The sequence below is a fragment of the Homalodisca vitripennis genome, chromosome 8, assembly GCF_021130785.1.
Source record: "Homalodisca vitripennis isolate AUS2020 chromosome 8, UT_GWSS_2.1, whole genome shotgun sequence".
Lineage (NCBI taxonomy): Eukaryota > Metazoa > Arthropoda > Insecta > Hemiptera > Cicadellidae > Homalodisca > Homalodisca vitripennis.
The window spans coordinates 85683787-85755875 of NC_060214.1; positions in this window are offsets into that span (position 1 = coordinate 85683787).

Consider the following 72089-nt stretch of genomic DNA (forward strand, 5'->3'; position numbering starts at 1 on the left):
TAGATAATATCTTAATATGCTACATGTTCAAATATCTTCTGACTGAGTAAAATGTATTTATTCTGTGACTTTCTCGTTTCCCTCGTGGTTACCCACAGTAGCAATGTAACATTTTTTCACTGACGCTCAGTCAAATCCCACTCAATGACATGCATCATTAATTAACTCCGTTTATTAATGAGTTACGATAGGATATTGTAGTATCCTGTGCTGTGATGTATAATAATAGGATATTTTAGTTAAATTTCACTCTTTTTCAAAACTTATATTATAGATTTCGTCGCTTTTAACATATCTCAGCCCGTGGCCACATTTTTTTCATATCTGGTTAAATAGGCCAAACCGTTAAAAATAACAGATATCTGTTTACAACCTGGCACTTTTTAGGTTTTCCCGACTATAACAGTTTCATACGGCAGTTATTAGAGTAAAAAGCTGTGCACTTAACATACTGCGTATCTTAATGCGCATATACATCGTAAATATAAATACAATTTCCATTCTTCCTTATCGCTCGAAAAAGTTAATTTAATCTATTTCAATAATTTACACGGTAGCTAATAGAAAAATTTATGAATACATCGGTTATTCACACGTTCTGTAAAAAAGCTGAAAGAGCGATATACCATAAAAGAGAAACTGAATATACAACCTAATACGTAGAAAGAAACAAGGGTACGCCAGACCCCGTGTGACGTGACAAGGTTTGATGAGATCTTACTCAAAATATTAACTTTATTGCTTACTTTATTTATGAGATTTCCAGTGAACAGAAAGGGAATCATGTTTAAATAAATATTTTGAAGTCACTACTTATTTAGGTGGGTATTGATAAATGTGCGGAAAAATTTCGTTGCACGTCACGCATCACGCATGTTCCATCTATAGGAACATTCCCGCTAGGGGCGGTACTATCGCAGCCATTTTCATGTTAGTGAGTTTCACCGTTCCTTTCAGTGGCTATCCTGCCGTGCTTGTAAAAGGTTATTTTCGCTTATTGTTGAAGTGACAACTTCTTTTTGTGGACTATCGATGCATGTTTAAAGTATAAAAAATAAATCAATGACATCTTTTCTTGCTAACACAGCCGTAGTGTAATTTAATTATGGAAGAAAATTAGTCTTTCCTGTGATTTTTTTTATAAATTTACTCAATTAAATTGGGCCTGCCTTAGGTTCACTTAAAAAATAACGTAAAAACAGATTTTATACGATTTCTATTGAAGAATCGTCAGAATCATTAATTGAATCTTTAAAAGATAAATTTAGTTTAGCTATACCAAACAATAAAAATACAAAAAGAACAATATATGGAACAACAATAGGTGCTGTGTTTATGATATTTTTCAATTATGTTTATTAGTGTATATAACTCTATACTTCTGTTGCTAGGATATAATTACAATGAAAATGAAGTTATTATTTCGGGAATACAAGATTGTAATGAAAGCGATACTGACCAAATTAATGAGTCTAATATAAAAAATAGTAAAAGATTATTCTCTGGTAGACATAAGATCAATGGAAAAAGCTTACATAGTAATATTGACTGCTGCTCACCACTATCCCGTGGATGGAAATGAACTATCATAAAACTATTTTATAATTAGCAGTAACGTTTCAAATAATATTTAAAATCTACAAATTAAATATTTTACAACACATCTTTTTGGTAGACTAAATATATTACAATGTAACATTTTAAACATCATTTGATTGTTCTACGAATTTCTCTTTGCCATTGAAGTTAGCTGTTAGACTAATTTTTAAAATATAGCTAACGCTCAAGAAATTCTTGGGAGTGACTTAAGTCAAAAGGTGTCTGTCTATACATAAAAATGGAGCTTCGTGTTAAATTTTAGAATTATCTGTTAGTTACTTCTTGAAATACTGGGCGGGTGACGTACACACTGGTATGAAATATTGTTTCAGTCAGTCCCTAAAGAGTTCCAGTATATCAAAGTGAAAGTTCATAACAATGCAAATTCATACCAAACTTTTTGCCAGTTTTATATATATATATATATATATATATATAATTGACAAAAACTTGCATAGGTTACTTATATATAATTCATAATTAGTTTTTACATAACTAGCGACAGTGTAATGAAAAAAGTTTTTTGTGTACTTTTTTGGTGCAAACATTAACAAGATTTCATAGTAGTTTAAACAACAAACGGTAGAATGAATTAACATTGAGGTCAAACTGAACAATGTAGTTGGGAGTACAGTTAAGGTGTGACGTCAGCTTTGGTTTCTGACTTCACCACTGCTTGGTCTGTAGTAATTGCTTCATCTTGTAGATTAATTAGTCAAGAGATATTGCTGTCCCTTCAGCTATGCAAAGCTGTTCTTAATTTTAATGCAGTTATTGGTTATCTAGGCTACAATGTTATGTATGCGCTGAAATAAAGTGATAAAGTGAAATGATATTTTTATGTTAAATGTCAATTTGATAACTAAACGATATTATACAAAAATTATATATTAAAATTTTATAAGAATATACTTATTTAATAATAAGTTCTAATATGCAATAAACCAGTGTAATTTACATAAATATAACTTGTCACATTTGTATTTTTTGTGTAAAAAATAATGTTCAATACTAAAAGATAATTTAAATAATATTATTAGCCCAGCTTATATTACTGAGTAACATTATTTGGTTATAAGAATATTTGGTTACAAGTATTAATAATAAACAATTATATATATATATATATATATATATATATATATATATATATATATATATATATATATATATATTTTATTTATTTAACTTTTTCCCTTTTTTTCTTGAAAAAAATATTTTAGAAGGGTGAAATGTTTCCTCCACTTTGAAATTTTAAAGCATGAATTTTTCCTTAGCGCTCAAAGAACGTCATAAGTCGGATTGCGTAATAAGTATTTTGCTTTCTTAAGGACATAACACACACCGGTCAGCCGAATCCACAAATTCACAGTATATTTGTTTTGAGTAATAAAACTCTATATGAATAACCTTAAACCCTTCTCTCGCTTTGCAGATGCCAGCGAGAAAGTGCAACTAAAATCAAAGAGAAAGGGTTCTTAAATTACTTGTGAATCATACAAATTACATTTGTTTTATATTTATTTATTTGAAATTAAGAAAACTTTTAGTTTCTAAATAAGTGCATTCTCCTTAAGGAGACAGAACATGAAATTGTTTTATAATTAAAAAATAATTTCTCATTCAAAACACTCGTATTTTAACCGGTAAAAATTACAATCAAGGAAATAAATAATAACAGAAACCACTAAATATTGGAAAAGATACGCACCCTTATCAGAGAGTTAACCGCCTGTGTAGGCAATCGTGTCGTTAATCAGTTGGTAGTTTGTGTCTAATCACTGGTTGCAGCATCAATGCAACATAATTCACTTGTTACCCGTGTACACAGGGCCTAATCAATCCGGTATTAATCGGGTAGCCCTCTCTTTAGACTAAGTATTTGCTGCTAAATTTGCAACTAATTATATATAATCATCCATTTGGAACAGTTTAATTAGTGTCTCTGTTTTAAATTCAAAAGTTGTTTTATTATCATTAAAACTGTAGGTAATGGTTCGCAAAAAACGATTTAGGGCGAATTGTTTCGTCTAATTTTTGTTACTGGCCAATATTATAATACGATCCTAGTACAATCCTAAAAATACATTTAATTTTGATTAAAACCTGGTGATTTTTTTAAATACGCTAAATGTACGTAAATTGAACTAGATATTTCTATAAATAACATTAGAACGAATAACTTTTTTATTAATTTCTGTGTTTTTGTCTTCATAATGCGTGGATAACTGGTGCCTACTTTCTAACTAAAATATACCAGAAACAGTCACATATCTTAGTTCATCAAAACGGATTAGTAAGTGCACAGTAAACAGCTAAATTAAATTGAACTCATGATGATAACTGTGTAACGAAGGCTCTTCTGTATGTGTGTAAGAAATGGTGATTGTATTAAGTGCTTTATTTCAGAAGTAGATTTTATAAGTAACTGAAACGCAAGTTTTATTGTTGGTCTAGGCTGCGTGAATGAATGATGTATTGTTTTTTTCTCAAGTAGAGTCTTCTCTTTGTTAGCCGAATTGAAGGTGAGCTATTCTTCTCCCAAATACTATAATGAGGCGATGGATATATAAATGCGCACAAAAAAGTCGTGAGCTTGACTGCAAGACAAAATCTTTAAAGTATCATCTGAGGAAAAAGAATTGCTGTTGAATAATTCCTAGAAATTTAATTATAATTAAGTACGGTTAATTACATCATTAAACATGGATTGAGTTGAAGAGTCCTACGATCCGATTCCTGGACTCTGGCTTTCCTCTAATAATCTATCTAATCTTCCCGTACTTGAACATCTTTACTACTAACAACACACAATAACACGAGCGGTAAGAGACTTTTTCCCTATGTCGGATTGAATGTGACTAATCTTTGTTCCAAGTGATTCATAGAAAACAATAAATGGTTATGAAACAACTAGTATAAGACATTTATGATCATTACTAAATGTTTAAATAAATGATAGTTTCTTCTCTCAACTACTCTAAAACAATTTAATACTAAGGCAGAATGCAAATTTAATATTTAGCTCAAAATATAGTACTAGATATGATAATCTACTCTAGTTTCCGGTGGTAGAGTCAGCAGGCAGGTGAAATTTAGTTTGACTTACAAAAATATGAATATAGTGTTAAATAATAAATTATCAAATTTGTTTATCCTGAAAAATTATTTATTATTCAGTAGAAAAAATATACACATTTATACATTGTTACATATATGTGGTCTTAAATATAATCCTCTATATACAACTTAGCTTGTTTAGTTCACTGTTTTGGCTAGTCTAAGATGTAGCTATGATTAATATTTTCTACGTAATTGTTTTACATAATGTCATTTGTATAATACATATTAAATGTATTTATACTTAAACTTTAGAAATATTTCTTTACATGATTTTATAAAAAGATATGTGGTTCAGTAATGTATGAGAGATGAGTCCACGTAACAAATATTGTTGAGGTAGCAGTTAATATTTAAGAATATAGCTTATTTGATTCTTTATATAACCTGTTGAAACATAGAACACTTACAATCCTTTGATAGGCAAAAGAGTAACTGTATCACATACTGAGTGATAGACTTCAATAACATTCACTTAAATCCCACGAATGGACCAACACCATCGTTAACTCATTCTTACTTATTTAAAATGCATATTCATGCAGAATTCTAACTGTACAGTTGAAAGATTTCTTATGATATCTTGGGGGATATCTATGCTACATGTGTTACTGATGCCACATTTAAAAATGTCATGTAATTGTGCTTTATTTATTTACATATATATTTTCTTATATATTTACATATAGGATTTTTCGTTGCCATTATTATTATCAACAGGACCAATGCAAAGACGTTGCTACTGCTCAGCCAAACACTATTCTGTTATGAAACATGATGTGGCCTACACAGAAAATAAGCTTAATGTCTATATGTCAAGCCCTTACATTCACAGATATATCTTATGCTTAGCTCATATTGTCATAATCGCAAGATCTTTTAGTATCCACAAAATGTGTAGCGTTGCGCTGATGAAATGCATTCTAATTACTATAAAATAGACTTTAATTGTAATAGCGGATTACCAAACTTTTATAATTTTAAAGGCACATAAAGAAGTTTAGTTATCAAAAAGCGAAATTATGAATCTGCTTTTAATAACTTGCAATCAATTTACAGACTCAAGCAGAAACTGTAACTATGTTTTTCATAACTCATTCCAGATTAATTTTACACAAAATATCCATTGTGTGTGATGTGACACAATAAATATAATGACATAAAATGTACCTTCTTTTCCATTACCATTGTCAGTTAATAACAAGCGTTCAATGAAGAACATATTAAGGACAGGTTCAGATTACGTTGCGCCACAATTTACCTTTTGCTACTGGCAATGCTAACGTAGATTTTCGCTTGTGAGTGTGGGACTTGTTACTCGAGCTCTTGACTTTTGAACATAGAAAATGCATTTGACTAAACAGACTAAGTGCATTCGCAACATTCTGAACTTCAAGCTGTTTGTTTAATAGTAAAGTATGTTTAAATTGTTTTAGAACATTTAGTTTACAACAAGTTTTAATTTTAATAGTATGTTTATGAATTAAAATGTCTTATACCTGAGATATAGGGTATATATGAAACTTCGAAATTTTTTTTACATTTTGTAAAATATAAAAATGTCAATAATCATAAATCCTATTATCCTCTTAAAACTTACACTGTCAGTAACAAATCGTAGACAAAAAGACTTAAAATATTATAGCATTAAAGATATTAAATATGATTTTATGTTCACGTAACTGAAGAAAACTTTTACAAAACAGTCTAGATGGATTCGACTTTGGAAAAGAACATTGATTTGAAATCTATGTTGCCGAAAGGCAAAAATAAAAATAACATTATTTTAATAAATATGTTCATTAGCTATGAATTTTTGAGTTCGAATCATCGAGTGGAATATCAATAAATGGCATTATAATTTAAGAATTTACAGACAATTGGATAATAAATTATTTAACTAAAGGTGTTGTAGAGGAAAACTATGCATTTTAATGGTTTATTGAGGAAACAATTGTTTTAGACTTACCTTTTTAGATAATTTACTTATTTAAATACACAGCTGATTTCAACACCGTATGCATTAAGTTCTCAGTCGAGTTTACCAGTTATCCGAATAGAAAAATTAAAAGTCCCTTTACACAACTATACAAAAACTGGGTTTCGTAAATAGTTTCCCACGAGGAAAGTATAACATATATAGTATTTTTTTAGTCATTAAACAATCTAATTTCTCATAAGTTAATAAAATCGATTTGTTGCATGTATAGAAATGAACCGTATGCTTGATTTTGCTTGTCTTGAAAATTCTTTATTGGAATATTAAAGAACTAAAAGAAATTTTACGTTAATTTTATGTAAAAAAGTTATATATAGCTAATAATAAGAGAGCTGTGACAGTTTGAACACTTTGATTAAAAACAGTTTTTTAAGCGCAGCGAATAAACGACGGACCAAAAAATTTACTTACCCACATTAATTTGTTGGTCTTCGTATTAGTAAAGTCACGATTATTGGAGAAGTGTTAGCAAACCAATACGATACAGTCTCAAAATATTTACTCTAATGCTTAAAACAATATTAATAAAAGAATAATGAAATTATATTGGTTTTCATATTAAGGTACTGAATAATGATTACACAATAATGTAAAATATAACAAAAATACTAAAATAAATACAGTTTTATCTCAATACACCGAATAAACTACTATGAAATGGATTACAATGACCAAATTTAAATATTTTTTGCCTTAATTCAAATTAAAAAAAACGTTTGAAGTTATCTAAATCTAATATTTCAATATTTATTTCTTGTATAGAATTTTTATTTGTTTGAAAACCGTACAAAATATTGTGAGTTAGGGATAAAAATTCTTTTGATGAGAAATTTACAGACATATATTTATTTTTGAGCTGTGAAGATAGTATGAATACAAAGCTGGTAATGTAATTGATATATTCAACTTATTTATATAATTTTTTCAATGAAACATCCAATTATAAAATATGTTTAATTCATTAATTTTGTACTTTACGATTATGATTTGATACTTATTTATTGGAGGACCTATGTATTTCATTATGTACAAAATCAAATAGACAATATTGCCTCAAGGTGATTTCTAGAATATCAGGTTAAACATGATTGTTTTAAGGGATGATTATAGAGTGATATCCTATCCATGTGAAGGCACGCTAGTTATAGCATGCCTTGTCTGTACTGCTTAGAGTAATAAACATTACACAATACTCTGGTATCTACTTTATTAGAAGTTAACACTTAGATGCAAAGTGCTCTCTCAGTTTCCACTTATTGAGAATAGTAGCGCTTGTTTCCTTATGAATACTTGGTGGTTGCATTAAGTATCTACTGCACGGGGAATTTTACTGACGCTTTATCTTGTTAGTAGTTTCAGTACAAAGGAGTCATCCCACATTGCTCTTAACCTTGATTTAAGGTATATTTAATTTTTTGTAAGGTTTAAATGGTTTTGGTAACATTGGATGATGACCTAGACGGAAATAAGATATACAATTTAAAACCCATAATGTTGTAATTTTTCTTATGCTTTTTTTGTTTTGAAGTTTTTACGAGTTTCAGTTATTTGGAGAATAAAAACTTTTGTTAACTTGCTATATAAACTTTACTGAGTGGTATAGAAAGATGAGTAGTTATAAGATGCATGAGTAGGTTATCTATACTTGGTTTTCATATTACGAAGTTTTAGAGTTAATAAAAGATTTTATGAATTTCCGGATCTTTTGCACTACACATTCATCTTTTTAAACTAACAGCTCTTACTTTTCCCGTTTTTTTCTATATTTGCTAAAATTTAAGATAAACCATCACATTCTTCTAACAAACTAACAGACTCAATGATTATATTAAGTATACTACCTGGCAGTTCGTTGAAACAATTAGTTTGGTTTGCTTCCATTGGTTCCTTTCCATCAGATTAGGAAATGCTATAATATTTTGAAATGAGGTATGTAATCTATTTTATAATTTTAATACGAAATATTTCAGACTCATAAGCATGAATTGAACTGAAAATGTTTTTAAAAAAATTGAGCATTAAAAAATTTTTAATTAGTATGCTACGTTTGGTTTTAAGACTCTTATTTCTTTTGTACTAAATACTATTAATTTTTTATTAGGAGTTGTACACCGATCTTAAGCTCTAAAACAAGGTACCCTAATCGTAACTTCATATTTGACAACGAAAGAGAATTTTAACGCTTTTTACTTTATTGTCACTTTAATAAAACCTATTAAAATTGTATTTTTACACTGCTAGTGACATGTTTATTTGTAGTGTCTCCCAAATTTAGTCGATATTGCATGGTTGTTAGTAAAGAATTTACATGTTGTATCTACATTGGCCTGGATGTTGAACGCTCTAATAAAACAAAGAAATATTATAGTATGTGAAAAGTTTAAACTAGTGTTATACATTTGGGAATATATGTTTTATTTTTGAAAATGATTGTGCCGCAATTTGATGTTTTGTCAGTTATAAACAATCTATCGAACCATGAATTGCATTCTCATAAATAGTGAATTAGATCCTTTGCATATATATCTCATCTTAGGTAATTCCAAAGTACATGCTTTTTAAATTTAATTGTTTTTAAATATATTCATGTTTGAAATATCAAAAAACAAAATTTTGCTAAATTAAGTAGAAAAATGATTCATTGAATTACATTGTCCCATTATACTGCATATAATACATTTATATTTAAAATTAAAAGCTTACCAACGTATGTTTTTAAACACTGTCAGCAACATGTTGATAATAAACGTATATAATTATATTAAGTATACCCATTAAATGTATTTAAAATATTTTCATGAATAGAATAAAATAGCTTATTATCATTTTCCACAAACAGAAATATACATATAATTCTGTAAGGTGAAATAAAAGTTCGATTATAAATTGTACTTTAATTTTACCTATAACAATATACATCAAGATCTATAGTTAAAAAACAAATATATTTTAATTTTATACATTGTATAAGTAATAATTTTACTGTATACCAGTAGCTTCTGAATTTCTGAATGACTTTTTAAACAAACAAAGCCTATAATGAAGTTTAAAATTGTGTTTTTCAACAGACCGCAATGCACTATAAATGCTAATGGTTCCTTGTGGTGGCAATTTATTTCATTTCAGATTTCAAGTTTTATATTGTTAGTCATATATTTAGTGTAAACTTATAGTTATCTAGTAACACTTAGTAGACGTTTTTCTCCTATAAACCACTCAGTTCCAAAATTTAGTTTATTTACTCTTACAATTGTATGTAACTGATAGCTTTTATACTAAGCGAAAACCAAATTAGAAAGATGAAATGTGTGTGCGGTTTTGTTGTTTAACCTTTATATTTATAAACAATTTTACATAAATAACATAATAAATCACCTGATAGCGATTTTCTGGGTCGCAATTTTTTATTTATGGTTATATTTACCTTGCAGAATAATTTCTTTAAACGTGAAAAATTCTAAAAGTATAATTTAATTTATTTAACTACTACTTACTGTTTCTATATGATAAAATTATAATAAAACTGCTCCTTAATTTACACCATGCATATAAGTTAGATGTAACAGGTTAAAAATTGAATCCAGGTTAGGATTGTATGGCAGACATATTTTGTGGAGCTTGTTGGTTATGATGACGTATGGAAATACGTTTGCTTACAAAATCATATATTTTGAGCTGAAAACCTTTTGCCCTTCTAGATTTTTTCTCTACTACTAATATACTGAATTGGTTTAGTTAACTCTGTTATTCAACTTTGTTCAAATCTAAGCCAAAAAACTATCTAATATTAGATATTTTTAAACCCCTTCAAAAAAGTTCTCTACGTTTAACCAATCCACATAAAAATATCAAAGTACCATTTTACAAAAAATATTTATAAATTTTTCCTCTACGGGAAACATACTGCAAGAATAAATATAGAAGCTTTAATAACAGAATAGTAAGTTAAAATTTACATTGAATTGAAGGTTGATATTAATATAAAAATATAACCCAGACCCATTACCATAGTATTTGATTCATTGGAAAATAGTAGCCGTTGAAATGATTATTTAGCATCAGGGATCAAATAGCTTTGCATCTCACTATAGAGATTAATGCTATATTACATTATTGCATATTAATTATTGTCCTTAAGAAGGTACAGGGTTCATGATAGTAAAATCAATTTATTTACAAAATAAAGAAAATAGGGCCTTTAATATTTAAGTTAGATACCAGATAAACAGAACTATATAATAACTAACACTTACCAACGGTTTCGAGTGAAACTTCCTTCTGAGTAAGATTAAAGTCGTAGGCATAACATTTGTAAGTTTAATAAATTACGCCCTAGAGATAAAATAATTTTCACCTCCTGAATCATTATTGCTAGATTTCTTGTTAGGACAAAATTTAAAATGTTCAATATGTAAAATATCTTTATCGTAAAAAAGTGATTAGATAAATTATGTAATATATTCTTCCTTACCTATTTTATAACTGAAAATAACGTTATTACTTTTTTGTGATGCAAAAACTGAATAAGTAAGTTAGCAGATAGTTAAATATTTACGTTTTACATCTTTATTGTAAAAAACGTTAACAATAGTCACAAATGCGTGACTAGGAGTGTAACAACCCTTTTTAAGAGTTACACATACGTCCACTTCAAAGTTTATTTACATAGAATGCTCTTTTTATCGTATTTACTAGAAACTTATGAAGTGAAACATACCAAAGTTATTATTTACTGTGAAATAATTTATTCATATTTATATAGTTTGCCTGAAAAATATATTGTAAGTAGAAAAATAAACAAATATTCTGAAATTAAATATATGTCAAATAGATTTATTTAAAAAATAGAACAAAGATATGACTGCATGATAGCTTAGTTTGCTGCATTGTAATATGCCTACTGAAATAAAGATTATATACAATTATTTGTCTTAACTAACCATTAATTTACATACATAAGTGTTTTCGTGTAAGTCACCTTCAAAACGTTAAGATACAAGTACTACCCAACTATATCTCAAGATTAGGAAAATTATATTACGTAATAATTGAAACATATACTCTACTTGATATCAAGTCTTCTTGTACATAAATATTTCCTCAAAGTTACAAAAACTCCACATATAGTTAATATTTGGTTCTTACACTTGCAGCTGTGTCGTCAGGTTTTCATGCGAGGGGAAATTTTTTTTTTATATATCTCACTGTAAAAATGTCATGAAAATCCAAATAACGCTACAAATGTTACAGAAACGCAAAAATGGAATAAAAAATAAAAATAAGAAAAAAATAATATAATAAAAATAATATAATAAAAGAAAAATAAGATGTGTTTTTTCTCATTTTAATCAATTATATGATAAAGTTTTATAAAAATTGTTTTTTTTTACTAAAAACACAAAGGCGTTAAGTAATAAAAAACAAAAACAGTAGTTTGACAAAATTACATACAAAACTTGTTTTGGTAAGTCAATATTGTATTGAAGAAAATGTATATATTTATGTTTAAACTTTGCTCACATTTGTGAGCCTAAATGTGATACAAATTAATAAACCTTCCCAAAAAAGTGAAAAGGGAACGGTTTAATATAATCCATCCGTAAAATGTCATCAGCCTTTAACCCTTTGAATGCCACAGCGTCGCTAATTTGGACATTTCGTATTTCGATATTATTTTATACAGTGCAAGGTTATTTTGGCCAAATAACCAGACAGCTGTAATTCAATAAGTTCCAAACTATCGATAAATTATGAGTTTTATGTTGTTTCTCTACCATTTTATCTGTGAAACTTATGTTGTTTGGGTACTTATAAAAAGGCCACTATTTTTAGACGAGTTTTCCTTATCTGGGGACAAAATAAACTACACTATTATAAAGGACATACTTTCTTTAACCTATTTTGGAATTTATAAGTTATTACGACAATCAACGAAAACAAAAACTAAAGCATAACGTTTTATTATTCGAAAATGTCGGGTCAATCGTATGTCTTTTTGGAGACGATTTTGTGGTAGGAAGTATGACTCATCGAGTGTTTTTTGCATTAATTATGGAAGAAGGAACGTATAATGACATTTATTTTGGTCCCTAATTAATAAAACTCGTCAGAAAATAGTGGGCTGCGATAATACCGAAATACCTATGCGATGATTTTGTCTTCCAGTCACGCGACGTAGTGGATGAGTACTGTGTTGTGTAACGGCCTTTCTTGTTGTATATGTGCCGATAACCAAGCATTTGAGTAAATAAAAACTATAATAGTAACTTATACAGTATTTTAAATTATTTATTTACAAAAGTAATGTAGTGACTTGAGTTGTGTCCAAACGAAAAACGTGAATTTTCAGTGTATATATATATTAGGGTTATTATTTAGTAAATGTAAAGTTTTATGTAAATATGTTAGCAAGTATTTGTATCTACATTTATTAATCATATTTATTTGTGTTATGTTGATGTTTTATTAGATTCTTTTGTGAAAATACACTATTACTATGTAATTTCTAAACTCTGACAAATGAAGTAAAATTTATAAAATTTCGGTACCGGGCAGCATTTTTTTAGTTCATATAATGCCATATTTTAAAATTTTAGATTAACATATTATAAATGGGTTTTATTTAGAATTATATGGCCTATATCATAATATAAAGAAAAAAATCTTGAAATACCGTGTACACTCGAATTAGGTCAAAGCTTAACTTTTTATAAAAAAATAAAAACTATTTTTATAAGTACTGAAACGTTTATACTTTTATAAATCAAATTTTTTTTTGTAACGATGTGTAACTATTGTGGATTTAATTTAGTTATTTTACAACAGCTTTTTTCTCAAAAGCTTACAAATATGCAAAAAACAGCCTGGCACCTTATGCATATGCCTTGGAAAAATACCTGTGGCACTCAAAATGTTAAATTTCACTCACGACAAAAGAGTGCAACATAGATCATAATTTTAACAAATACTCTAGTAATTTCACAAAACACTTTATATTGAAATTAAAATTGCTGTGTTTAAACCTGAGTTTATATTTTAAAATAAACCTACTCTACTCGTACAAGACGGGAAACGTACGTATTTTATGACATGTTATCAGCTACGAGCAAACTGAGAACGATACCCTTCCCGCTGTACGTGCCTGGAATTCTGTTCAGCTCAGAATCTGTAATAAAATAAATACCCCTAAGACTGTAAGAGGTACTTCATTTTATTTTCTAGACGTGGATTGAAATTAATAGTTTTCGAACTATCCAAATGCACAGACAGTTATTTATATAGAGAGTGCTGTAGTGGTATAGATTATTAGTAAAACATTAATTATCCAAAGGCATATTTTTGAAAAAATATTAGCCGTCATAGACCTAAAGACACTAACATAAACTATATAACCGATTATTTTAATTTGAATATACGTATTTAGAATCTGTATATTTTAGTATAGGATACATCATCCGCTGTGCCCTTAACCCTCTAATTTTATCTCAAGAAAAAAACTATTTGGTTGATCTTTTGAAAGATTGTTATTTCTATATGTCTGTCTTCTCTCATATATAATTTAAATATTATGAAAGAAGTTTCATTTTTATTTATGCAACAATAAGGTCGATGATGTTGCAAAACAGTCTATACTTTTTGGCTCAGCATTAGTGAAGATTTATGAGAAACCATAATGGTGAATTTGTTATTATTCACTTAGCAGCAGAATAATAACAAAAATTATATTTCAAGTTGTAAATGTAATTCTTACAATATTATTCTTAAGGTAAAAAGAAAAGATAATGCAAGTCACTTGTAAATGTAGGAGGTAAGTTCTAATTTTATCACACAATTGCGTTATATTCTCTTAATTGCTCGTTTAGACTTTTATTTTTTAAATTATATTTTATGAAACCTAACAGAATTATATAATTATGAATCAACCTTGTGGCAGTATTATATTATATACTCGTATATTTCATTGTTATATTTTAAAAATTACATGAATCTTCATCTCTACAGTGAAAAATATTAGCTCTTTGATGTTGCATGTCTAACAGTGGCTTTGCTGAGAGTCATTGCAAACTTCATTATCATTGAATAGACTGACACAATTAATCTTTTGACAGCCTGGGATTGTAAACATTTATTGTTAGTACCATTCTCTGTCTGTCTATCTCTCCGCAGAAAACCTCGAGAATGAATTGAGCTGTATAATTGAAACTTTTCATTTAACCTTTGCAAATTTTGGTACACGTAAAACACAGTATGGCGCAACTCTCACTTGATTATTATTATTTCTTGCTTTTGAAATAGTACGTGTATATTATAAATATTTTAAATAAAACGTATTGTGATTATAATATGTGTGAAATTACAAAACCAAACTCAAAAATCATAAGTCAAACCCTAAATAAAAAAAGAAAATATTGTATTAAAATTGGCATACCGCTCGAAATATAAGTGGGTATTCAAAAATTTAGTGATTTGGAAACGGAAGCTGTAGCGTTAACTCCCATTGGTTGTTGGACAAAACATGATTTGATCCAAATGTGGGTGTGGACAAAATACAGTTTGATTAAATTCATAATTTTCCTACTTAAATTACATGGGACGAAACTTTATTTGATGCCTTTTGCTATGAATAGGTGGATAGGATTCATTGAGAGGAAAAAAAAAACCACGTGGACAACTCATATCGAATTGTTGGTGACAACACGTTTTGATTTTTCACTCCTCATATACAGCTCAATAATTCTTAAGGTATTTTTAATCCTTTGAAAACGTATTTTTTTCGGTTTTTTTTTAATATAACCTTTTCTAACGATTAGTAAAAAAAGTAGTATAATTTAAAATCTACTCGTGTATGAATATTATACTTCTGTACGCCAGGCTACGAGTAACGTAACCGCCTTCGTTGATTTTTTAAAATGTTAAATCAATAGTCCAATTCATACTCGATATATAGGAAGTCAGCTAGGCACAATGAAGCTACCGAATTAAACATTTTTTCAGACCTCTGCTTGACATCAAATACTGCCCAATTTTATTCATATAAATCATTCTGTTTTTGATGTATCCTTTAGAAAGATAGACTTTGCTAAAGAACAGCTAAATTCCAGATGTAGAAAGTGGTCATAATGGAATTCCTCCTGTGAACGCAAAAAATAACAGACAGATACATCCGAGTGATAGGCTTTGCTTACACTCCTCCAAAATAAAGGAGAGATAAGATTATACTAAATGTAGGCTACCAAATACAAAAGATTTAAACTTTTCAGTAACAGTAAATGAGTGCAATCTCCCGATTTTGAGACCGGAATCTACTTGGATGATTCTCAGATAGGTTTTACGCTGAAAGACTGTGTATTAACATACACGTTCTATAAAGGTTAAAAATCATTGAATTATGTTTGAAATAAGATTAAAGAATCATTAAATTGGAAAGCCCAATTTCCGTTCCATTTAATTATTGATCCGTTAATACTGTAAGCTCAATGATACTTTATTACGTGTTGGGGAAAAACCAGGCATCAAGTCAGTTCAAGCCGAGAATCTACTGAAGATACGTAGATGACACCAAGTCGTCTTCCTTCATGAAGGCACGGACTTAACTTAAAGATTGTCCCATACAAACTCCCTATCTCCTTCCACTTATTTAACTATGAGGAAAAACTCCAAAATAAACTCCCTTTTCTGGATATGTGTTTAGTTAGTGATAGCCATATCTTTTGGACAATAGGTTATCGTAGGATAACACCAAATATCTAGTAATATAAGTTTTCAAGCGAACCATGAAATATTTGTTAAAGAAGGAGTTCCAAACTTTTTGTTTTATGCAAGGCTTTTTACGTAAAAATTATAAAAAAAAAATTTACAATGTTGAATTCAATTTTATTAATATGTTATCATCAGTCCTAAAAAAGTATGTGAATGAGAAACAATGGGAAACTATTAATAAAAAAGCGATAACAACAATTATGAACATTTGAATTTAATATGAGTTACAATAAATTGAGAAAATGGGAAGATTATGCATAAAATGTTATATTAGAATCACTTTTAATACGAACAATACTCATAGGACAAGTTTTTGTAACATCAAAAATTCTTATGCCTTTGTAATGTTTGTTCGGGTAATACATGAAAAGTCAAAAATACCAATAAATATTAAAACAAGAAACTGCCAAAGAAGCTACTCAAAAAGTTTAATATCTACCAGCACAGCTGGCTGATAATCGTTACATGAAAAGGGGTGAATCCAACATAATTCACTATGTTGAACGTAAAATATGACCGTATGATCCTATTTTCGCCTTAATAAAGAAGTGTTTCTTTTTCACAGCTAGTAGTTTTTTTTTTAATATTGCTTATCAGACTAGCAGACCTAATTCTGCCTCATATATCGGATGATATTAGGCCTACTTGGCTACCAATTGTGACAGGATATAAATAGGTAACCTAAAAATATTTTAACGCTCGTTCTTAGCTCTAAAACAAAATCAATACCACCATAACATTAAGGTGCAGCATCTAAACATAAGCCCGGAGGTAGCTTCCTTTACCCGCTCTTTCCGAAAATCGCCTTTCAGTCTCAATTCCTGTCTATTTGTCTTCTATTATACTTACTCTGGGGAAAACATACTTAATTTTAATTTATGAGTACGGTGCACCAAATTTTACTACAGTTTTTGTTGAGATTGTTTTATAATTTCAACTTTAATGCTAATGCTACATTGTTTGCAAAGTTGCATGTTAAATTGTCGTATAATTCTATTCAGTTTATATAAAAAACTTAGGTATTTGTTATGCAATTATTACGTTGAAATTATACTTTCCCATAGCATCAGCGTAAAAATGTCACTGACATTGAAATAAATGTCATAGAATAACGTGCAACCATTGGAATAGCTTCACTCTAAATTTAAATTAGACATGTCTCTTCGTTATCGAGATATATTATGAAGAATCAGTCTGAATACAATGAAACTGGGCGAGATTTAGGACATTCAGAAACTTTTAAAACTATCTGACGATCCAATATTTATTTGTAAATATTGCCGAACCCTCAATGATCCTTTGTCGTCTAGAGCAGAGCAAAATAAGTAGAACAGTAGAAGTAACAAAATTTTAGAAAGTTCATAAGTTAGAAAGTGTATTTTACAAAATGACGTATTTGATATGTATTGCAGGTTTTTGGCTATTTCAAGCAAAAATATTTCACTTTTTGTAAGGAAGAGTAATTCACAGTACATTCATACCTTCCTGTGACAATGTATATATAATATTCAGCTATTTACTGTAGCTTGGTACACAGTACAAAGGACGAAGCCATACTAATACATGAGTACTAAAAATTATTTTATTCATGAAAGGAACAAACTTAATTTTTTTATAAAACATTTTGAGTGTCAACATGTAGCATACCGCTCTATTTTGGTCAGTAAGTAAAAAAAGCTGTATAATAGAAAAAATATGCCATTTTATTTCCATGCTTATGAGATATTTTAAATTTTTAACTTAAATAAGTAAACCAGTAGAAAAAAGTTATCTTGATTAGAGATATAGATATAGGTTATAAATCCAAATATTTATCTTGGAAATTATATGTACAATCATTAAATTATGACCCCGTTAGGTTTCTCACTTTGCTGTCTGAAACTTCCAGTTCAAGGTTCACCTTCACTAATATCTGGGCAACCTTATGGATATCTAGGAGTTATAAATTACTAATAACAATTTGATATCCTGAGTTAATATGGTTTATCGATAGGTGTTCTCTACTACTAAGCACAAAGGTTAGATTAGGCGGAGCTCTCTTTTTAATTACGTATGTTCCTAGTATAAACGTGAGGGATTATTTTTATCCTACTTGTCTTGATTAAATGAGGATAAAATATAGATCGCTTTCCCTCCTTCAAAGGAGACCTGACTGAGATATAGAAGCTTCTATCCTTTCTTGTACAATATCGGCAGAAGGTGGTTACTATTACCAACATTACCCTTCAAGAAACTCCTGTCAACCCAAAAGTAAGTGCAAAGGTTCATTTATTTTTAAGTGCTATGAGGGGATAAATTTTAGACCTAGGAGAACAAAAGCAATTCCTCTCAGATTTAGATGGGTTTCTCTAACAGTTCGTAGGCTGGGGACGTTAATAAACCATTTTTTTCATAGAACGTTAATGAACATTTATATCAATTTAGGTTGATGTTCATCTAACTACTAACGTATACCGCCACTCGTAACGAAATTCTTATTCCCAGAGCTCAGTCACATTATTTTTATTAATAATAAAACGTTATCAAAGGTAAAATGTATCCTATACATTTTTCGTTATAATTTTGTATAAAATCTATCCTTCACAACTTATTTATACTATTTCTGTGTAAACTAATGACCCTGATGCTCAGAACCCTATAATGGATTGACTAAATAAAACAAACTTAACACTTAGCCTTTACTCGTAAGAGTAAATATTAGATACCAACTTTCGTTTACATGTAATTATATTTAAAATAAACTACTTGAAATAAATAAGTTATTGCAAAGTGGAATTGAACTATGCAATTAACGAGCTTGATACTTAATGACTAATTCGTGTAAATGAACGCATTTGATGGTTGTAAAAAGTATTCATTTAGTTTTTTTTATTGCGTTAGGTTTTTTAATTTTTAAAAATTTAAAGTATTTAACCAAGTTACTTAAGTTTTGATTCAAGTATTTGACATTATACTTGAATATACATCTCAATTATTGTTGTACTATAACATCTATTTCATACGTCATACGCTTTATAAATAAATAGTGGATAAATAAAACATCATCTGAAAAACACCCTCTTTGACTAATAAAACCCATATAGGAATACAGGTTGCAATATTGTTTACTTCCAACGGATCGACTACGCCGGATATTGGTTTCACATAAAACTCTTTTAGAGAAATATTTGCTTTACTACAGTGAATTCTCGTTTAAACAAACTTTCATCGTACTTCATCCGCCTGCTTTCAGTAAAATCTAAATATTATACTTAAATTATTATTTTCCAATACATTTATATGCACAGGTTAGTTGTAACATTTCACAATTATGAACTGTATTCTACTTATAGATAAATGGAATCTGTTTACACTTAGAAATTCGTAATGCAAAAAAAAACATATATTTATAATACATTACGTATTTCATAGTTTAAAAGTTATTTATATTAATCGGTGAATAAAAGCTAAAATGGTTATAAAATTATATTTCGAGGTAAAAAAATTGTAAATAAACAAAAATAGAGTTTTTTAAAATAAATCTTAAACATTTATTTACTTTAGTCACTATTTAATTACTGATGTACAGTGTAAACCAGCGTTCTAATCACTAATTGATCTCTAAGACCAAAAAGGTTTAAGATGCATAAGTTCTATAATATACTATGCATAAACAATTTAAGAACTTTTGTTGAAGTCATATAATAATTGCCCTCAATATGCAATGCTATGGTAAAACGATATAATACTCATGACACCATTTATGTAAGTAATCATATGATTGGATATATTAATCGAAAACGTCTCAAGACTTTACGGGATCTTAGAAAACGCTGAGTACATTGTCTTTATTATAATAATTAACCCTTCCACTCCAATACCTTTGGAATCGTGCCGATATAAAATAAGGAATGTTTTTCAATTTAAATAATTTATATCCAGTGTATACATAAGGGAGCTTTACAGTATTTGTGTGGTTATTTCATTAGTAACGCCAGCAAATTAATAGAATTAATGTTACTAGTTCCGCATACTTGTCACTGATGCTATGGATGTTTATGAGATGTTGTCCTGGATAATTAAATTGGATTAAAAGCCCTTTTAAAACAATAACTATAACAATTTATAATAATCTAGGACTGAACGCTGGAGAGCCATCGTGAATTCTTCAAATGATTTCTTTTTTAAAGATTGTAAAGCCTACAACCGTATTGCATCCATAAGCAGATTCAACATACAAGTTTGCTTCAATACTATAGACATCTGAATCTAGTTCACTACGAAAAACAGTGTTGAAAGTTGCATTTTTACTCTATGGTAAAAAAAATAATTAAATGTCAAAATAATTTTGACATTCTAGTTACGTTTGTTGTGGTGTGCTGATGAAATAAATACATTTTGGTTACTATTTCGTTTTGAGTGGTCTTCTGGTAAGTAAGATATAACTAAACACTCAACACATTGAAACATTTTTCTGTAAGTTAAAAACACGATGTATTTTTACTCGTTTATTTCAAAAACTAGAATACTACTACTAACTTGTTGTTCCTATAAGTATATTATGTCTTAGTTTTGCGTGTTATGGCGTTAAATTATTTTAATGGCATTAATGCAGTATTTAGGTTTTATAGTAGTATTAATTTATGAATACTCGGCGATATAAATTGGGCTTTTTCTGCATAGTGTATGTATTTTTCACCTTTATAAACGACGCGTATTACATAACTGTATGATAAATTTCATGTGGTTGTAAATGTAGTAAATATGTATTCAGTGATTTAATTATTTATAGAGGCCAACCAACTCAAAGTTTGCTGAATACGTAATTTAAGTATGTTCCCTGAATAACAAATAAACTGTTTGCACAAAAGATCCTCGATGGTTTAATAGCTTTTTCTATCTATTCACCAGAATACATTTCTGACCACAGGTGAAGTGATTGTATTGATCCCGTTGATTTGTAAATATTTATAACCCAGTAAGCTGACATTATTTTTATTCTTTACATGGAGATGTTAAAATTTTTTCGCATCCTTGCATGTTTTTTCAATAATGAGATAAGATATAACTTTTAACGTGTTACCCGCCAGGTGGTGCGTTGAACTTGTTTACCCAACAGTCTACTTTAATTAGTTACACGTCCAAAATGTTCAATAAATTATAGTTTAAATGAATAATATTAAAATTAGATAAGAAACCCATTTTTAAGTAATTAACAACTACAATTTTGTACCTGATAAGACAAAACGCAGGTTTTGTAGTTTTCTTCAGACAGATCCAGAATCCAGATTCCCGGAAAAAATCGGTACAGGTCTGTTCTTCAGTCGCTGCACTAGACGGAAGGCGAAATGAAGGTTGATTAATATACACATTTAATTAATACTCACCTTTTCAACCATAGATACGTTAAAAGTAAACTGATATACGTTGCAAAAAAGAAAATAAAAACAGTCTAAAGAATTTACGATAAAAACCAAACAATTATATAAAAATCGAGCAAATTCCTAGAAAATGAATTTATTGGCTTAGTTGTTGAATGAATATGCTTATAAAGAGCACATTAACGATAATAGAGCCTATGAACAGTAAAATGTCAAACACAGACCACGTCAGCATCACGTAACTCGATATAAACGGTCCCAGGCCGTCTTCACGTATCCTGCGCGTGTGTCTATTACTTCAGTGGGTTAAACAGTATATAGCTGTATATGTGCAATGTACGAGTATATGGCTCATATATTTCTATGAAATTTTCAATTTTATTTCCGAATGGTATTGCTCATGATTTTTTCGAAATACATGATCTTTCACATTTACCACCAAAATAGAAAAGACAAATTACTCGTATAATAGTTCATAATTTGTATAATGCGTTATTCACTTGAAATATTTCGTAAATTGAATTAGTAACATTATTTCTTATTATTTAAGAATATAAGTTTTTTTATTACAAACATATAACATTTACTTTTAGGGCTTTTATGCATTAAACACCTAGAAACCAAAACTGATAAAATAAATATTAAGAATTGGGTAATCCATGAGAAATGTACGTTAGTAACTGAAGCTGAATTATCTCTCATAATTAGTTTAAACTATTTTTAAGGAAAAATCAATAAGGAATATTAATTTGAAGTATAGTAGCATGGTACAATAAAACTATAATTTGATAATAATATAGTACATTATACTAACATACCTAGCACTATTTATACATTGTTAGAAAGATAATTACCTCATTCGATGTTTGTAATTAAAATAATATAATAATAAATACCAAAATTATGATATATTAGGGTTTAATATAGATAAGTATTTAAATTATATTATATAACAATTTTATGGTAAAATATTCCATTATATGATTTAGCTCTGTTAAGTTTAGTCGTTAGAATGTTTTTGTGTAGTAACTTGAGTAATTCTGTAAATTAGTAATGTACCTGAGAAAACGCTCCAATAAAAAGGCATTTTTATTTATTATTTATTTATTACACTTTATGACCAAGAAAGAACATAGAACATATAACACATACAAACATATAACAACAAACAACAAAGAACAAAGAACATATAAGTGTATTAATATTATTAGTCAGAGGAGCCATGCTAAATTACTATAGCCCCAAACATATAAGCATCTAAAATGTAACGGACAAAAATTATATTAATATGGTCAGATTTACATTTATTTTAACTAAAATTAGCTTTATATTAACGAGTACCTATATATTTTATATTATCGTGGAAACAATAACATCATAATGTCATTCACTAAGATTACTACGACGAACTCAATATTATCTTATTATCTCTCCTTTGGCCGCTCACACTCGTCATTACTTGATCTTTTTTATAATTGAAAAACCCAATAATTTGAATATTTATGTAAAATATAAAATATTTTAAATTAACGGCTTCCTCTACATGGTTTATAAAAATACTCCTGTACTCTGTGGGGCATTAAATATGCCAGAATGAAATGCTTACAATCCATTCTCTTATCCTACTATTGCGTAGTTTCGGATCTCCAGTAGCACCGCACTATAAAATTGTAGTTTAAAAATTTTAGACAAGTAGATGATATTGGTGAGTTATTCAATATTTACCTCCTTTGGAATTTTCTTTAAAAGAACTAAATTTCTCTTACTAGGCCTAAACATCATAAAATACGTAATTATAAGCTAATATGTAAGATAAAATATAACTTGCAAAATACTTTATTAAATGAAAAATCCATACAAAACGTGTAATTTTATAAAGATGTACTAAATCAAAATACAATGCTAATATATAATAATCATAATAGTTTTCACTTAAAGTTTTGCAGAAGCCTTACTTGGGTGATAAACCTGATAAAGCAGCCAATCTACCAAATGAGAGATACACTTGACGTTGCAAGAGGGAGGGTTTGTGCTGATACATCAAACTCCCTGCATTAGTAATCACCCGGGGTGTTGTGGTACATGCATGTGGTGCATTTCTGAGGAGAGCTTGTAAGATGGTGATATCTCCTATAATATAAGCACATTCGTCTGCCTTAACGTGAAGAACAAGTAGTGAGCTAAAGTAAAGTTTATAATTTTATTATGTATTAATTTGAGACAATTTTGAGTATTGTTACTCCAAATTAATATTTAAATGTCAAAGACCTTGCTCATCACCAACTCTGCAACTTGATAATTACCACAGCATTTAAAACTTAGCTTGATTATGCATCATTAACTAAAAAGAAAACGTAAAGCAATTCCATAAATACCAACAACCATAGGGACAGAAATTTTGCAGGCCTTAGAAGAACTAAATTCTGTAAAAAACTCCCCTATGTTCTAGACAAATGAAATTTTACACATATATGGCTTACGCTCTTAGAATAAAAATATAAGGAAGTTATACGTTTGTATACTCAGTTTTGATTAGCACAACAAACCAAACGTTTATTCCGTGTTGAAAATAATAATTTTCAGTAGAAGTAAATTATGATGAAGAAATGAGATGCTTTTGAACCGAAGAACACTTTTGAGGCAAAAAATAAGGCAGCGGAAGTAACTTAAACCAATAATAGATTAGGTTAATCGGACTTACTTTTCATTTAGTCTCAATTATATTTTCTGACCAAAATGTGAGTATGTATATTTTTCTTGATATTGGTGACAATGCAAACACCAATGCTTCAGTGGGAGAAGCATAAACTAGATTACTAGGGCAGAAATTAAAAAATCTGTACTAATCTATTTATCTCACAACAAATAAATAACTTCGGTGGAAATACTTTTACTAGGGCAATAATGCTAAATATGTCTCTGCATTCTGGCCCAAAACTATTCTGTGTTATTGAAACGGTTTGGAGCTAATGATCAACGAATACTATTATTTAATGGTGCAGAAAAAACCTGTTATTTAATATACAATCCATACGGAAGGCGTGGGTAGCTCCTAGTTAGTAAATTAAATAAATCATTCTACGTCATATTAAATTAATATAATTAATCATGATATAATAGATAATATAAGATACGTAACCAGGTTTATACATAGGACAAATTTAACATCAATTAATACAACTCGTTTGAGATTATAAATAATTGTAGGGATGATCTTGTACGCTATTACGCAATGATAATGTAAGTTATGAAGTATTAATACATTTTCCTCATTGCAGAATGATATATTAGTAAAAAAGACCTCGGTTTAACCTATAAATTAAATTTATTTAATAAAAATAATTTGTTTTTGTATTATATAAACAATTAATATATTTGAATGATTTGAAAGTCTATTTGAGCAATAGGAGAATAAACTAATGATATTTATGTAAATAAAAAAGTCTACTGGTTTTTAATTTAATTTATTTGAGAAACTGTTTCTAACAAGAAGAATACAAAGTACAAAATGCAATCTATGCTTGCTAGATGGAGCGTCTCCGAGATGAGTTTTTTCTAATTTTGTTTCAAGGATTTATTATTGTTATGTACAATTTGTTTGGAATAATTTAAATAGTCTGTAAAGTTAAAAGAATTAAATAGTGCCAATATAGTTTATAAAGTGAGCACAGTGTTCAATATTTATTACCAACTACTATTTAAACCGTGAGTTGTCCTTCTTCTGTCACCATAAGGAAATAATTCTACTCGTTATTTGTAATAATAAATCCAAGCTCATATTTCGTTTATATTTCAGTAAACTTCTAACTGTTCAGAGGAGTGTTAAATTCAATAAACGAAGATCTTGTTACAAAACGTTTCCCTATTGTTCACCGCAACCCACGTCAGTTACATTTAATTAACTTTGCAGCTTTCTTCTTACAGTTTCCTGTAACGTTGATTACTTCGATAACATCGGAGTTAGAGTGCTCCTCCACAAGAAGGTTTAATTCTCTCAGGGTTATTTTTTTTCAAGTTGAACATATACTGGGCATAGCTAATAACTCTCATGATCTAAACCATATTTTTGTTCAGGAGTGGAACATACATAACAGCCCTTTTAATGTTAAATGCGTTACTATCTTGGATATAAGAGGACTGCGATCCACTACTGCTGAGACTGATAGATATCCCCCTTCTTCCAAGGTACCATGACTGATAGTGCCCTCTATCCCTTGTTGTGGGATCTATATTACCATCCTCTTGTTGTTATAGATGGGGTCTTTATTACCAACCTCTCCCATTATTAATATCCTGTCTGTTTACATTAAAAAGGAATAATATAATAATCTCAATAAATACCGTTCATATGTGAGCAATTATTTGATAACAAAAATTTAATATTATTTATTTTATTATTGTAACATTCAAATGAGTATAAGTCCAATTTAAAATTTGCTGTGTACGTTGTGGTCTAATATTCCACTCAGAGACAAACTTGTTCTAAGTATTTTTATAATTTATTGTTAATAATTTTTTCCTAGTATTTCGGTAATGAAGATAAAATATTTTCTAAGTACAAATATAATAAATGTTTTGCTTAGATCCGTAATTGATTGAAAGGAGCTGAAAAAGCATTACTATTTTAGAGTTCGGATGATTTGCAACTAAAAACGTTTTAAATAAAATTATCCCACAAATATTTTGCAAGATTTTATATAACATAATACGGTATATTTTAGCTAAGTTATAAACAGAGATTAAAAATTATAAATGTTATAACAAGTTGCTTTTTTCACCATCTCACTTTTTTCCCCAAAAACTGCACTTTTATTCTCAAAAACTTTGTTAGTTGAGGTAAAAATATCTCAAATATATTTTAATATAATAACTATGATTTTATTTAATAAAAAAATTTATAATTCTTTGGAATTCTATTTACTCAAAGGAAAACGTAAAACTGATGATATTTACTAAATATCTGATTATATGATATTAACTAATTACTTTTATTAAACTATATATCACTCCTGGTATTGAAGCCTTTATCTAAATTTATTCTAATCTTATTTCTCATTTAAACAGAATTATACGTAATCTTTGAATTGCACTTTAATTGAAACATTGAAAAATAAAATAACGTACGCCTTTCTTGACCCTTAATTTAAAATGAATTTAATAATACAAGAACATAATTATATTGTGTTTCGTTGTTTTATAGTTGCATATTTTTTTTTTACTCTAAGTTTTTGTATAGTTATTCTTCATACTATGTTTGGCCAAAGTTATAAAAACGGATTTACATCACCTTCTCTTTTACTGTTAATACTAGTCCGAATCATCTGTTAGGAATATAGTTTAATATACAATGCATATTAATTTTAAAATTCTACCATGAAGAGCAGAAGACAATGCTATATGCAGTAAAACAATAAAGTTAGCATATGCACAGGTTTTGTTTATTTTAAATTAAACTGCACCACGTTAGCTCCTTGTCTGTTACAAACACAAGAGATAACTATATGATTTATTATTCACTGCAATATTAACTAGAAGTTTTCATTGCAACAAATTGAAATGTTAGGCGATTTACGTTCACCTCTATGTCATCTTCCACTTAGGACAGTAGCGTCTGAATAGACAAACTTGGCTGCTGTCGACACAGAAGGATAAAACTAACTCTTTACATCGTTTAGACATCAGAAACACCTTGCCTACAAACAAATCTAATCCAGGTAAAGTGTTGTTCGTATTGTCTCCTCAGGTACGCAATAGAGTTCACTGCGATATTTCTAACAGATCCCAAGTCACAGAGGAGCAAGCGGTTTTATGGACATAACGTAGAACAATGGTAGGAAGGGTGATGGAATACGTCAAACACTGTACTGGAACGTGAAATGGAGCTGAGCTTAATATACGTATTGAATCAATCTTTTTCACCATTGCTCTATGGTGTGTTTAAACCAGTAATTCTTCATTGAAGTAATTTGTTATAAATATGTAACTGATATTTGATTGAACGTAGAGTATTTCCTTTGTATTATACACATATAAATCACTACGTAAACGAAAAAACTATAAATACTACTTATACTTAATATTACTTACTAAATTCAATTTTTATATTTTATATTCATATTCATTATATTCATATATTTTAAAAAATATTAGTGAGCCTTTTATCGTTCTTTGAATTAAAAAAGTGAAAAGTTTGAGCTAAAACCCTTACATTGATTTACAACATATAAAATAACATTGGACTGTAAACGTAGAGGACATCAAGGATGTGTCCATCAGTGACACATGGCGCCATCGTGAACAGGACCTTTCTTTCTCACATTTATCCTTAACATTGTATCCTTCCCCTCACATATATCGTGGTGTTAGAAATACGACAATAATAAAGCAACACTTTTAAAAGAAAAACCTTACTAAAATTGCACTTTTTATTTCTAACGCATATTAGTATATATTTTCTTTCTTTTAGAAGTAGCAAAAAAGTGCAATGTGTGATGAATTTACATTGTGTTTTACAGCCTTTCTAATAATATAAATAAAAACTTTCCCCGTTCCTCTTGATTGCACTATATTTGTTACGTAAAGTTAGAAAGATAAAGATATTAACATTTCATCTAGTTTTATAATAAAAATTTAATGAAAATGTTAAATCCGATTACTATGAACTTAAATTCTATTTTAAATAATGTATAAGGATATACAATTAAGAATTTTGGTGATTTAAAATTTTACCATTTGTGATATTATCTATTTTGTTACACTTTAGCATAATCAAGCCCTTTTACATTATGCATGTTTACAGGTGTTCTTTATTTTATTCCAGCATATAACCAACTTTCGGAGCATTTTATCCCAAAATTACTTTACAAAACCATTTTACGAAAAGCCAACATTACAAAACATTTATATAATTAAATAATCCAGTTTATTGTAAAGAAGTTGCTTTTCCTACAAATATTTAGCAGCTTTTTTGTGGATAGATGTATTAATAGATAGATATATTATTTTATCCTGTAAAATAAGCTTTAACTATTTTTCCTCGCGTGCTATCGTTACCTTGATATTTGTACGTAAATCCTGTAAAAATTTGATTTAAAATAATTCTTACAGTACTTTATTATAAGATGTTTTAAACAAATTTTCCAGATAAAGCCATTTTATGTTAGTTAATAATAAACCAACTTCAGTGAACCACTTGATTATAATTATTAATCTGGACGAAACAGTATTAATTATGAGTTTAACCCGCTACTTAGAATATGAATGAAAGCAGTTATTTGAACATATCAATACTCGGTTACGTTGCTTGGAATAAAATTAATTCATAAATCTTATATACATTTTGAAACAAAATACAACTTTAAGTTCTATGATTTTATCTTTTAGATTTAAATCAGTTTGAAAAGTATGGATTTATTTTAATGCTATAATTTGGTTAGATCTCTATTAAAAACAAATACTGTGTTAAAATACATGTTAAATGGAATGGAAACAGTAATAATGTTACTATAAAGTGTAGCAAATTGAAACCAATATCATTCAGGTGTTAGGTTTATTTCTGAAATATAGACTGAGGCAAAATATAAAATAAGGAGGTGTAAATGTATCATTAAATTTAACAATATTTCAAGTTAAATGTTAAAATATTTTGATATTATTTTTATTTTGATTAAAAGAAAAGCAAACTAAATTAAAAATTAAAGTATTTTTTTTCTCAGGAACACTTGGTAAAACTGAACTTTGGAGAAAGACTCCATAAAGAAGGTCGCTATACAATGAGATCCTCTGATAAATATTCTCATCCTTTAATTTAAAAACGAGTATAACAGTTGCGTTCACCCATTGAGAAGAGGTTTTTCAAAGTTGAAATGCACCTTGTTTGGCTTTCCAGTTATTTAATTCTACCTGGAAGGGAATTTCATTCTCTGAATGCGGGAACAATGACGGGTTTGGTAATTATTGGTGTTCTATGTTATATGGTTTGCAGCACGGACGATCCCGTGCAATTATTTATTGCGCTTCTATTCTAAAAAGCAAATTTTAAATCGTTAAATAAATTTGGGGAAAACCAACTCTTAAGAACGGGAAGTAAACAAAAAATTCAAATGGTTTCAAGTAAATTATTTTTAAGTTTTATATGCGATTATATCTTGAGGTGACATGGTCATATTTTTAATTATAAAAACTCTTATACGATAATTTTAAATTTTCTGGACCTTTTTGCTCAAAACTACAGTCATGTTATTCAATATAGAGATGCAGTAGGTAAAAATGTAAAGCAGTCTGGTTTGAAAGAAAAGCGGCTAACGTAAGAGACGCGAGAGATAGAAACCGTGACAGATAAGAAACGCAAAAGATACTTGATTTTGTATTGCATGTTGCAACACTCTGCTTAAGTAATCATCCTGTTCAGTGGAAGTTATGTAAGAAATGGGTTGAAAGAGATGAAAATTCCCTCTAATGTAGGTATTGTAGTTCTATAATACAAACAAAAAATGTAAATCGAAAATTGAGTTAATAATTATAATTCTTTATTACAATTTAATACAAAATCTATGTTATAAATATGTTGAGAATTGTGCATATAAAATAGGACAGTCTTAGGCCTACTCGTAAAAGTTATTTAGGACAACCCTCCTCAGCCCTAACTACATTAAAAGGTTATTATTTCAGTAATATGGTAGATAATAATAATTTTATAATATTACAAATATCTGACATAAAGAAACTATTTTAAAATATTTGTTTAATTCTTAATGCAAATGTCAGACAACGAGATTAAAAGTGCAAATACACAATAAAAGTCCTAAAATACATGTGTTATATAACGATTTAATTCACAAATTTTATGTGTTTTAATAAAATAATTAAAAAATAAAGCATTAAATTTTATACGTCGGTATAAAATATTTATAATATATTTACAATTTAAAAAATGTTTCCCATATGTGTCAACTCACGCGCTAATATTTCTTGCCCGGACAGCAGAGTTCTTAAATATAGACTGAGGCACAATATAAAATATGGAGGTGTAAATGTATCATTAAATTTAACAATATTTCAAGTTAAATGTTAAAATATTTTGATATTATTTTTATTTTGATTAAAAGAAAAGCAAACTAAATTAAAAATTAAAGTATTTTTTTTCTCAGGAACACTTGGTAAAACTGAACTTTGGAGAAAGACTCCATAAAGAAGGTCGCTATACAATGAGATCCTCTGATAAATATTCTCATCCTTTAATTTAAAAACGAGTATAACAGTTGCGTTCATCCGTTGAGAAGAGGTTTTTCAAAGTTGAAATGCACCTTGTTTGGCTTTCCAGTTATTTAATTCTACCTGGAAGGGAATTTCATTCTCTGAATGCGGGAACAATGACGGGTTTGGTAATTATTGGTGTTCTATGTTATATGGTTTGCAGCACGGACGATCCCGTGCAATTATTTATTGCGCTTCTATTCTAAAAAGCAAATTTTAAATCGTTAAATAAATTTGGGGAAAACCAACTCTTAAGAACGGGAAGTAAACAAAAAATTCAAATGGTTTCAAGTAAATTATTTTTAAGTTTTATATGCGAATATATCTTGAGGTGACATGGTCATATTTTTAATTATAAAAACTCTTATACGATAATTTTAAATTTTCTGGACCTTTTTGCTCAAAACTACAGTCATGTTATTCAATATAGAGATGCAGTAGGTAAAAATGTAAAGCAGTCTGGTTTGAAAGAAAAGCGGCTAACGTAAGAGACGCGAGAGATAGAAACCGTGACAGATAAGAAACGCAAAAGATACTTGATTTTGTATTGCATGTTGCAACACTCTGCTTAAGTAATCATCCTGTTCAGTGGAAGTTATGTAAGAAATGGGTTGAAAGAGATGAAAATTCCCTCTAATGTAGGTATTGTAGTTCTATAATACAAACAAAAAATGTAAATCGAAAATTGAGTTAATAATTATAATTCTTTATTACAATTTAATACAAAATCTATGTTATAAATATGTTGAGAATTGTGCATATAAAATACGACAGTCTTAGGCCTACTCGTATAAGTTATTTAGGACACCCCTCCTCAGCCCTAACTACATTAAAAGGTTATTATTTCAGTAATATGGTAGATAATAATAATTTTATAATATTACAAATATCTGACATAAAGAAACTATTTTAAAATATTTGTTTAATTCTTAATGCAAATGTCAGACAACGAGATTTAAAAGTGCAAATACACAATAAAAGTCCTAAAATACATGTGTTATATAACGATTTAATTCACAAATTTTATGTGTTTTAATAAAATAATTAAAAAATAAAGCATTACATTTTATACGTCGGTATAAAATATTTATAATATATTTACAATTTAAAAAATGTTTCCCATATGTGTCAACTCACGCGCTAATATTTCTTGCCCGGACAGCAGAGTTCTTAAATATAGACTGAGGCACAATATAAAATATGGAGGTGTAAATGTATCATTAAATTTAACAATATTTCAAGTTAAATGTTAAAATATTTTGATATTATTTTTATTTTGATTAAAAGAGAAGCAAACTAAATTAAAAATTAAAGTATTTTTTTTCTCAGGAACACTTGGTAAAAACTGAACTTTGGAGAAAGACTCCATAAAGAAGGTCGCTATACAATGAGATCCTCTGATAAATATTCTCATCCTTTAATTTAAAAACGAGTATAACAGTTGCGTTCACCCGTTGAGAAGAGATTTTTCAAAGTTGAAATGCACCTTGTTTGGCTTTCCAGTTATTTAATTCTACCTGGAAGGGAATTTCATTCTCTGAATGCGGGAACAATGACGGGTTTGGTAATTATTGGTGTTCTATGTTATATGGTCTGCAGCACGGACGATCCCGTGCAATTATTTATTGCGCTTCTATTCTAAAAAGCAAATTTTAAATCGTTAAATAAATTTGGGGAAAACCAACTCTTAAGAACGGGAAGTAAACAAAAAATTCAAATGGTTTCAAGTAAATTATTTTAAGTTTTATATGCGAATATATCTTGAGGTGACATGGTCATATTTTTAATTATAAAAACTCTTATACGATAATTTTAAATTTTCTGGACCTTTTTGCTCAAAACTACAGTCATGTTATTCAATATAGAGATGCAGTAGGTAAAAATGTAAAGCAGTCTGGTTTGAAAGAAAAGCGGCTAACGTAAGACACGCGAGAGATAGAAACCGTGACAGATAAGAAACGCAAAAGATACTTGATTTTGTATTGCATGTTGCAACACTCTGCTTAAGTAATCATCCTGTTCAGTGGAAATTATGTAAGAAATGGGTTGAAAGAGATGAAAATTCCCTCTAATGTAGGTATTGTAGTTCTATAATACAAACAAAAAATGTAAATCGAAAATTGAATTAATAATTATAATTCTTTATTACAACTTAATACAAAATCTATGTTATAAATATGTTGAGAATTGTGCATATAAAATAGGACAGTCTTAGGCCTACTCGTAAAAGTTATTTAGGACACCCCTCCTAAGCCCTAACTACATTAAAAGGTTTATTATTTCAGTAATATGGTAGATAATAATAATTTTATAATATTACAAATATCTGACATAAAGAAACTATTTTTAAAATATTTGTTTAATTCTTAATGCAAATGTCAGACAACGAGATTAAAAGTGCAAATACACAATAAAAGTCCTAAAATACATGTGTTATATAACGATTTAATTCACAAATTTTATGTGTTTTAATAAAATAATTAAAAAATAAAGCATTAAATTTTATACGTCGGTATAAAATATTTTTAATATATTTACAATTTAAAAAATGTTTCCCATATGTGTCAACTCACGCGCTAATATTTCATGCCCGGACAGCAGAGTTCTTAAATATAGACTGAGGCACAATATAAAATATGGAGGTGTAAATGTATCATTAAATTTAACAATATTTCAAGTTAAATGTTAAAATATTTTGATATTATTTTTATTTTGATTAAAAGAGAAGCAAACTAAATTAAAAAATTAAAGTATTTTTTTTCTCAGGAACACTTGGTAAAACTGAACTTTGGAGAAAGACTCCATAAAGAAGGTCGCTATACAATGAGATCCTCTGATAAATATTCTCATCCTTTAATTTAAAAACGAGTATAACAGTTGCGTTCACCCGTTGAGAAGAGGTTTTTCAAAGTTGAAATGCACCTTGTTTGGCTTTCCAGTTTATTTAATTCTACCTGGAAGGGAAATTTCATTCTCTGAATGCGGGAACAATGACGGGTTTGGTAATTATTGGTGTTCTATGTTATATGGTCTGCAGCACGGACGATCCCGTGCAATTATTTATTGCGCTTCTATTCTAAAAAGCAAATTTTTAATCGTTAAATAAATTTGGGAAAACCAACTCTTAAGAACGGGAAGTAAACAAAAAATTCAAATGGTTTCAAGTAAATTATTTTTAAATTTTATATGCGAATATATCTTGAGGTGACATGGTCATATTTTTAATTATAAAAACTCTTATACGATAATTTTAAATTTTCTGGACCTTTTGGCTCAAAACTACAGTCATGTTATTCAATATAGAGATGCAGTAGGTAAAAATGTAAAGCAGTCTGGTTTGAAAGAAAAGCGGCTAACGTAAGAGACGCGAGAGATAGAAACCGTGACAGATAAGAAACGCAAAAGATACTTGATTTTGTATTGCATGTTGCAACACTCTGCTTAAGTAATCATCCTGTTCAGTGGAAGTTATGTAAGAAATGGGTTGAAAGAGATGAAAATTCCCTCTAATGTAGGTATTGTAGTTCTATAATACAAACAAAAAATGTAAATCGAAAATTGAATTAATAATTATAATTCTTTATTACAATTTAATACAAAATCTATGTTATAAATATGTTGAGAATTGTGCATATAAAATAGGACAGTCTTAGGCCTACTCGTAAAAGTTATTTAGGACACCCCTCCTCAGCCCTAACTACATTAAAAGGTTTATTATTTCAGTAATATGGTAGATAATAATAATTTTATAATATTACAAATATCTGACATAAAGAAACTATTTTAAAATATTTGTTTAATTCTTAATGCAAATGTCAGACAACGAGATTAAAAGTGCAAATACACAATAAAAGTCCTAAAATACATGTGTTATATAACGATTTAATTCACAAATTTTATGTGTTTTAATAAAATAATTAAAAAATAAAGCATTAAATTTTATACGTCGGTATAAAATATTTATAATATATTTACATATTAAAAATGTTTCCCATATGTGTCAACTCACGCGCTAATATTTTCTTGCCCGGACAGCAGAGTTCTTAAATATAGACTGAGGCACAATATAAAATAAGGAGGTGTAAATGTGTCATTAAATTTAACAATATTTCAAGTTAAATGTTAAAATATTTTGATATTATTTTTATTTTGATTAAAAGAGAAGCAAACTAAATTAAAAATTAAAGTATTTTTTTTCTCAGGAACACTTGGTAAAACTGAACTTTGGAGAAAGACTCCATAAAGAAGGTCGCTATACAATGAGATCCTCTGATAAATATTCTCATCCTTTAATTTAAAAACGAGTATAACAATTGCGTTCATCCGTTGAGAAGAGGTTTTTCAAAGTTGAAATGCACCTTGTTTGGCTTTCCAGTTATTTAATTCTACCTGGAAGGGAATTTCATTCTCTGAATGTGGGAACAATGACGGGTTTGGTAATTATTGGTGTTCTATGTTATATGGTCTGCAGCACGGACGATCCCGTGCAATTATTTATTGCGCTTCTATTCTAAAAAGCAAATTTTAAATCGTTAAATAAATTTGGGGGGAAAAACCAACTCTTAAAAACGGGAAGTAAACAAAAAATTCAAATGATTTCAAGTAAATTATTTTTAAATTTTATATGCGAATATATCTTGAGGTGACATGGTCATATTTTTAATTATAAAAACTCTTATACGATAATTTTAAATTTTTCTGGACCTTTTTGCTCAAAACTACAGTCATGTTATTCAATATAGAGATGCAGTAGGTAAAAATGTAAAGCAGTCTGGTTTGAAAGAAAAGCGGCTAACGTAAGAGACGCGAGAGATAGAAACCGTGACAGATAAGAAACGCAAAAGATACTTGATTTTGTATTGCATGTTGCAACACTCTGCTTAAGTAATCATCCTGTTCAGTGGAAATTATGTAAGAAATGGGTTGAAAGAGATGAAAATTCCCTCTAATGTAGGTATTGTAGTTCTATAATACAAACAAAAAATGTAAATCGAAAATTGAATTAATAATTATAATTCTTTATTACAATTTAATACAAAATCTATGTTATAAATATGTTGAGAATTGTGCATATAAAATAGGACAGTCTTAGGCCTACTCGTAAAAGTTATTTAGGACACCCCTCCTCAGCCCTAACTACATTAAATGGTTTATTATTTCAGTAATATGGTAGATAATAATAATTTTATAATATTACAAATATCTGACATAAAGAAACTATTTTAAAATATTTGTTTAATTCTTAATGCAAATGTCAGACAACGAGATTAAAAGTGCAAATACACAATAAAAGTCCTAAAATACATGTGTTATATAACGATTTAATTCACAAATTTTATGTGTTTTAATAAAATAATTAAAAAATAAAGCATTAAATTTTATACGTCGGTATAAAATATTTATAATATATTTACAATTTAAAAAATGTTTCCCATATGTGTCAACTCACGCGCTAATATTTCTTGCCCGGACAGCAGAGAATTCCAAAAAGTAGGCAACAGCTTGGAATTCTTTCAGGTTTTACCTTTTTAAGAATGAAAACCCTCTACTACAATGTTAACTATAATAATAGACAGTACAAGACTAATATATCATACCAAACGTCACATAACATACTCAGATGGGGTTTACTGTAAAACCTATAGCTCATTTTACTCTCGAGGAGTACTGAAAAGAGGTAGTAAAACATTATAATTTGTTTTAAAATTTTACATTATAATAAAAAAGATATTTTAGATAAATTTCTAGAACAACCACAAAAAATGCATTAATAGATAAAATATTTAACAGGAACTTCAAATTTAGTTGGATAGTACTTATATTTTCATTATAACAGCGATAAAGATTAATAGTATTTTTGAAAGCGTGATGCGAGATTAAACAAGTGAAGATTGAAGGTTGTAATATTATGATTAACCAGCATAACAAATCTGTCAAAATCAAATGTAGTACGGTACATATAATGATTATTATTTTCTCTGATATTATAATTGCTTTTTATGATTGTGGTTTTTACATCATATGAACAATAAAAGATTTGCGCCATCCCAAATGGATTTTGGTACTCTCTCTTTTACCAATAATGAATATATAGTTGATTTATAATACTCATAAACTTCATTTTAAATAATTTAATAGTAGTTTCTATCTACTTACAGTCTACATTTTCCTATCACATGTAATGCTAATAATTTATATAATAACATGACTCAATTAAAATATGTTTTATTAGATCTCTTGTAATTATTTTATATAAAATTGTATAATTATCAGTATTTAAAAGCAATTATGATTAAAATTAAGTTTGAAATATGTTTTCCCAATTCTAGAGATTAAAAATTTATATCACCTGCCAAAGATGTTGTTTATAACACAAAGGTATTTTTTATTTATGCCTGTAAAATAAACCGAAGTATCTCGTACGCTCCTAAGAGCATTAGCTTTTAAAATGTATCCAAGTTAAACAGAATTCAAGTCACGTTTGGCTCCAAGGATCGCTATTTCCAATAGCTCAGACCGGATAACATTTTGATAAAATACTGACGTTTCCCTTCATGTAAATTTGTAATAAAAATGTATTACACAAGCATGCTATCTATTCCTAAAACGTTTTAATTTAGTAGAAAATATCACGTTATGGTTGTAATTAACTATACACACTATGAGTAGGTATAATTTTCTATACTAACTCATAACTATTATTAACATTAACATTCTAATTTACCAAACCGCAGTTATGATATATGTAAGCAAGCAATTTTCCAGAGAATTAAAAAAATTTTAGCACATTGTAATAAAATCTACGATTATTTACTATACAAATGAAACATGAACAATTATATTTTAAATAAATGTTAAGTATAATTTTTCATAATGATTTTTAAAGAATATCTTCGTAAATAATTTCTAAGTTTATTTTATACGAACATTTTTAAACTTATTGCATTATTATTATAAACTGTAGCAATAGACAACATAATTTACCTTTAAATAATTTACAAATCAATAGTTTTAAACGAAACGTTCATAACTAAGTAAACAAAAAATTTTTAGTTATATACAAATTAAGATTGCATTTATGTTTCCTTATATCAAGAGCAGTAAGCTAAAATATATGATTAGAGTTATTAACATCACGTAAATGGCTTCAAGAATACCAAATGGCCGTAAACAAAAGCTTTGGTTTAAAAGTTAAATAATGTTTTTCTGTAATAATATTGAAATATGCTCTCAAATTCTTCAGCGTATGTAATTTAACAATGTTATAGACTTTATTCTACAGGAATCTTTTGTCTACGTATATCTGAGGAGATCCAAAAAGATCGGAATACTAGAGTACCGTAGCAATAGTAGTTAGCACTTACCATACGGTATTTCAGTATCCTAGAACGTGTTACCTTTACCAGGGCAATGCTGTTAGGTCTAACGATAATTGGGTGACCAAAACAGCCAGTTGGTAACAGAGAACTTCTAAACTTACTCTCACAACACGACAAGCACTATTTCGGTGTCTGTTAGTTCAGGTACTGCATACAAATCAATTATTACCTGTGAATGTTGAATTCACCTCCCTTCAGCTTAGTGAAGCGATCAAAATCTAACATTGTCAAAAGGACTTAGCTCAGATAATCTGGAGTTTACGTCACAAGATATAAAAAGACTCAAACTGAATTCTGCATCGTTTTCCAATCAGAGACACCTAGAATACAAAATCAAATGTGATGAACATGAAAAATTGCACTCATTTTATTTTAATGAGTATATCATACAAAGCCCTTCACAGATTATAAACATGTATAATGTTATTTTTCGCATTAACCTTCGATGGATGGTAGCAAAACAAAAATAACTTAGTATGGTAGGAAAGGTTCTCCTTCAATGTGAATGTTGAATTCACCTTCCGCTTAGTGCTGTGTATGAAATCTGACACAAATCACAAACTTGACTTCTTTAATGTGGATGTTAATGAAGCTCAAAACGACTTTTATGCATTTTTTGACATCAGAGCCACCTGTACTGCAAAAATTTGTGTAACGTAGGTGAAGAGGTGGTCTTATTATCTCAGTGTACCCAATTGTGCACTGGATCATATGAATATAATAAACTGCAAATTAATTGTTTTAGGAACAAAATGTAATGTAAAATTTAGTTTTATTTAATTACTTTATTTTGTTCCCAATAAAAAACAATGCAAAACTGTGACAATTATAAAATGTGACTTGGTTCCTTTATTAAATTTAGCCAATAAAAATATTGACGATAACTTATTGACTATTAGCTCATAGGAATCCACTGTTTGATTTAATAAAATGTGTAAGAATATGTATATCCCAAAAGAGTGTACAGGTAAAAATTTGATATATTTGACGTAAAAACCAGTAGTAAAAACCGAAATAATTTGCAAAAATTAAAAGGAGTCCTAGTGAGAACCATAAATCTCAAATCTCGTTAATATTAGAACTAAATCGCTGTAACAAATATACACATTTAACATACAGTAGAAAAGATAGAGATATTAAAAGTAGCCTGCTCTCCTTAAGGAAAAAACAGGGGATTGACAGAAATGGCTTGATAAAAAACCAAAGAGATTTCACTATTTACAAAAAAGTCAATCAAAAAAAGTCGTATACACTACATGACACTAAGTACTACAACCAAAACATAGGGGCAGAAAGAAATAAGATTTACGCCGTCAATAATGAGAACTATGGATTCAAATCCAGTTAATACCAGTAATAAATCGCTGTAACATTCACAACACATTGATAGCAACGAATTTACAACTCCTGATATTGGTCTCCTGAACGCAAAGTACATCGAAGAGTGTCCATTAGTGGCACGTGGCATGATTGTGTAGGGAGCCATTCTTTCCCACAGTTATCATATAGAAAAATAAATTTCTAAACAGCTCTCTCTCTCTCTCTCTCTCTATGTCTCTCCCCCTCTCTCTCTCCCCCCCCCTCTCTCTCTCTGAACGGCTTTAATAAGCAGTCTATGTAACAAAATAAGTCCACGCAGAAATATTTTATGGTTATCGTATTTAAAAATGGGTTTGCTAAGTGTAAATCTATATCTAAGTTTTACTACTATATATTCAAAGATGCATTAATCATAAATATGAACTAATGACATTCGTTTAAGCACCATTTTTTTCATTTTCTTAAATTTTAGGCGAATTTATATGTGTTGATAAAAAATATCAGTTTTAGGTTTTGTGAGCCGATTATAATGGAATATAAAATAAGAATAAATTGAGTAAATACGTATCTAAAATGAAACATTCACGTAAGTTGCTTCTATTATACTTTTTTCCTTGAATAAAATGCGTGTGGAACGACAAAAGTTATATATATATATATATATATATATATATATATATATATATATATATATATATATATATATATTTATATGTATATATGTCATAACTGGCAAATATTCTGATATTTACCTTATGTTATTTCATATATGTACATAGTGAAGATTTATTTTGGTTGTGAATTATATTTAATATTTTTTATCAAAAGCGGCTAAAATAATAAACTATTATAAGGCTACGGTATTTATGAAAACATAATAGTTTTTTTTTATGTATAAAAAATCATAATCAATAATAATCAGTATTAAATATTGAACCACACAAAGTACTTGCACTGCTGGGGCTGAAACCTACATCTCTCTCTTGCAGGCGATTTAATTACTTTTTACAGTATTTTGACGTTACCCCGTGTTTAAATAACTAAACTAACTTTTATTCCAAATACCTGTCAAACGGCTTTTACATTTATGAAGTGTTTGTAAACGGCAATAACCTAATTTAATTGTAATAAATATAGAATCACAAAATGTACTCCCCCCGCGATTCATAAGTAATAAGTACGTAATACCTTTTATATTGAAAAAACTCCTGCTTTCTCTGGATTTAATGAATTAAAAACATAATATTATTATAAAATAAAAACAAATATTTAGTCTATATTATATTGAGAATCTGACTCAAAGTAGTATGTTCAGTAAAACATATTAATATAGTTCTAATAATAATACAAAATTGTAAACAGCAATATCAATTATTCCTATATCAATTATCAATTATTGTATTAATTATAAAAACAAAAGTAAATCTTTTAATTGGAATATTTTCTGTAAGTCTAGTGTACTATGATTAAAATATCATAGATAATGTGGCAAATATTTTTTTATGCGTATGATAACTAAATCTAACATATTGGTAATTTCTTTAATATTATTATTAATAAGATGTTCAAAAAATAATTGGCTTTCTTTTTTTTTCAAAATAAAACTTTTTAAATTTATCTTTTCTAAACTATTTATTATTTTTAAGGGCAACCATACGAAAATCATACAAAATTTAAATCTCATTACATAATTTATATGCAGCCAAATCTCTACTTAAGCCATTTATAGACCACTAGTGATTAACGGTGGTTTTTAAACATTGGTCATGAACACATGCTTTAGTTAAAATAATTGTGTACTCCAGAAATTGTAACAATTCACTAACTAAGGTAAAAAAGCGGCGTAGTAGTGTTTGCGTTATTGTAAAAGTAATGAAGTATTCCAGTCTTTTTAATTGTTTATCTATTTACTAAGGCATATTTACTGACAAGACCTAGGCGTTACTGTGCTGATCAAAACAATTTGCATACACATAATTTTTTTAAACTTCATTGGTGCGTTATATTGTTGCTTTATGGTTCGGATCAAGAAAATAATTGCATTTAATTAAAAACTTCCATCTAAACGAAACTACGTCTGGAAACTTTACTCTTACTGCAGTCCATGGAATCTCCGGAACTGTAGTAGCATACACATTGCTGTTGCTATTATGAAAATATATCCATAAGTTAGTGAAGGAAACAGAATTTTTCCGGACATTTGCCATCGTTCAACAAGAAATCAGTAACACTACGTTTCGAGATCTGCAATCTGATCTCTTCTTCAGGTAAAGAACTAACCTAATACATAGTTAACCTAATAATACAAACTAGGTTAAAATAATCAAATCTTAACCAAAGCGTTGTGGCACGCATAAGTCAGGAATCACAACCTACATGTTGTTTCTCAACTTCACTAACTCTATAGACATGCACTTAATACAAAACACTAATCATTAAAACTAAACTACGGAATACAGGTCACAATACGTCTTCACTCGTCTACTAACCACCTACGACTGACCAGAGGGATTAGCCAATGGTAATCGTGACGGCTGGCTAAAACAAGATGGCGGAAATACTAGGGAAGGGGGACAGGAATGGGCCCTTTCGTTATTATTGGTTCATGCGAGATGAACTTCTTAAAACCATATTGTGACTCCGCATTGGTTTATTACAAATATCCGATCCGTTTGATACTTTTGGTTTTCTCTTTAGTTCATTTTTTAGAATTGGCAACCAAAGCGGCCTCATCTCGACTGGTGGTTGACTGATTGGTTGGCCTGCCAATTTATTGTATGTTGCCTCAATTAATTTCCTTTTGAAGAAATGTGGTTCCCGATGTATTATGTTGGCTTCATCCCAATTCATATGATGGTCTTTGGACCAACAATAGTGTGCAATTTTTTACTTTACTGTGAGACCCTTTCTCATGTTTTCTTTGTGCTCTTTTATCCTTAGGTTTAGTGGTCTTTTTGTCTCGCCTATGTATTCCCTATTCCAACTACATTTTATACTGTAAACACAGTTTTTGGAATCCTGTGTGCCATTTTTTGGTTTTGTTTTTACGAGACTTTGTCTAAGAGTGTTGTGTGTTTTAAACCCGGTTCTAATGTTGTACTTTCTACCTGTTCTTCTAAATTTCTCCGATAATCCCGGCACATAAGGGATTGAAATAAACGCAAATTTATCACAATTCTGTTTTTCTGACTCAGGAATGATTCTTCTGGTTCTTTTGCACTTATTTATTACTAATTGAGGGTATCCATTGCTTCTGAGATCCGATTCAATTTTCTTAAATTCTTCTTTTAGTCCATCTTTATCTGAGCACAATCTCTTTGCTCTATCAAACAACGAGTAGGCTACTCCTTCTTTGACAGATTTTTGATGGTTGGATTGATAATTTAAATATTTTCCTGTGTGTGTTATCTTTCGATAAACAGTTGTCTTAAGGACATCCCTATCTCTTAATACACACACATCCAAAAAGGGAAGCTTGTTTTGGACTTCCACTTCCATTGTGAGGCGGATGGAAGGAGAAATACTATTAATGTGATTCAAAAATTTATTTCATTCAATGTCTCTGTGAGAAAAAATAACAAAGGTATCATCCACATACCTCCACCAAATCTTCGGTTTGAACTGAGCTGAAGCCAAAGCTTTTCGCTCAAATTCCTCCGTAAAGATATTGGCGAAAATAGGAGACAGTGGAGAACCCATTGCCATCCCCTCATCTTGACGGTAAATGTTACCCTCTAACTCAAAATAATTGCATTGAGTGCATAGTTCTAACAGTTCCATAATTACTGGCACGGGAAGTTTAGTTATATCCTTTAATGTTTGGTCTTCTTTGAGACGTGATTGAATAATTCCGAGAGTTTCTAGAACTGGTACATTTGTAAATAGACTTTCGACATCAAAACTTACCAGTTTGTCAGTTTCAGTCAACTTTAGGGATTTTAACTTCTCTACAAAATCCCTGGAAGTTTTGATGAAAGAGTAAGCTTTTCCTACCAATGGCGTTAAAATGTCCAAGAGGACTTTAGACAATTCCCTACAAGTTGAATCACGGGAACTAATGATGGGCCGAAGTGGGATGGTAGGTTTGTGGATTTTGGGGTAGGCCATACATATGGGGGATTTTGGAGTGGTGAGGAGTTAATTTAGATCTAAATTTATACGAAAAAAATTCTTTATGTTTTCTTAAGGTGTTTGCTACTTTGCGTTCAAATGAATCAGTCGGGTCTTTATTTAAAACTGTATATTTGCCAGTATTTAAAGTTTCCGCAATCTTTTCTTTATACGCTACTGAGTCAAGTACAACAGTAGCGTTGCCTTTATCGGCTGGTAAGATTTTGACCGTGTCGTCTTTCCCAAGGATCGACATGGCCTTTTTCTCCTCTTTTGTCAAATTGGGTTTTGTGGGAGGAACTTTTCTGAGTAAAAGACTGGCTTCACAACGAAACCGATCACCCTGTTCCTCAGGTAACTGTGGAACAGCCGACTCTATTACAGTTACGAAATCCAGTGCCTTTACCGATTTTTGTGCCACAGAAAAGTTTAAAACCTTCGATAAGACTGATATTTCCGCTTCATTGAGGAAATAAGTTAGTGTGAAACGTGTACTTTGAAAAATTTATTACTTACTGCAGTAATTTCAATAACTCACTTCTTAATTAAGGTATTGTACATGTTATTATATCATTTACTTGATAAAAGACACATGCATATGTTGGAAAATCTTCTTTTGTATGATATCGTATACTTTCATGCTAAATAATCTACTTAACGTCTAATGTATATCAGGTGGCGCTGTGTCTTTTGCCATCTGTTTTCGATAAGGGAAATATGTGAATATATTACATACATATGTACATGTTGTATAAAGTGTCCAGCTCCATTAAGAAGTTACTACTTCTAGCCATTATAATCTAACTGTGGACTAAGACCTGCCCTGTGCCGTATTAACATTTGCATTACTGTTTCACCAAGAATGTATATTTATATGTTACTTTGCAAAATATACTTTGAAAAAAGACACTGCTTTCTGTCATTGTAATTATTTAATTCTTATATCCAGTATTTTTTACAGTAGTAACGTTATCGTTGCCACCCTGATAAAGAAACAATACATATACATAAGTCTGGAAAACTATTCTGTAGTAAAAGATTCATTACATCCAGCTCTTGTTATTAAATTCAGATCTTAGATACTTCTACTGCCAATAGTAGTCTGCATGGTGTATAAAGAAAGTGCACATCTAATTTCATCGTTTGAGACCCTCTGAAAATTGAAAACAGTACACTTCTATGGATGCAACCTAAGGCCGTATATAAAATTTTAACTTTGTGGAATATCGAGATGTTAAAATCACATTATAGTTATTCTAGAGGCTTAACATTTTTTTAACTCCATTGGATGATTGATATTCATGGAAAATCTTTACTTTGTCTATTCTGTATCTATCTTTACGGAGCATAAGGTACGTGTATTTAAACAATTGTATCGTTATAGGGTATAAGTTATAGTGATGATGAAATAAAATTTATAGTTCTGCCAGGGGATCTCAACTCTATTTCAACCCCTATAAGAATATATGGATGAAATTCACCTAACCAACTGTACGATGTGAAGTAACCTGGTTTGAAAGTACAACAGCCAATTCATCATGCAAGAGATACTTGACTTTGCAAGAGGGAGAGTTTGTGCTGATACAACAAACGCTCAGCATTACTAATTATCCGTGCGTTTTGTTACAATTCATAGTTGTAGGGGCTTGTAAGTGAAGTGAATTCTTTCTTGTGTAAAACTTGTGTTATATTATTTAAACCTGATAAATTATTATATTAACAGGCATTTGAAACTACGTAGCTATATAGTGTGAAGAAGACCACCCCGGAGTATATATATATATATATATATATATATATATATATATATATATATATATCACACTAAGTAACTTAAATTTGTTTTATCTTATTTCCTGTAGTTCTGTCTAAAAGTTTACTTAAAGTACTAAATACTTTTTAAATGTCAACAAAAGGGCCAAGTTTGGGGTTTGGTATGTTTTTTGGGGAATTTATAAATATAAACGTACGTACTGAGGTGTATCAATATAAAAGTTTTATTACACTGAAAGTTTTGGGTGAGGAAAAAGCTAATAAATTTTAACTATATCTACAGAGTGTACCGTAATATGTTCAAATAGCCCTTAAAAAATTACGTTGTTAACCTAAATGGATATAAAACAGCATGAATTTGTTTTCCTAATATGATTATTGAGGTATTCTGTGACAATTTAAATGGAAAATGTTCATTACCTTTTAAAAATTAAAAAAAATAATTTAAATTGTATACATTAATTTAAGGAAAAATTTTAACTTTTTGAATATTTGCTACAGTTTACATATGGTATTCATTTCATGTTTTAAACTGTATTTTACATACACATACAGATAATGAGTTATCTGTATAGTTCTGAGAGTTTAATATTACTGTTATTAGAATAAAATATTTAATAATAACTGTCGCAAATACTTTTATAGTTAAATTAGAATTGTTTGGTAAATCTTCTGACTTTCACCCTTAATTGTAAACTATAATACTTTCAACTGGTTTTCTAATATATATATATATATATATACCAATAAAAAGGTTAAATACTTATTTATTACGAATATGAACCTATTTTTTTACTAAAACAAATATTTATAAATATAATGTAGCTAGTAGTACCTTCAACATAATTTTTAATTTAATAATCCCTAACTGCGTGTAGAACTCATGAAAAACTAGTGAAGAAAAACACTATTTCGCAAGATATAGATGGGCATAACTTAGTAACAAATATAAGACAAATAAATATATAAAGTTTAGTTGCACAATAGATACTTTTTTTATTCTTTTATGTATAATAGACAATTGTTTTATGATGTAAAATTAAGGGTTATATGTGTAAGGGACCATATTTTTCTGAATAAAGGAACCACAAATGTTTACTGCGACAGCGCTTGACACATTGGCGTCTCTTGGGGATGAGGGTTAACGTAAACTGATGTTTTCCCCAATGGTATAGGATTTTTTTATCATGTAATGTAAATAATGCCACCATAAGATCATTATTTTTATTTTTGATTGAAACTAATGGTTGTGTGTTTCATTAACGTTATTATCTTGTAAATCAATAAAGAGCATCACTTACATATTGCACTGAGCTTTATCAAAGCCTTTTACCCATTGGGTGGAGAATGTAGTTTCTGGTTTTGTCTTCCTGTCTATATATTTGAATGTACGCATGGTATTTTGATAGCGAAGATATTGATTTTCAAATATGAGAGTAATAAATTTAGTTCAAAATTGAGAGTAATATTTGCATATAATACAAACGTATGCTCTAGTTGGCATTTATTTATGTGTCTGCAAAGTTATTAGATACTTCAATAAATAATACGGTGATAAAATAAACATAGACGTTTCTCATTGGCTGACCACAAACCACGCCAGGAAGCGTTAATTAACGTTGCAACAACGTCCGTTCTCTAACTTACTGCAACGCCGAGCACGTCCGTGACTCCGGAGATAAATTAAATTTGCAACCTCATGTAATCCTAAGCACATTCTCATTCCCCTGTCCTTTAGTAGCATATTTATAAGAGTCATTATTTAAAATAAAATTGCTTTATAAATTTCAAGAAAATCTCAATAAAACAGTAGTATATCGATTCAACCTTATCAGATGAGTTCAGTAAAAATGTGCATTGAAAAATATAGATTTAGGAAAATTAAACCGCATACTAATGGCTTACACAAAGCATAACGTGTGCTCAAATATATGTTTACTTAATATATTTCTCACATTTATTGGAATATTAAACTATTATCGGTGTTTCTGTGGTAGGTATTGAAGTTTTAAATTATATCTTATGTTAGATATAATATCTCTTGTTTCTTTTAGCATCTTGTTCAATTAATGTTATTCGCAAACCACACGTTAATGTATACATGTGTTGGTAATTAATAATGAACTCATACAATTATCAATTTATTTTATGAGTGTTCGTAAAGACTTTGATGGTGTGGGGACATTTATTATGTATGTAACATTTTAAAAGGTATTATTTTATAGCTAACAACAAGTTATTGATAACTTTTATAACTTAATTATGGGGAGCCTATATAACTTATCTATATATTTAAAATGCACGATTGAAGTTAACAATATATTGTAACATGAATAACATCTGGATACACAAAGGTTTTGAAAACACAAAACTTGAATGATACATTTGATTGTGTCTTTAAGTTTATAAAATGTATAAAGTTTTCTATCACATCTTTCGTTTTATTAATAGTGATATCAGAAAAAAAATATTAGGAAAATTAATTAGTTCTTTTGGAAACTAAATTGTTTCCTAAATTATTCCCAGGAGTCTGAGATTAGGACTAAGGTTTGGAGTAAACTAATTTAAGATGGTTTGTTTCTACCCCCTTTGGACAGGAAGACTTTGTGGTTATATTTGAAACGAGAAAGTCATTAAAAATTATCACATTCTGATTGACGTCACTAATAGCACAAAGTTAACAATTAAATTACAAATCAACATATATTACTTAAACTTTAAAAAATTTATTGGGGTTTAATTTTTTTTCATACATATGTTATTTTTGACCTCTCTCTATTCTTATTCCCATATGAAGAAAGGACATATCTGCGGATACCATAGCATTATTGCAACATTTAAAGCAGTAATCATAAGCATTTTCATTTAGCAAATAATATTAGATATGTAGCAATTTATTTTGATGAAAAAATAAATATATAAATGAATATTCTGCTGAATCTAGTCGATTAAGGTACGTAAATAATCACTTGTAATCAATTAAAATTCAATTATACGAAATAAAATTCTATTTTTACGTTTCTGGATGATTCGTTACATTATCAGTCATTACTAGTTTTCAACGTGATTTTTTCATATAAACAATAAATTCTAACTGTTGACAGTTCCTATTTACAATACTATTTATAGTACAGATCACTTTTAATATTTATTATATGTGGGTTAAAATAATATTTATATGTTCACAATTAATTTTATATATTAATATATAATAATTATAAGATATTATTTGGAATGTCATAACTTAATAAAAATATTAAAACATAATAAATTTTAATGTTTATATTACAAAAGTGTATATATGCATGTAATTGCGTTTATCACATTCAGTTAAATTTTATCTTTATGAATGAAAGACGAGACTTTTAACTCTACTCGACCACTTATACGAAGTTAAGTAGCCTGGTTTGAATGTAGAGCAGCCAAGCGAGAGAAGTACCTTTTGAAGAGGTTGCGCTGAGACAGCAAACAATCTGCATCAGTAATTAACTGTGGTACATGTATGAGTGAAATAGAGAGATGGTCTCATGCATATCGTAGTATACTTCACATTTGTCTGATTAGTATACCGTAAATTTAATTGACAACTATCAATTAGGGTTTATAAATATATTACGTTGGTTATAGTTTCTCCACTGGTGCAAAAAAATGAATACGCCGCGCTACATGTTGTGCAACTTCTTCGCTGAAATCTAACGGTCATTTCTTTCTATTCTATATATAATAGTATACTGTACAATTAATTGACAACTATCAATTAGGATTTATACAAATATTACGTTGGTTATAGTTTCTCCACTTGTGGAAAAAAATGAATACGCCGCGCTACATGTTGCGCAACTGTCTTCGCTTAAATCTAACAGTAATTTCTTTCTATTCTATATATATATATATATATATATATATATATATATATATATATACAATAAATCGTATAAATGGCAATAGCCTTATTTAATTTCAAACATTGAATCACAAATAGTACTTGCTCCGCCGGGACTCGAACCCGGATCTATCACTTGCCGGTTGAATGTGCTACCATTACACCACAGAGCGCTTACTTTTTCCGATTCAGTTATTTAGTATTTGGCCGTATCTGTCACATATGCGTTTAAGATATGGCTAATTTTAAATTGAAATTAAATAAGGCTATTGCCTTTTATAAAATTTAATGTAAATAAAAGTCGTTTGACAGGTATTTGGTCTTCCGATCATATGTTAGTTTGCTTATTTAAACGCATATGTGACAGATACGGCCAAATACAAAATAATTGAATCGGAAAAAGTTATTTTGTATTTGGCCGTATCTGTCACATATGCGTTTAAAAAAGGCTAATTTTAAATTGAAATTAATTAAGGCTATTGCCTTTTATACAATTTAATGTAAATAAAAGTCGTTTGACAGGTATTTGGTCTTCCGATCATATGTTAGTTTGCTTATTTAAACGTATATGTGACACATACGGCCAAATACAAAATAATTGAATCGGAAAAAGTAAGCGCTCTGTGGTGTATTGGTAGCACATTCACCCGGCAAGTGAGAGATCCGGGTTTGAGTCCCGGCAGAGCAAGTACTTTTTGTGATTCAATGTTTATAGAAATTATATATATATATATATATATATATATATATATATATATATATATATATACATATATATATAGTTTTAACCGTTATAACTAAAAGAATTTTTCAAATAATTGTACCAAAATTATAATTTTACATACATACTTTGTATAAATTTATAAGTTTTAAATATATAATGATGTCTAATTGAGAGTTGACTTGACTAAATTTATAGCAAGACTAATATAGTTAGTTCTGTAATTGAATCTCTGAATAATCTCTGAATTACGATTTAATTATTGAAATTAAGCCACATTGTGTATCCTATAGGTTTTATCTGTATGGGGAGTGTTGTTATGATTTCATTTTAACTACCAATATTTGCTTGTGTAAATCGTAACCACAAGTCTAATATTGTATCACATTTATTGAATACATAACACGTCTGTTCTTACAGTTTCTGAACTTCAAACATTTTAAGGCGTATATATAATGCATAATAAACTAGTATAAAAATGAAATAATATTAGTTACCATTATAAATGCTACCAATGTTACAACTACAGAATATTTCTGCAATAAAAACTAGTGTAGAAACAAAAACTCAATTGGTACACAACCCGACCACAACCCATGTCAGGAAGCCTTAATTAACTGTAACAATTACTTCCGTTTACTAACTGACTACAACGCTGAGCACGTCCGAGGCTCCGGAGATAATTAAATTTACAACCTAATGTTTGAACCTGCCGAGTATATGTGAAAATTTCTTACACTAATACTGTGCGTCCTACCATCTGTTCGAAGGACGTTTTTTGGAATGAGCTATAGACTCTAAATTTTGCATAGTCAATGAAATACTCGTATCTTCTTCTCTTAAAAGGAGTGGGGAGGCACTATGATTTTGTACCGTTTTACTGGCACATGAGGGGTTAGCTTCAAAGTTTGCTTGACACTCTTCAGTCCACACAAACTTGGTATTCTTTTTTCTTAAATCATTTAGGCAGGCAGCATATATTGCATACCCTGCTATGAACTTACTGAAATAACTTACTGTTTATATAAATCTACTCACTTCTTTTCATTCTTCGGTGGCTAACAATCCGTTATGGCTCTTTTTCTGTCCCATTCTATTTTTATATCGTCCTTACTTATCAGGTGTCCTAGGAATTTGTATCTCCTTACACGCAAAACCTCACCTTTGCAGGGTTGACAGTCAGGCCATGTTCTGAAAAGTCTTTGTACCACGTTTCTTAAATGTACCATATGTTCTTCGATATTTTTACTATAGATTACTAGGTCGTCTACAAAGTTCATAACATATTTGTACTTCATACCATCAAGTACCTTATTCAAATAGGAGCTCATTACACCAGAATCTAGGTGCAAACCGTATGGCACACTTTGGAACTCATAGCAAGCAAATGGAAAACCTGTCAAGTGCTTACTTTCTTCACTGATTTTTAATTGGTAAAAACTATTTGTTAGGTCCAATGTGCTGTACACACTTGCACCTTGCAAATAATGATATGTTTCTTGCACATCACCTATCGGGTACTCAACTCTCTTCAATTTTCATTTAACTTTGAATAGTTAAATTTAACAACCATTCTTGATTTATTAGTGCCTGGTTTATTTACCAAAAATATAGGACTAGCATAGTTTGATTCACTAGGCTTAATTTTATCTTGTTTTAACAGGTCATTATTTATGCCTCTTAACTCATTTAATTTATGTAGTGACATAGGATAGGGTCTCTCTAACTGGTTCTTTATCAACTACCACCAGTGTTACTTCATAATCAATAGCCTTACCTATTTTTTTGTCGTGAAGACTTCAGGAAAATCTTTTAATAATTTCTTCACACCTTCACTAGCTTGATGGCAACCAATTTTTATTTTTTTTATCTACATTGATATTGAGTATAGTGGCGTTTTCAAATAGATCTATTATTTTGTGGCTTCAAATTAAAATAACAGCTATCTTTGCTCAAGTGTCCAGCACAAGACTTGTTTGTTTCATAAAGTCAGCTCCAAGTTTAACATCCCTCGCAAGGTTCTTGGCAATTACAAATTTCTCCTCTATTTTTATGACTATTTCCACTCATCTGTCAACTCAATATTTGAATTGTCCGCAATAGCACATTGCGGTGGCTTTTGGACTTATTTACTAAACTTCTAATGTAGTAATTGTCAATAGTTTCTTCTCACTCATCAAGGTTAGACTGCTTCCAGAATCCACAAGTGCCTTTACTACTATTATTTTTGTCAAAACTCACCTTTACTACTGGTAGTACGCTTAAAATAGTTACTGCTTCTTAATGTGTCTACTTTGTTTACCTTTAAACTGGGGAGAGATCCGATTAGTTTGCTCCTCTCCCCGATTCACAAGATTTTTGGCTTCTCAGGACTCATTTTATTCATTTGAAATCTAGGAGCAACTTTCTTCTGGTTTTTAAAAACAATCCTTAGCATAGTGACTCATTTTACCACATACAAAACACTTCTTTGTTCCATTGTTGACATTTGAAGTTAAGTTCGCTTTGAGGTTATGTTTACAAACACTTTGTTTATATACTGACTGTCGTCTGCTCTCCTGGGTTTGTTTAGGTTCCAGCTGTCGTCTTTTTTGAGGTTATATTTGGTCTCTCTTACCTTGTTCTATTCGTAGTATACATTCTGCTCGTGTATACACAGCTGGTCCAGGTCTTCAAAGTTTTTCGGATTGTAACAATATACTAATCTTGCTCTTACATAAGGAGCAATACCAACCTTTATGGTGTCAACAATCTTCCTTCTCGGTGTAGTCACACTGTAGAAGCTTTGCGTTCTCCTTAATGCTACTAATATAACTACTTTACCTTTCGTTATGTTTTTGTGATCTATGTACAAGATCCCTCTTCAAGCTTTCCTTTTGTCCCATAGGCACAAAGAAAAAAACTCATCAGACCTTTATGAATCTCAACAATACTCTTGCCACTTACCTTGTATTCCAGTAATTTTGGTACAATGGCCCATTAGCATACCCTATGCTAATATTTAATACTTCACTATCATTTAGTGGAGTTTCAGATACCAATTGTTGCATAACCCGAAGGTAATCATCAACTCAATACATTTAAGCCGTTAGTCGGTTTAAACCCTTTTTATAAACGGTTAAAACTAGCAGACATCCCACTTGCTACTTGCAGTGTAGGGACAGACTCTACAGTAAACTTTATCTATAGGTTTTTGGTTTAACTGCTCATTTAAGGACTTCCTCTTCTACACTCAAGTCCAACAAACTTTCATTTACTGCTAATACATCCTCAGATGTCAACTTATCTTCACTAACAAGTTTCTTAACTTCTTTTACTTTGTTTATTAAAGTTTCCAAAACAATTTTACTTTCTGGAGTAACCTAAGGATTTTACACAAATTGTCTATTCTGGTTGAGTAGTGGTTAACCTTCACATTGCAACGCACCCACTCAATTTTTACTTGTACTTTCATCATACTCGCTTGCCTTAATATTTAATAAATCTACTTGATTAGAGATGTGACTACTTCTGCTGGAAATACAATATTTCTTTTAAATTAGCATGAATTTCCTTTAACTGTTTAACTTAAGCACAGACCTTAAAGTCTTCCTAAGTGCGGCTACACTACCATCAGTACTGTCAATACCTCTAAACCTCAACTCATAAAATTAACTCTTCCTTATTTATTAACTCTACATATACAGACTCCATGTTGTATAAATAAAAATAAAATCTAAACTTCTTAAAATTAAAAATAAAATCTTCAAATAACAGTTCACTTAATATACAAAGAGTCAATTGAGGTTATGTTTATTGTTTACAAAGCTTTGTAAACAATCAAGATGGTGGACTTCCTTAGCAGGACTTCTAGTAGCACTGACTTCCTGTTCTAATTGTGCACCACAAGTCTTTGCAGTCGTTTTTTTTACACGAAAATCGTACACGTTCAGTCCTTCACAAAATTAAATAAAAATCAAAGTTCTAGTTTTTATTCACTTCAAAACTAGTTAGCACTTTAAAACTAGTTAGCAGTTTAAAACTAGTTAGTAATTTGCTCAATTTTTATGTACCGTTTTAATGGTACGTGTGGGTTAGCTTTGAAATTTAAAACATTTGTGAAGGTTCAGAATAAAAATAAACCTTCTAAAATAAATAAAGTTCAAACTAAAATAAAACTTCTACTTAAAAATAAATTACTGGAATTAAAGTTAAAATAAAAACTTCTTGGTGACTTTTAAATTCAAACTTGTAATGTATTCTTCACTCCTGTACAAAGTTCTTACAGCTTGTATTTTATTCAATTTTCAAAATTCAAACATTCACACTCTAATCTGACCTGGTAATTCTTTTCTTTAATTTATCTTCAAAATTCAATTAAATTTGTTACTAATTTTTCTTAACTTTACTTTCAAATTATTTTTTCAGTGTTAGAGATTTAAAAATAAAAAATATTGCTGAAAGCATCCACAGGTTCGATGACGATTAGCAAAATGATTTACTCTAAGCACTTTCAAAACTCTACTTGTTGCAATAACTTCCGATGAACTGAGACGGGGGTACGGCACGTCTACCTCACCCCACCTCTCAATTTCGTTATCAAACACTGCCATCTGCGATGCGCGCCTCGCCGATAGCATCCTCTTTTGTACAGTTCAGTCCTTATCATTCATCTGGGCCTAGTCCTTCCACCGGTAATCCAGTTACCCCAGAATTATTATTTAATACAATCGGTACAATTTTACTGCGTGAGTTTTGTGTTTATTTATAACAATAAACTTCTTTACTGTCCGATTGAGATATTGTATCAGAAATGAGATATTGTATGTTATAGTATCGTACAATGTTTTAAAATTTAAGGTTATTAAGAATATATTGGAGCTCAGTAAATTTGTTGGTGTTAGGTGTCACACTTCTGGAATTTCTCGTCTTTAGGTATAGTGTTGCAAAGGAAACTCAATTGCAAACAAGAAGTTACAATTCTATCCAAGCTTATATGGTACTTAAGTCCCCAGCAATAAGTTTCCTCCTATTAGTTAAGGTATTATTATTCTATAAATTAATAAATGAGCGTTATTTACTTTCGCAACTTTTTAATTTATTAAAGAAACATACATAAAATAGAATTCTTTTATTACAAATTTGGTATAAAAGGAAAATGTTATATACTGCTTACTTCAAGTAGTGAAAAAATAAACCATTATTGGGATTTCAAATCCATCTATTTTGATAATCTAAGGAGTATCACTCTTTCCTTACGTGGAAATATTCCTGAAATACGGAATGCAATATTGTAAAAAACGTGCAAAGCAAAGAGGAGAAATATCAATAGGTATTATACAAAATAAGAATATTTTTTGATAACTTACAATGCGCTAGTTCGTAAAAAATGATATGTCAGGAAGTTTATGTTAGAATGGTGGTTCTGCAATAAAAACGACTGTTGCAACAAAAACAGAAACGCTTCACAATGGCTGGTCACAACCCACATCAGGAAGCTTTAATTAACATTACAACAAGCACCGGTCACTAACTTACTGCAACGCCGAGCACGTCCGTTACCCCGGAGATGAATTAAATTTGCAACCTCACGTATTCCTAAGCACATTCACATGTCCATGTCCTTATTGGGATATTTCTGAGCAGCATAAATGTTTCCAGTGACAAACACCTTGTTCTCTACATTAATACAAACATCTAAATAAACAAAAAATACGTCCAATTAATCAAACGAATTTTTAAGTTCAAGATGTGTAGAATAAGGTTTAAAAGGAGATATGCATCTTTTTCAAAACAGTTCTCGAAAATACAAAACTTGCAATTGAATTAATTGAGTAAGACCGTTTGGAAAGTATAAATAGTTTCTTATCTTGTTTAGAATTTTATACGGACAAATCTTCTTGGTTTACACTAATATTCAAGATGCAAAATTATTATAGACTTAAGATCTGGAGGCAGATAACTGAATTTGACCTAAACAAGTCATATCATATTGGTACCAATGCATTATATCTGGTAATGCATGTTCTGGATAACTTGTTATATTTTTAGATATATAAAATATATTTCTATTACTAAATAACGTACCCCTTTATTTCAGAGTTTCACTTCAATATATAATACTTAAACATTACAAGTCTATCTGGTTCATTAGAATATAAATATTAACAATGTATTAACATAAAACAGTTTATTGCTTATGGCCTTAAGAGATTTCGTTTTACAATTGGTTCCCAGCCGAACAGAATTCAAGACACGTTCTTCAGGAAGGTTACCGTTCCGTGTTGCTCAGTCATTATAACATGAAGTAATAAAATACTTTTTTTCTCTTCATGATGGTGTGGAATAAACTTTGTTATACAATCACGTACACTGATCCATAGACGTTTTAATTTTGTTGTATATTCATACTAGTTGTAGTTGTAATAGAAGTCACTGAACACATGTTTTAACTTACAAAACTCAAACTACTGAAATAATGTTTTAAGTCAATAATGTTATATTAATTATTATTGTACAAAAGCGCTTTAAACACATGTACATATGTTGCGTAAATCTTATAAGCTATTAATATTTTTCTTAAAATCTATTGAGAAATACTACATGTTTAAATATTTTATACCTGAACCTAGTAAGGCTTTTGCAGTCCTTAAAAAATGAATAAAATAGAATCTTTCAGCGTTGTGAAGAGAAATTTCATTACTGCATATCACACCCTATGTTTATACGATATCTCGAAAACAAACTAATCTATAATATTAAAAGTTTGCTTAAATTTTCATTTCTATATGAGTGAGTTTGGTGATAGTGCATGTATTTCACTGGGATTTGGTTACCCGTTAGAGGAAATTTTACATTACTCTTTTAGGTAAACCAAGAGGCTGATAATAAATTAGTATAATAAATAACTTTGTACATGAACTCAGTAATTATATGAGATTTAACATTTAACGATCGAAAATTTAGATTTATCATGTGGCTATGTATTAAACACTTTGAAACCGTATGTAATAAAAGAATATTTATTATGTGTCACAATATTTTGATAAAGATGTTATCTGTAGACTTTAAATTTTGCATGAAACGTAATTTCTCTTATAAAAAAGAATGTGTTAGTTATAATGTATGAAGTTCCTATCATGAACTTTGGTCAAGTGTCATGAAAGCTTATTAGATAACTTTAATAATTTTTTATTTTTTATTGCCATAGAAAGTAAACATTCTTTCCCATTTAATAGCATATCGTTTTATTTTCAAAACATTATTTGAGCTAAGACTTTAAATTTTGCACCTCAGTAAAGCCTGTAACATATCATGTGTTATGGCGTACCTCTAACTTGTGTACTCGTACATTCTTTGACGAGTAAATCATAGACTTTTTAAAATATAATATTACTTATTGTCACGTGATATTGCGCGTATACTATTCAATAGTTGTTAGTATTATTTTACATCTTTTAAATATAATGCAAAAAGACAGAAATGTGTAGGTTTTTCAGATATATCTATTTAATGAATAATGTATGACCAACATTTTCTATTAAAATTTTGCGTGTTGCAAAGAAATTACATTGCTATATTAATTTCAACTTATTTTAAATTTTACAATAAACTTATTTTAAAGATAGAAGAAATATAATAAAGTAATGTAAAGACAATATCAAAACTTCTCATCGTATAAGGAATTACAGTGTATATTTAATCCTGGAAGATCCACGAACAGCTAACATAACAGGGATGAAAAACATACTCTTGTGTACATTTCTGATATGTAGAAAAGAGTTAGGAGATGTATTCCATTATTTTTATCTTCTGTTTAATCAAGGTTGTTATGACTGGTAATTATTACTACACAAACTATGATTTAAAATATTTAAATAACTAACCTTGAAATTTTAGTAAAGAAAGATCTTGATATTATACAAAGTGATTACAACCATGGTATTTGCTAATCCTTATAAGAGAAATTTCAGTATCCAACAATCTCCACATATATCCATACTAATAGATTACCGAGGTATAATTTAAACTTATATTTTTATTTTAAATTATTTATCAGCCACTGAGAAAATTCTGTTATAATTTAACGTGAATAGATATTGAATATTACATTATTGTTATATTATATAACATGCTTTAAAGGAGAAGACAGAAATTTCGGATTTCCATTCTAATATTATACTGTAGTTTGTGAAAAAATACAAAATTACAATTTACACATTTGAGAAGAAGTTGCCCCCCAGTGACGTATGCCGTAAGCGACGGCAAGAGCCTTGGTTTATCGAAGCGCAGCCACACACTTCTAACTTAAAATTGTTTATGTATTTGGATCTTACAAATAAAGATCACTGATATAAAAGCTTTCAAACACAGAATTAAAATATTCCAAATATTCATGGGAATGAACTGTGTATTGGGGTTTAATTGACGAAACATGCAATATAAAATTAGATAACTCTTATTGGATGCAGGTGGTCATTAAATAAATCCTACAGGTAGCAAAACATTTTTTTTAATGGTTTAGTATGTTACTAATCTACACTTGGGGTCTGGTATGGTGTTATTTTTGTTGTTCTGTTTATTTATAAGTCCTCACGATATGTAGAAAGCTAGCTAACTTTTAGATTAAATATTCAGATTGAAGTTAAATTTATATATAAGAACATTGATTTTGATTACGCTAATGGAATGGCATGGGAATTATTGAGTATTAGCAAATATAAAAAAAAAAAATTATTGGTCACTATGATTGCAACTATAAACTTGTAAAGAAACAAATTTAAACAAACTGAATGAAAGCATATAAGATGTATTTGAACATAAAATACTATACCACATTTTACATTTAACTAAGTAACACAATTAGCATAATGAAATGAGCGATATTGCTCGCAACGTGAGCCAAACCTTTTAGCAAAATTTTTGGTACTTTTTTTGTATTTTTTTGATTGCGTATATCGCAATAAACAATAATTTTAAAATATATCAAAAAGCCTCTTTAAAGTACATTAAAATAATTAGGACACGATGTTAATCAATCTAAAAAAATAAACTTTTCTACTCACATAATTAACTACGTATTAAATTAAATTTTGAAGTGATTTCTAATTTTAAAGAAACAATTTGGATTGCTATTAGTACTTTGAGTGAATCACGGGCAAAATAAATGAGGTCTCTTGGAAACTGAAGTGTTTCCAAATTATTCCCAGGAGTGTGGGATTAAGACAGAAGTTTGGAGTAAGGCCCACGTAAGATGGTTTATTAGCCAATCAAACTTTGCGGTTTAATTTATAAATAAAAAAACAAAAGCTATTAGCACGTTGAGTGTTTATAACATTAATTACACAGACTTAAAAGTTAAATTAACATTCCTTTTGTTTTAGTGAGTTTAGTTGCCATCCTCAATAGACCATAAAAGAAGTTAAAACATAACTAACCGAAAGTGCAATAATATATCTGAAAATCCTTCCGTATTTAATTTACATGTTTATTTTTTCACTATTAATGTCTATCTCAATAATAAATGTAATATTAAAATATAAGAGCGAAGCAATATAACGTTAGATAATTTTAAAAACAGTATTAAGAAGCGTTGGGAAATTAATAAAATTTTTTTAATTTAACGCAATAAAATATTAAATGTAAATATTGTATCCCTTGTTTACATTATTATTGACTAACATTAAAAAATGTGTATCAATGGTGTTGTATTTACTTATTTAGGGGTATTTCACAATATTATTATTGACTAATTTGTAATTCAATTTAATTTTGGTTGTTGAAGTTAAAAAAAAATTCAACCTGTTGTAGGATGTGGTATGCAATAAAATGAATAGTATATGTGAATTTGTAATTACTAACTTTTTTGTGTGTAGAGTAAATAATGATTATATTTTATGATAAAAAGAAAAACTTAATCAAAATAATTGAAATTAAGAATTTTAAAATTCTTATGACAACACAGCACATTTATCTTTATACTAAAGATTAGCCCTTTGTAGTTTACACAACCACTTATACGATGAGAAGTAGTCTGGGTTAAAGTTAAAGCAGCTAAAGAATATAAGATGCTCTGAGAGAGCAATCAATCTGCATTAATAAACATTCGCGGTGTTGTGGTGTATGGCTTGGTTCATATTGGTGAGATGGAGCTATTAGAGAGGGTCTATAGCTTTATATAGGCTAGTGTATTACAACTTTAACTTAGTAGTACATCATGAACTACGTTTCAAACTATCCATAAAGATGGTTTAAAATTTAACGTTGTATATAAATTTGTTCAACTAACGTTGTTGAGCAATACAACAACGTAGGAGGAATTGAGATATCTGTTTGCCTTTATCTTTAATCTTATTGGGCCTGATCAACCAATTTATGAATTAACCCTGCAGTAGCTGTAAAAGGGTGACGAAATATACTTAGGATGGATATACCTAGTAAAATGTATCCGAACATTTTCTATAAATCAATAGCATTGCTGGACTAATTCAACGATGATGGAAGAAAAAAGTTAAATGGTCTAAGGAGGAGAACAATTATATATTCAACATCAGAAGGTACAGGAAGAAGTGGGCCTAAAATATCTATATGGAACTTGTCAATCCAGCCACTTTAATGTTTTCATGTGACTTACCCGCTCCTGTCGCTGTCACTAAATGGGGATTTAAATTTGATGGTTAGAGGCAAAGCGTAGGAGGACTTCTTTAAAGAAAAAAATAGTTACGGAAGGCCTAGGTGAAATTGAATTAATATATATATATATATATATATATATATATATATATATATATAGTTATTGCAGCAATAAAAGTTATATTAAAGTTAAGTAAGTGATATGAGTTTTTGAAAAGTGTTTGAAACAAATCTTCCATAATTTTAAACCTCGGCTTCACGATCAACTGGCACAATTCAATGTGACATTTTTGTATCAACTGAGACTGTAAGGGAAAAAGGTGGATGCATTTATATAATAGCTATGAACTCAGATTACCCAATCTTCACAATGAAATCCATGATTCGGTCTACAAATACTGTGATTGCCTACTTATCTATGTGTTATTCTATTGGGATATCTTGAAAAGTAATGCATAATGTAAAAACACCTGCATTATATTTTGAATACTTTTCACTTAAATAAGAATAAAAACATTGCACATGAAAAAGCTGTCACAATCCTACTATATATTTTTCCTTTTAGAGTCATAGTTTTGAATAAAACTTAAATTATTTAAAATGAAATTAATTTGATAAGAAATATCATCTAACATTTACAATGGCAGTTCATGTTAGACCCAAGGACGCGCTGTAACACTATTCGATAGTAATTTTTTCGTTTGCATTATCTAATTATCTTAGAGCACAAAGAGCCTTCTTTCATTTTTAATAATTTACCCCTTTCTATGTTCAATTCATTGTAGCGGTCGCGTAGCTGACCAACAAAGTATACAATAATCTGAAAATTCTACTCCGATAAAAATCGATTACTTCCAGGCCATTGCAGTTTACTTCCGGTCTAAGATAACTTTTAATACAGTATTAGCGTTAGCCTCGTTACCCTGGCCAAAAAAATATATGAAAACGAAAAAATGACTACTGACCTGTAATCTCCTTCCGGGCAAATACGTTCCGGTCAGTTGAGTGCACAATCCACATGTGTGTCAAATTTCCCTTTTGACAGGGAAGTGGGAAATTGAAGACAAAGTTTGTTTTTTTAATGGTTGCTAATCTTATTCGGGTTTGGTTGTTGGTATAAAACTTTTTAATTTATCTACAAAAGCTTGGTCACGTGTGTATTGAATCACGAAGTTTTAAAACTAAAATGGTGAAAATAAATCTCTACTTTGTATTAAGTAAATACAATAAGCATTCTATAACAGTAAATTAAGTATAAACCAAATATACCTAATAAATGTAACTTAAACATCCACACTGCAAACCTAGGTTGCTGCCTCAAACTAATAGATTTCTTAATACATCAATTTTACAAAGAATTATTATACAATATGATGTTGGAAGCTGTTAATTTATTATAATGAAATAACTTTTTTAATATCATGTTTTTAAAGAATTGCTCAACTTATTCGTTTTTTTATAGAGAACAATATCTAAGAGATTTAGATACCAGTTATATCTATGTAACAATGAACATGAGGAGGGCTGAGACCATCTTAGCTAACAACTAGGTCAAACACAACACTGTTTGAAACGATTGCAATCACAGTAGGGTGTCAGCTAGTGTTCGCCAAATTGGATTAATCTGTAGTAATTAAGTACTAAACTATTTGCTATAGTAGTCTATCGAAGCAGACTTGAGCAATAATTGAACACGAGTATCCCATCCAGGCTGAAAGTATGTAGAATGAAAACTTTATCTTAATATATATGAAGACTGTTTGGAATATACCATTCTCCTTTGTTAATGCAGTTGTCAAAATCAATGCAGTATTCGATTCAAAACGCTACGATTAAAGTTTATTAGGTCATCTCTAAATTGTACCCGTTTAAATTTACAGAATAGGTAGCAGCTTTAACATATTCAAGTTGTAAGAATTATTGATCAATGTAATAGCCCAGATCATGTTTGATTGTGTAATGGGTTGGATTTTGGAGGATTGAAACAAAGTACATATTTGGGACAAACAACTTATATAATCCGTTAACACTGAATTTCAGTATGGGATTTATTTACAGTTGCTACCCTAACTGGTTATCAAATCTTTTCTAATGTTCAAAACCTGTTCACTCTCCCAAGTTTAACTCTTCCAGTTGAACCTCTTTTGACTACATTAAATACCAAAATCTGTTGTATCTTGGCAATATGGAGGTCTAGATCCACTTTAAACACGACGAATTATATGAAAATATTGGGGTAAAAAGATTATGATGTGAAACAGACTATAATAAAGAGGTTAAGAATAATAAGATTAAGATTATGATGAGGGCAGTTTACTGCGGAGAGGTTGGTAACTTTTATAGTGATTCTCGCTTAGTGTTTCTATTCTACATATGGTTCTTTCCCCTTAAAAATTTGTCTGAAAAAGAGCTAGCCCTCCATTCTTCAAACGTAAAATTACTGATATGCAATGTATTATATGCAAACACGTAGCGAACCATATTTCCAACGACAGCGATCCAGAATAATCCGTCACTCCTGAATGAAAGGCAAAGGTTTACGTAACCGTGATGTAGAATTCAATAAGTTACAAAGTGCAAATAGACGTTTATTAGATTTCAGTACTGAGTGAATCAGTAATATAATTTCTTCATTGAGAAAATGGTAAAAGTGGCTGGTTGGCGACCTCAGGAGACATTAGACTATCTCATTTCGTATACGCGCGTAATTTGTGGACATTACCATTACAATATCTAAAGAAAAGGAGCCTGACCTATAGAAGAATACTTTCTGTATTTATATTAACAATAGTGTCTAGAAGCCTTGTTTGTATTAGTCCTGCGTCATTGCACCAATTCGCTTCAGCCTTATAAATATCACATTGAATATCTCCAAAATTGATATCAATTTCTTCCGTTCTGGAGACATCAAGTATGTAATTTTCATATCTTCACAACGTAGCAGGTTTCTCTCAGGTTGCCTGCTAAGTTTTAGACCTAAAGCTTATTTAGTTTTTGAGCTCCTTGTTACAGACACACAGGAAGATAACCACGCAGAAAATAAATTTGTGCAACAACCTTGCAAACAAAAGAGATATCGAGTCAGAGTACTAAATATTATCATAGTACGTATGACCACAAGTCAAATACTAATGACAAGTCAGATTCTATTTGCTCCAGTAATTCTTTTATAGTTCTTTTATTGTCAGTTTATTGACCTCTTAGTGCAGAGCCTGGTATCTGACGATGTCACACAATCGATTTCTGCTCTGATGAGGTCTAACAAATAAATCTTTTTTAGAAAATAACTCTTTACAAAGTTTTAAAAATTAACACCTGATGAGACAATAAGAATCACATTTCACTTCAACGAACATTTTAAACAAAGATATAATGTTCTGTTACCGTAGCCACAAATAATAGCAACTAGCAACCCAATTTTGTGAATCATTTATAAGGCAAGATAATATGTAATAGAATAATTTAATATAGTTCCTTACACATTAAAATTAATATTATATTACGGATATTTAGTTTATATTAATGTCATACAATAACAATATTTCATATTTTGAGATAAACCTAACATATGCAAAAGAAATCTGTATATATTCATAATATTCTGTATATTTCATGTATTAAATTATAAAACATCGCATATGATTGGGGAAATCGCCAGTTTATGTTGACCCATAGCAAGAGGAATCACAGTAATTTCTGTATTAAATGCATAGAGTAAATACAAATAGATCCTAAGTAACTTAAAAAATGCAACGGTTTTGATGATTTTGAATTAAACTTGCAGTTATGAAACACATATTATTACCGATATTGAAATAAATGTTGAACTGAAATACTACGTAAATATATTTAAGAGGTAGATCAACTGAGGAATAATGTAAAGAATGGGTATTATTTTGAATAATACGGTTTTAAAATAAAAAATACTACTATTTAACCCATTTAACCACATAAATACTTGACATTGCCACAACAACACATCAGAAGGGTTTCTTAGTTCATTAATTCTGATAGATTACAGTATTAATTATGACCCAAGAGACAATGATATGACACACTCTGTCTGAATAAATGTTTGCGGTGCCTTTCTCCATAAAATTTGGTAGCTTCACTTTAATAATCTTGTTTTATACTTTACATTCATAAAAAAGCTCGATATAAACCATTAATAAAACCTATTTTTGAGCAATTTAACTTATTAAAAAAACATATAAATCTAACGTCGAAGTGCAAGTAAAATATGTTTCATACTCAGGTTTAATAATTATTGTTAATATATGTGCAAAGTTTGTTTGTTTTTGTTTTTTCTTATCCAGGGCAAGAAGTTTATAAATTGTACTTAGTCCTGTAAGAACCCTTGCGCTGCTTACGGAGTGACAGGATATTCAGGATGGGTAAGGTTAGGGAGTAGGGGCCACCTGCTATCGAGATCTATGAGGAAGAATTAGGGCACTACATCTCAAAGTCATGTCTCCTCGGAAGAAGGGGGGCGAGCTCTGAACCAGCCTTTCCAGTTAAAGTCGGCAGGGGGTGGCACACCCTTGTTGAGGTTAGCATGAACCTCTGAGATTTTGGAACAAACCCCACAAACTCCAACAGTCATCTCCCTAGACCTATTGAATTGCGCATGGACCCCAGAATCTCGACATTTTCGGTTAGTGATGTGCCGCTCCTGGACATCCATAAGGTTGCCCAGATTGATGTGACACATCGGTTTTTGCTGAGCCCAGTGGTGGGTTCAACTGGTAGGTACAAACCAGCCAATATTGAACCCTTCTGGGTTTTTTCTAATTTCGTTAGTGAACATTGTCAGGAGTTTCATTATAAAGCAAAGTGCGGTTGCTAATTGAGATTTAGCTGTATGACTTACATAACTAGACGTAATTTACAAATAATTAATTCTAATGACTTTAATAGAAACAAGTCCACTGAATAGACTACTAATACATTATTTCGTTTACTCGGCTTTTCAAACAAAGGACTAATAATTTTAAGTTATTAATAGTGAATTCAAAAGAGTAATTATCTTTATTTATGAAAAACTCCAAAACAACTGAAGTGAAAACCCCAACGTAATTAATAGCTATTACACCTAATGGACTCTCAATTACCGTGTATTGACTCAGTGTTATTGTACAGAAGAAATAACACGTTGAAATGAAATTCATTTATCACCTGTTCAACATCTGTTTGCATTTCAAATATGAAACAACCATTAGTTTTATATAGTTATAGTTACCACTTACTTACCACTCATAGTTTGTGTAAAAGAATGTGATAACTGTCTTTATTCTATAAGGATGTTGACGCTTTACAGTACGCATACGATATTTATTGATTTTCATTTACATGGAGAAAAAACTAAATATATTATTTTATAAACCGGTTAGAATTTATCTACCCACGTCACGTAATAAACTTTGCTGAGTTAGCATGAACAATTTAAAGTCTATGCCTCATTTTAATCCTACGATTTCTTGCAGTAAGATACACAAAGGGTAATCATAAGGAAAATACTGTTTTAAATCCTATCAACGAGACAACTGAGAATTTGATTTAGCTTATTGTTTGATAATTTTCAATGACGCTCAACCAAATTCCGTGGTTCCCGCGCTGGTCAACTATACGCTTTCATAAATCTCAATCTTGTGGAAGTGGAAATAAAGTTTTGGCCAACCCATGTCAATGGGCAACCTATTATTCTAGATAATTAAGCAGATATTTTGACCATATGTGGTATTACGCCACATATTTTATATAATTGTACTTTTATAAAAGTTTGTATAAAAACATACGTATTATTCGATTTTATCATTTATATCGTGATTATCCACAAGGTGTATGTACAAATTATTGCTGGCGATCAGCCAAATGCTATGCAATAAATTACTCAATCAGAACATTACGAAGGTTACCACGAGTATTGTAACAGTCTTCAGTGAGAGGAAGTATTTATTTTACAACTCTATTAATTCTCGAGACGTCTTGTAAGCAGATAGACAAAAAGGTAATCATGCAGCATAAGAAAATACCATAAGATTAGGTTAAGCTAAATCAAATGTTTATCACTGTCATAGAAAAAGTTCTTTTCTATGTAGAAATGTAGTTTCATGCAAATATATGGATGAATTCTTCCCCAAATATCTTGCCACATGATCCTTAAATTTTCTTTTTGGGTATGTTAGATTTTGCAGCAAAATTCAAGTAATAACATTTCCTGTGAGCTAGGAAGGGTACCCCAACGAAAGAGACAGTTGAAATCATTTCTTTTCACGGTCTTCTAAAATTGACACACCATTCTATCACTTTGAGGTTGAATAAAAATGTAACATGTTAGGATCGTAGGTAATTTGTTTACAACACTATTTATTCAGCAAATTTCTTGTTGCCAGAGTTTTTCCCCGTAGGACCAATGCAAATAAATTAGTTTATGCTTAGCTTATCCCTAAGAGTATTATCTACCATTATAACATAACTATTGCAGATATGAAGCTTCATGGAAAATTAGGTCATTTAGGTTTTAAGTTATCGTGTAGAATGGCAGAGAAATATACTGATTAAGAGACAGATAAAAACGAAATTTGTCCAGCGTATCTAGTGATTAAATTTGTTTAAGCTCAATCAATTATTATTATGTTTAAAATAATTGTGTTTTTAATTATTTGTATAAATCTTTCATTAAAGAAGCCAAATAAAATCATGTATTCACAAGTGACAATTAATAAATTTTTTAGGTTCATCATATTAAAGCTAATAGCCACAAAACGAATATTAACAGAATAATGTATATAATTCCTATAATTTTTGGCAATTAGACAAATGTTTTCATAATATCTTGCAATCTATTGCAATGTATGCAAATGCTGTAGTTTTTCAACTTATGACAGAAAACAATATTTTCAGGAAATTTAAATTATGAGGTAAGTGAGTTTATTATCTAAATTTAGCATTTTCTGCTCATTTAGATTATTTAATATTTATCTCCCAAAGTATCTTGTTCACACCAAAATTAAAAATTGCTAACACAAATAAAATTATACAATATCTGTTCAGGCCACGTTGAAGTAAACTATCTTTAGTTAAAACATTATAATAAATCCTGTTTGGCAATTAGTAAAATTCATAATGTGTTTCATCAGTCAGCGTAGTAAAGTTTTAAACATTTAAATACTCATTCTTATTTTAATGAACCGTATTAGTAATTTTCTTGAAATAATTGGGATATATAGTTTAAAATATAGTCTAATTAAATTAAATTCTTATTATTAGGTCTATCAGCTTTTATGCTGTGGAAAATTAATGACACAGTGTATATTTGATACGAAAGATAACATGTTGAAGAATGTTTCTTTCCAAAATGTCACCACATGTCACTGATTGACTCTTTCTCGATCCTTTTGCGGCCAGGGTTATATGTTTCTTTACATGTTTTAGCTGCATGCCAATTTCTTTTGTAGGATATTGCAACCTGTGGTGAGTACTGCACTAAGATGAGTAAATATTTAAATTTTTATGTTATTGTCTTTTCTAAAATAAAATCCTGTTTTTCGTATACAAATTTCATTACTACAGTCTTAGCTGATGTATGAGTTCTTAGGGTTACGCTGCCGGTTCCATTACTAACATATACGTTTTCCGGCTAAAACAGTGTTGAAGTGGGAGGTTTTCAAAAGCGATAAATAAATGCAATGATGTTTATTCTCAGATCATATTTATCTTACCTTAACTCTCTTTCACCTAACCATCACACATATAAATACAAATGTTAATTCAACTTCCCCTAGCTCTATGAAGACCTTTCTGTCACTTTTTCTCGTTAACTAACGATGATGTGAACAATATTTTGTATCTGTATATATATTTTATGATCTGTTTTACTTACATAAAGGTCAAAATTTTATGAGGAAATAGGTATCGGTTAATATTTATAACTCTTTCGGTGCCCTCCAAGTTTAACCTCCACTATAGTTAGCGTGTCCGACGAGCAATTTATTTCTTAGGCAAAATTCCTCTCTTGCTTTTAAGAACATCATATTGTGTGCTTAAATATTTATACGGTTCAAATTTTCTCCAAGCTCTTAAGCTATAGTAATATTATTAATGAATGATTAACTAAAATAGTAAAACTGTTTGCTAAGATAAATATATCTATTATACATTCACCTACTATTACATCTTAAATATTCTTGTTTGGGAGTAACACTAATAAAATACTAACTTAATTCAGGAAAACTTTCAATTATTGTTTTCATAAAGTTCTAGATAAACATTTGTAATGAAATATTATTAATGGAAATTTTTATTTTATTTTTTTATAAAAAAGGAGAAGCCGATCCCCTTTTAAGCCTTACTCTGCTCGTCCTCATGGGCTACTGGCCTGTGCGAGGATCTTATCAAACAGAATAAGGGGAAGAGTCGATACAGTACAAGGTAGATGGTACTGATAAAAAGTGCAACGGTCACAGACAGGATTTTAACCTTCGCTATCTCTAACTCAGACTCAAAGTCCAACGTCTTAGACCGCTCGCCATCGGCACTCCTAAAGCCACCTGTTAATAATGTCTATAGCTTGTACGAAAGTGTTTTTTTACTCATCGGTAATAACATTAAAAGTTATTTCCATTTTTATTATTTAATAATGATGATCAATATATAAACTCTCAAGATAGAATACAGTAATACTGAGATAAATTAATCAATTGGAAATAGGGATATTTTACTTTAACTCTGCACAATATTGAATAAATTTAATAATAATTTAAAATAGCTATTTGACAATTATTAGATTATTTACACATCAGTATCAACGTTAGAATGGTAATTACAATATCTTTCCTGGAGCTAATTTTAAGTATAATTTAAAATATAATTTTAAAAATTTTATAAAACTAAAGCCATAACAATATAAACATAACAACTAATTAATCCGAGAACGCTAAAAGCTAAAATTTTTACTCAAAATAAAGTAAAACCAATTTGTTTGTAGGTGAAAGCACATGATTATACAAGTTTAAGCCCACACGTACAGACATGAAGGGAAACGTAAGTATTTTATTGCTTGTTATCAGAACTGAGCTACAGGGAACTGTAACCTTCCATCCGTACGTGCGTGGAATTCAGTTTAGCTCGGAATCATTTATAAAAACCAATGCCTCTGAGAGTACTACAGATACTTCATGCCATGTTGCCCCGCATCGCTCAAAATAATTTTGTTAATATGTTAGATGAACAGTATCTTACCTTCTAAATATATAAAACTGATAAAATTTATGTTTTTATTAAACAAAATATATGTGTTCTACTATATCTGACCATTGTAGATATAGATATTTACGAGTAAATAGTGTTACTGTTTATGAAACTAAAAAGATTTGGAAGGATCTTTATCTATATTTTATACATTTAACGTTACGTTGAGATCCAACCAACTTATTTAATAAAACATGATAGAAAAATTAAATAGTCAAAGTATAAATAATTTTAAGCACTACTTATTAGTGTTTACAATGAGATTAGCACATGAACAGTTATTCCCAATAACTGAGACAATAATGTCAAACCTTGGTAAACTAGTTGCATTTCGTCAACAGATTATACAGTCCTCATTTTGTCCTGTACCAAATGTCCTGTAAATGATTTGGTGTCAAACCAAAAACCTTTTAAATGAGGTACAGGGACTCATACTTGATTATTTCAAAGAATGTATTGGACTCAAAAATCAGTGTACTTTTCAGGTACATTTAGTAGTAAACGGTTGAAAAATATTTCTGGATTCATATACAAGTTTTAAAACCAGTGTTGTTATCTATTATACTCCTAACGAAACTTCATTAACCACAATTAACTTCAAAGTGAGATTGTTTAGATTTTCAGGTTTGCTACAGAAAACCACTTTATATAATTATCATCGGTGATAGTAAGGTTAATATAGAGGATGTGATGGTGAGTATACATTGAAATTTTTTCGTATCTGACCCGCTGAAATAAATCTTATTTCAGTTTAAAAATGTATTTGATTAATTAATTTAATTTCCAGACTATTTTATAAAATAAACATAGCTTTATATTAGTTTTAAATAAAACAATATTAATTTATGAAATAGCAACAATATGTAAAAATCAATTTTTGTAGGCCGGATTGATCACCTATGGGTTGGTAAAGCTAGTGTAGTCTCATGCAAGTAATAGTATATGGCCTTACTGATCCAATCGCACGATCATATTACAATTTAGAGGTAAATTTAATTTAATAGTTAAATTTAAGTTTAATTTAATTTAAATATTAAATTAAAATAACGAATCATTTATTTCTTAAATTTGAAACAAATTGTTGTGTCTTCTCAAACCGAATAGTCTGTAAAATAATTTTTTATCAATAAGTAAAATGCAGTTTCATACCTTAGGTCTGATGTTCTTCATATGTAATAATAAAGCCTTAAATATAAGTTTTATGTTCGTTATGACACAATCGTCATGTCAAAACAATATTAAATAAAAATAGTCAATTATTTCTACTTAGGAACATTGAAAAATCAATCTCTAATGAAATTCTCTAATGAAAATCAACATTGAAATTTTAAGGATTTAGCTGATAATAATAGATATTACTTATAGTAAAATAACTGTGTCTCCTGTGGTCCTAAGGAAAATTTCGAAGTGTCCACAAACTTATATGACCGATAATATTATTTACAGATTTAAGATTTGATTTTAATTAGAAACTGCAGCACATAAATAAATATAAACACAGACCACATTGTATATAAAAACCGGTAGATACCTGAAAAACGTTACGAAATAATTTAATATAATTTATATTACTAAATATATATATATATATATATATATATATATATATATATATATATATATATATTAAGGAGAGGCCGATCCCCTTTTAAGACTTATTCTGTCCGTCCTCATGGGCCACTGGCCTGTGCGAGGATCTTATCAAACAGAACAAGGGGGAGAGTCGATACAGTACAAGGTCGAAGGTACTGATAAAAAGTGCATCGGCCACAGACAGGATTTGAACCTGCGCTATCTCTAACTCAGACCCAAAGTCCAAAATAAATAGTTTTTAACAGGGACAAAGAATTCAAGGGAAATTTTAATGTGACAGATAATAAATTAACTATATACTACCCTACAGTTATTGGCTGAGCATTATTGAAGCATAATAATTAGGTATTACAAGAAA